Source organism: Budorcas taxicolor, chromosome 21 (assembly GCF_023091745.1).
Source record: "Budorcas taxicolor isolate Tak-1 chromosome 21, Takin1.1, whole genome shotgun sequence".
Classification (NCBI taxonomy): Eukaryota; Metazoa; Chordata; class Mammalia; order Artiodactyla; family Bovidae; genus Budorcas; species Budorcas taxicolor.
Window position 1 is genome coordinate 3,538,456 of NC_068930.1, and position 72,089 is coordinate 3,610,544.

Below are 72,089 nucleotides of genomic sequence, written 5' to 3' on the forward strand. Positions count from 1 at the left end.
CTGTGTGGCATTGTTTTCTAGATATGTGACACAAATATCAGAAACTGAATTTCCATTTCAGTAGCAACCTTTCGGTGTTTCTCTTCTAATAAAGACACCAGTATGTGTCCAGCCACTCAGGCCAGAAAGCTTACATTCATATTTAATTCCATATCTCTCTGAATCTCTCTTGACCTTCAGTGCAAGGTACTTGGCAAGTGATGGCTGCTGTTAGTCTCCAAATCTACTCATTCTCTCCATCTCATTGCTGCTATGTAACCTTAGTGAGCTTTTACTCTTTGCTGAGTTATTGGAACAATTTACATCTGTCTCCCCTGCTTTCTTAATTATTCCCACTCAATCCATTCTCTTCATCCTACTCAGGATGACTTTTCTAAACTTAAAGGCCTTCTGTTCCTCTCTACATTGCATGTCACAAATTTCAGTCTCAGAATAGAAGGACATGGGTGCGAAGGGCATGTAGCCTTACAATTTTCCAACTGGAAAAGTAACAAATTACTACTTCATACTGTCCAGAAGGGCATAGTGGGTGTAGTCTAGTAACACGTGATGGCCTCGGAGCAGGATCTGTTCTCCCAATTAGGGACACATGTGGTTTCTCACATTCCTTCTCCAAACCAAATGACTGCTAATTCACAAAGAATGTTCAAACTTTTCTTTCCTTCAGAGTTCTGCCAATACTTTAAGCTGATCTAGAATTTTGAGTCTGTGACAGAAAATTTTGAATTTCACTGCGCTTTGACACCTCAGTGTTCAGGGCAATGTCTTATGTTCCAGATCTGAAAGGAGGTCTCATGTGAAGAAGCTTCTATCATCTCCTAACTCCTGCTCTCTCCATGTCCCTTGCCACATTCATCTCCCTTGAAACTCTTCCCCATCCAGGCTGTCTACCGTCTCCTCCTCTGCCACTTCCATTCCTCTTCACATTATGGGATCCTGGCCACCAAGACCATTTTCATGTCGCTTCACCTCCATTGCTTCTTACTCACTTTTGCTTAAGCTCAGTTTATACTCAGTCAGTAGTTGGTGGAGAGGAAAATTGTTGTTGTTGTTGTTGTTGTTTTCCCACTGCCTAATGTCCCTGTAGGGGAAGGAGACCTTATACTCTTATTCCAGGGGTGTTAGAGGAAAGGGTCTCCTTTCTGAGCTACATCTGGTTTTCTCCATGAGAATCTGAATCTACACAAAGGAATCAAAGCCACCTCAGATGACTGTAATACTCTCATTATGCAAAAGGTGCTTTCATGCCTTCTGAGCCCTTGGTTATTTAAAAGCCTCTCTACAATGTTAACAGTGATTTGTGACTTACCCAAATCAAATGCCTTTAAGTCCCAGGATTTTCAGTCAAATAAAAGGAGCTCTAGGAGGTAGAGGACCAGGGAATATGGGAAGACAGATGTCATTTCATTTCTCTCAAAATGTAAATCTGATTACACCGTTCTATTATTGTTAAACACCAAACCTACCATTATAATGTACAAGATCTTTCATTGTATTCCTTTCATTGTGTTTCTGCATTCAACATTCTCCCTCCCCAACTTCTTCACACACACACACACACACACACACACACTTAAAGTTTAAGAAACAATGCTCTGGTCTCAGTTCTTTGAATGCAGAATACTTTCTCCTGAATACATCAACTTCTCTCTTTCTCTTTCAGCCTCTCTCAATGCACTATGATTCCTTTCGCAGGCTTTCATTTATGTTTTTCTTCTCTTTGTAATAGCTGATCCCTGAGTGTTCTACCATTTACTCAGCCTTCAATTTCAGTTTATCTGGCACTCCTGCTGACAGCTTTCTTTAATCTCCTTGAAGTTGGTAAACACTCTTGATTTGTGTTGCATAATGCACTGTACCTTTACCACTGTTGAACTAAATAGCCCCTCCATTAGTCTGGGAGCTCCAAGACATGGTTTGTATCTGTTTTGTTCAAGGTATACCCTGAATTATGCATGCCATGGGTGGTCTCTCCACCCATACACCATCTCCCATCTAATAATTGCTACAATACAAAGAGGCGGTCAGAGCACACAAGTCTAGGCTTTGTCATTTGTTCTCCCAGAACTCAGTTGTGATACACGTCTTCAGTTTTTGTTTCCAAGAACCAACAACCATCTTCAAACCCAGGAATCTCTTCTAGATAATGAAGTTAAGTTTGTTGTGAGACACAGTGGTTCCCATATGGTTAACCTTAAAGATTCCAGAAAGACAACATTCAACACAGCCAATTCTTCTTAAACAAGGTACTAAGAGTTCAAACATGTATCATAGGTATTTGACTCTTAGCTACAGTGTATACACTGAGAGAGAATACACAGGCATCACTGCCTGATTCTCATTCAGTTTGGCTATATGAAAGTTGCTCATTTATTCGGCTCATATTTACTGAAAATTTGCTATATGTCAGGCATTGTGACAAAAGCTGGGACTGATAGTAAGAAAAAGAGACAGTGCTCTGGATATTGTAGAGCTTGCAGCTTAGTAAGGAAGACAAGCAATTATCGTAGATTCCCAGCAACTATGGGGTATCCTACAGAGTAAGGGCCCTTTTCTAAATCAGAGAGTAAACTCTATATGGATCTTTCTGAACTGAGCATATTGTGTGTTCAAGATTTCTTATTGCTCTGCCATTGCCCAGTGTGTCCAAACAACCCACCCTCTGTCCTAGAATTACAAGTTTCTAGGTTCTTTGGACACAAAGAGCAAAGTACTTACAAGCATTATCTCAGACTACATACTTAATGTCTTAAGGATTAACATCTCTCTAGAGAGGGTCCCAGGAGACACGTGAAATCCCAGCATTGATTTGGGACCTAAGCTGCAAAATGATCCCTGTTATAAACATAAACATTCCTTTTTATTGAAGCATCAACCTTATCTTTCTTTTCACTTCTCAAGGTCACATATAACCTATTTCTCTGTATCTCCTATTCACACACTCTTCCCATCGCTTAATTCCTCTTTGAGCTATCAAGAACTGGAAAAAAAAAAAAAAAAAAGCTCTACAAACACACAACTGCATATGTCTTTTTACTTTCTTTTCAGACTTTGGGTTTTGTCCTTTGAAGTCAGAATTTGGGTTTCTCCTTCAGAGAAAGTCCCTCATGCCTGCAAGTGGCCTGACCTTCTACAAATGTGAGGGTGTGGGATTAAATTTGTGAAGTACTTAGACAAGACTTCAACATAGAATCAAGACATATGTCTTTTCTCTGCTCAGCATTCAAATGTAAAGAAATGTATTACCAGGCCTTCGATCTTTATTCCTTTTACCTAACAAAATAGGAATGAGGATTTTATCCCACATCTATGTCCTTCCAGAATATTACTTCTCCTTGCCTCATAGGTATCACTTGTGTCAGTAGATAGGCATCACTTGTGTCAGTAGCACCTATAATTACTATACACCTCTGGGTCTTATTTGCTTTTCCAAATGAGGATTTTCATTATGGCCAGCCTTTCCCTTTCTCTGGTTGACTCTTTGATGTAAAGAGAAAATAACTTATCCAAGCTCTTGACTATGAAAAACCACATCAGAACTTCAGTGTCATTCCAAAATTCCAAATTTTGAACTGTATTTGATACATAGATGAATTTTCGGTTATCTCCCTTTAGGAAAGGAGTTTGCTCAACAGCTTAGGAAATAGTGAAGTGAATATTCAATGAACAAAATGACCACCTTGGCAGAGAAAATACCATGTTTTCATCCAATCCTTCTTTTCTTGGGATGCACAGATGGTCTACATTTACCATCCATAGTCACAGTGAGTTGATGCCACATGGTTGAAATCCAACTGATGGGATTTACACAGAAATAAAACACTCCAGTCCAGTATCTGGTCTATGAAACCCTCTGACAATCCTCCATGCTCTTACTTCTTCTGACAAGTGAATGACATAGATTCTAAGAACCAGGTGAAACATAGGGCCATTAAGTGAGCAAATGCCCAATTCCTGAGTAATTACAGGGAGCAGAGCTTATCGATCTCCACTCTCTTTTATCCACACTGACATTTACATTATCAAGAATAATGTGGTATCAAGTGTTCCCTGGCAGTCGGGTGGTTAGGACTCCATGCCCCCAGTGAAGCAAGGACAAGTTTCATCCCTGATAGGGGAGCTAAGATCCCAAATAATGCATGGTAAGGCCAAAAAGGAAAAAAAGAATAATGTGATATCACATAACATGCCAAGGGATGACATCACCTAATATAAAACAGTATAATACAACCAAGCTACTAGATTGAGCCTAGTTAAAATTTATCTGAGTAACTCAAAAATGATACCTGTGAGGACCTGGTATTTGATTTGAAATCATGCCTGGTTTCAGGGAAAAGAAATCCATGTGAATACCTGGGAATCAATCATTCTAGGTAGAGGGGACACCAAAAAAAAACCAAAGGCAGTGAGCCTACGTTTAAGAAACAGAAACTAATCTCCTTTAGGATGGACTGACTGGATCTCCTTGCAGTCCAAAGAACTCTCAACAATTTTTCCAACAATTTTTCCACAGTTCAAAAGCATCAATTCTTTGGTGCTCAACTTTCTTTATAGTCCAACTCTTACATCCATACATGACTACTGGAAAAGCCATAGCTTTGACTAGATAGAACTTCATTGCAAAGTAATGTCTCTGCTTTTTAATATGCTGTCCTGGTTGGCCATAGATTTTCTTCCAAGGAGCAAGCGTCTTTTAATTTCCTGGCTGCAGGATTTCACCATCTGCAGAGGTTTTGGAGCCCCCCAAAATAAAGTCTGCCACTGTTTCCACTGTTTTCCCATCCATTTGCCATGAAGTGATGGGACCAGATGCCATGATCTTACTTTTCTGAATGTTGAGCTTTAAGCAAACTTTTTCACTCTCCTCTTTCACTTTCATCAAGAGGCTCTTTAGTTCTTCTTCCCTTCCTGCCATAAGGGTGGTGTCATCTGCATATCTGAGGTTATTGATATAACACCTGGAAATTTTGATTCCATCTTGTGCTTCATCCAGCCGGGCATTTCTCATGGTGTGCACTGCATATAAGTTAAATAATAAGGGTGGCAATATACAGCCTTGACGTGCTCCTTTTTCTATTTGGAACCAGTCTGTTGTTCCATGTCCAGTTCTAACTGTTGCTTCCTGACGTGCATACAGATTTCTCAAGAGGCATGTCAGTTGGTCTGTTATTCCCATCTCTTTCAGAATTTTCCACAGTTTATTATGATCCACACAGTCAAAGGCTTTGGCATAATCAATAAAGCAGAAATAGATGTTTTTTCTGGAATTCTCTTGCTTTTTCCATGATCCAGCAGATGCTGGCAATTTGATCTCTGGTTCCTCTGCCTTTTCTAAAACCAGCTTGAACATCAGGAAATTCACGGTTAACATATTGTTGAAGCCTGGCTTGGAGAATTTTGAGCATTACTTTACTAGCATGTGAGATGAGTGCAATTGTGTGGTAGTTTGAGCATTCTTTGGCATTGCTTTTCTTTGAGATTAGAATGAAAACTGACCGTTTCCAGCTCTGTAGCCACAGCTGAGTGTTCCAAATTTGCTGCATATTGATTGCAGCACTTTCACAGCATCATCTGTTAGGATTTAAAATAGCTCAACTAGAATTCTATCATCACCACTCTCTTTGTTTGTAGTGATGCTTCTTAAGGCCCACTTGACTTCACATTCCAGGATGTCTGGCTCTAGGTGAGTGATCACACCATCGTGGTTATCTGCATCATGAAGATCTTTTTTGTATAGTTCTGTGTCTTCTTGCCACCTCTTCTTAATATCTTCTGCTTCTGTTAGGCCCATACCATTTCTGTCTTTTTTGAGCCCATCTTTGCATGAAATATATCCTTGTTATCTCTAATTTTCTTGAAGCAATCTGTAGTCTTTCTCATTCTATTATTTTCCTCTCTTTGTACTAATCACTGAGGAAGGTTTTCTTATCTCTCCTTCCTATTCTTTGGAATTCTGAATTCAAATTGGTGTATTTTTCCTTTTCTCTTTTGCTTTTTGCTTCTCTTCTTTTCACATCTACTAGGACAGCTATGTTTTTAAAGTGATTATACCAACTGTTTGTGAGGATATGAAGTAACTGGATCTCTCATGCATGGCTGATGGGAATGTAAAATGTTACAGTCATTCTGGAAAGCAGTTTGATAGCTTCATTTAAAAACTAACTATTCATTTGCCATATTCAATTGCCAACCCAGCAATTATACCCAGACATTTTTATCTCAGATAAATGAATATTTATGTGCATTCAAAAGTTTGCACAGGAATGTCCATAGCAGATTGACAGGAGATGAAAGTTTGAAACAACCAAAATGTCATTCATAGGTAAATGATTTGGCAGCACTGAAAAGGAATGAACTCCATACTGATACACACAGCAACTTAGGTAAATATCAAAGGTATTATAGTGAGTGGAAAAATGCCACTCAAGGGCATGATTCCATTTATATAACATTCTCAAACTGAGAAAATTAAAGTGATGAAGGACAGAGCAGTGATTGCCAGGGTTTAGCAATTGCCAGGGAGAAGGGTTACACATGAATATAATGAGACAGCATGAGAGAAATCTTTGTGGTGGTGGAATAATTCCAGATGTTGATTGAGATGATATTTACAGAGTCCAAGTTTTTGTGATAAAATTTGATTGAACTTAACATGTACATAGTACTGCTGTCAGCATCATTGAAACTATACTATTGATATACACAATGTAAACATTGGGGGGGGGGGGGCAGGAATCAGAGGAAAGATTCAGGAGACTGTCCGGTAAAACCTTTGCCACTTGCAGCACTATTTACAACAGCCAGGGCATGGAAGTGACCTAGTTGTCTATCAGCAGATGGATGGATAAAGAAACGGTGGGGCATATATACAATAGAATATTACTTAACTATAAAAAGAGCAAATTTGAGCCAGTTTTAGTAAGGTGGATGAACCTAGCTAGAGCCTATTATACAGAGTGAAGTAAGTCAAAAAGAGAAAAACAAACATCAGATACTAATGCACATATGTATGGAATCTAGAAAAATGGTATTGATGAACCTATTTTCAAGGAAGGAATGGAGATGCTGGTGTGGAAAATGGATTTGTGGACATAGTCAGGGAGGGAGAAAGTGGGACAAATGGAGAAAGTAGCATCAACATGTATATACTACTATGTGTAAAATAGATAGCTGGTGAGAAGTTGGTGTATAACACAAGGAGCCCAGTCTGGGACTCCATGATGACCAACGGGGATGAAAGTGGGGAGCATGCAGGAAAGGAAGCTCAAGAAAGAGGAGTTAAATGTATCATTAAGGCTGATTCCCATTGTTGTGTGGCAGAAACCAACAAAACACTGTGAAAATTTAAATAAAGCAAAAAAAAAGAAAAATCAGCTCAGTTCAGTAACTCATTCGTATCTAACTCTTTGCAACCCCAGGGACTGCAGCGCACCAGGCTTCCTTGTCCATTACCAACTCCTAAGGCTTGCTCAAACTCATGTCCTTCGAGTCAGTGATGCCATCCAACCATCCCATCCTCTGTTGTCCCCTTCTTCTCCTGCCTTCAGTCTTTCCCAGCATCAAGGTCTTTTCCAGTGAGTCAACTCTTCACATCAGGAGGCCAAATTATTGAAGTTTCAGCCTCAGCAGCAGTCCATCCAATGAATATTCAGGACTGATTTCCACTAGGATTGACTGGTTTGATCTCCTTGCAGTCTAAGGAACTCTCAAGAGTGTTCTCCAACACCACAGTTCAAAAGCATCAATTCATCAGTGCTCAGCTTTCTTTATATTCCAGCTTTCACATTCATACGTGACTACTGGAAAAGCCATAGCCTTGACTAGATAGACTTTTGTTGGCGAAGTAATGTCTCTGCCTTTTAATATGCTGTCTAAGTTGGTCATAACTTTCCTTCTAAGGAATAAGCATCTTTTAGTTGAATGGCTACTGTTACCATCTGCAGTGATTTTGGAGCCCCCCCACAAATGAAATCTGTCAATGTTTCCATTGTTTCCCCATCTATTTCCCATGAAGTGATGGGACTGGATGCCATGACCTTAGTTTACTGAATGTTGAGGGTTAAGCAAACATTTTCACTCTCCTCTTTCACTTTCATCAAGAGACTCTTTAGGTCTTCTTTGTTTTCTGCCATAGGGTGGTGTCATTTACATATCTGAGGTTATTGATATATCTCCCTGCAGTCTTGATTTCAGCTTGTGCTTTATCCAGCCCGGTATTTCACATGATGTACTCGGCATAGAAGTTAAACAAGGACGGTTACAACATATAGTCTTGACGTACTCCTTTCCTGATGTGGAACCAGTCTGTTGTTCCATGTCCAGTTCTAACTGTTGCTACTTGACCTGCATACAGGTTTCTCAGGAGGCAGGTCAGGTGGTCTGGTATTCCCATCTCTTGAAGAATTTTCCACAGTTTGTCGTGATCCACACAGTCAAAGGCTTTGGCATAGTAAATAAAGCAGAAGTAGGTGTTTTTCTGGAACTCTTTTGCTATTTTGATGATCCAATGATGTCAGCAAGTGGATCTCAGGTTCCTTTGCCTTTTCTAAATCCAGCTTGAACATCTGGAATTTCACAGTTCATGTACTGTTGAAGCCTGCCTTGGAGAATTGTGAGCATTGCTTTGCTAACGTGTGAGGTGAGTGCAATTCTGTGGTAGTTTGAACTTTCTTTGGCATTGACTGTCTTTTGGATTGGAATGAAAACTGACCTTTCAATTCCTGTGGCCATAGCCGACTTTTCCAAATTTGCTGGCATATTGAGTGCAGCACTTTAACACCATCATCTTCAATTATTTGAAACAGCTCAATGAGAATTCCATCACTTCCACTCGATTTGTTGGTAGAGATGCCTCCTAAGGCCCACTCAACTTCACAATCCGGGATATCCGGCTCTAGATGAGTGAGCACATCATTGTGGTTACCTCAGTCATTAAGATTTTTTTGCATAGTTATTCTATGTATTCTTGCCACTTTTTCTCAATATCTTCAGCTTCTTTTAGGTCCATATCATTTCTGTCCTTTATTGTGCCCATCTTTACATAAAATATTCCCACTGTATCTCTAATTTAAATTTAGATTTAAATTTATTTAAAAATTTTAATAAACAAAACATTTTAAAACATTATAAGCAAAATGTTTTTAAGGATACCTTGAAGAAGTCAAGAAAGTTAGAACTCAAATCCCACAGCTTTGTGACCCCAGCTAGCTCTGTTTCAGGGAAGAGTCTGCATCACTAAAGAGCACACTCCAGGAAGACTACAGGTATAGGAAATATTTCTGTGATTATTGCTGGTTGATGGGACAACCTGAATCCCTCTGGTAGCCCTCTAAGACAAATAAGTTGAAGTTACTCTGAAGAAGTGAGGGCAAAGAAAGCCAGTCTAACTGGGAGATTGACAGCTTGTAGAATGAAGTCATTTGCACTGAGAAGGTATCTCTCTGAGACCCCAGGAGAACTCCTGCCATGCCATTGAGCTAAATAGGAGAAAACTGAGAATGAAGGAGTCTCCCCATATAGGCTTTGTCTCTTAAAACAGGAGCCAGTATAGGTTTCAGAATCTAAAAGGATTAGGGGATTGACCCAGTGGTATAGCAGGGTTCTAAATCTCTCCATGGGGTTCACAGCAAGATCCTTTGAGCAATTTAAGCATGCTTGGGGCTGGTGCATGGGGATGACCCACAGAGATGTTATGGGGAGGGAGGTGGGAGGGGGGGTTCATGTTTGGGAACACATGTAAGAATTAAAGATTTTAAAATTAAAAAAAAAGAATGCAAAAAAAATAAAATAAAAGAGTGCATAGGACTAAAAAAAATAAATAAATAAAAATAAAAATAAAAGAAGAATATTTCCCATATGGGGAGACTCCTTCATTATCCATTTTCTCCTATTTAGCTTGGTTGGCACTGCAGGAAAGGAAACCTAGCAATCTATCTTTATAGTACAAACCACAATGGATTGCTAGGTTTCCTTTCCCAGAGATTCTCTTCAGAGAAGCCAGACCTGCTATCTTGCCTGTCTATCTTGTGCTCACAGGACTTTTGGGGTTGGAGATAAAAGAAAACAGGTAGTGTGTAATCTAAATGACAGTCTCTCTCTTTTAAAATTTTTATTTTGTATTGGCATATAGTTGATCAACAATGTTGTGTTAGTTTCAGGTGTATTGTTGTTGTTCAGTAGTTGCTAAGTCATGTCCGACTCTTTGAGGACCCCATGGACCCCAAGGACTCCAGCCTTCCCTGTCCCTCACCATCTCCTGAAGTTTTCTCAAACTCATGTCCATTGAGTCTATGATGCCATCCAACCATCTCATCCTCTGTCACTTCCTTCTCCTGCCCTCAATCTTTCCCAGTATCAGGGTCTTTTCCAATGAGTTGTCTCTTTATATCAGGTGACTGTTGCCATTTTTTCCTCATCTATTTGCTATGGGGCCATATGGCACGATCCCAGTTTTTGAGTGTTCAGTTTTAAGTCAGATTTTTCACTCTCCTCTTTCACCATCATCAAGAGACTCTAGTTCCTCTTTGCTTTCTGCCATTGGGATATATAGCAAAATGATTCAGTTATACATATACATGTATCTATCCCTTTTCAAGTTACTTTGCATTTTAGGTTGTTAGAGAGTATTGAGCAGAGTTCCCTGTGCTACACGGTAGGAATTCTCTTTAAGACCCATCCTTTTGGTCACTCCTGGGTGTTTCCTATAGAATCCTAGGAGTTCCTCCAACTCTCCAGCAGAGGGACCCCTGGCCTCATTTGTAAATCCAGTTTAGGCTACCCAACTCTAACATAATGCCCCTTGACACTCAGGATGAGGAAAGTGAGCAGTGTCTAACCCTAAGATAAACTAAAAGCCATCACGGGCTTTACACAGAGTGAAACATTATGTTCCATACAGCCAACACAGCAGTTTGTGTGAGAGGTAATATTGAAGGTTAGGAGGCATGTCAAAGACAGCTAAATGTGGGGGAGCTGCACACATGTTAGGCTCTGGTTAGATACAGCTTTGTCAGGGATGAGCCTCTGTCCTTTAGATGAGATGATGTTGCACATTGTGGATGCTGACAATGTTGCTTTATGTACTGCTTTGACAGGCAATTGATCTTTGCCTCTAAGGCTCTCAAGAAGAATGGCTTTCAGTAATAGTATTGTGAATTTCAGATCATTTCTAGGTCAACATCCTAAGATATTACCTTTCTTACAACTTAACATCCTGTACAACAATGAACTTGATTCGATCCCTTTGGGAAACATTTATAATTATTGATTTATTATATTTTTGTCTGCACTGGGTCTTTGCTGCTTTGTGCAGGCTTTCTCTAGTTGCAGCAAGAAGGGAGCTACTTTTCTTCACGGTGCACGGGCTTCTCATTGCAGTGGCTTCTCTTGTTACGGAGTACAGGCTCTAGGCATGGGCTTCGGTAGTTGTGGCCTGCAGGCTGGCTCAGAAGTTTCAGCTTGTGAGCTCTAAAACATAGGCTCAGCAGTTGCAGCACTCAGGCTTAGTTGCTCCACAGCATTTGGGATCTTCCTGGAACAGGGATAAAACCCATGCTCCATGCTCTGGCAGGCAGACTCCTATCCACTGTGCATCAAGGAAGTCCCACTTTGCAAAAAATCTTTAAATTTCTCTTCTCAAGGAGTCTATAGCTTAAACTAAAAGGTTGAGATCATTCCATGGCTTTCATGTGAGTAAAAATAATAATAATAAATAAAATTAAAATTCAAAAAATTCAGGCAAGGATTGTTATGTCTCTGTTCTGTTGCACATAATTTTGTGCTGTAGCAAATTTCAAGTGGTTTCTGAGGACGCTTTTGGCAGTAGGACCACCTTGCTTCTCGTAGTCTTGTATGAGGTGTGCATGCATATCATAATCTCCTCCACTTCCCTAAGCAGCTCTCTTTGTGGAAAAGCTTTTGCCTCATGCAAGTTATTTCTATTCAACACATTCCCATATGAGGAATTTCTAGCTAGTGTTACTATTTTTAAATCTCTTGGAGATGCAATTGAATGAATTTATTTCAGGGCAATTTGTAATAACTTATACTTTTATCACTAGTTTATAAGGATACCAGTTTTACAATAATGCTATTTTCACTGGATATTCTATGAGCTTTCATTTTATTCTGTGCCACTTTAATAAATGAAAGGTGGAATACTGGTCTAATACTTATAATGGGTAATGTCCTTCTCTATTAGTGAAGTGAAACATTTCCAATGTCATTTTCCATTTGTGTTTCTTTTTGTGTTTGTCACCTGATAGCTTTTGTCCAGTTAGTTTACAGAAGTTTTAGTTTTTCTTCATTTTTTAATAAAAATCTTCATACTAAAAATCTTCCTACTAAATTTATCTATATTTTAGAACTTTGAAATAGCTTTAAGTTTTCTCTCATTGCATCCTACCCTGTAGCTTCCCATTTTCCTGGATTTTGTTTTATTCTCTCTGATTTTATAATGTCAACTGTTCTTTCTTAAACATTTCAGTTGAATATTTTGCCAATTTATTTTGAGTGTAATTTTAAAAACTATAATGTTATTACCATTTATATCTCATTACATTTTAATTCTATTCAGGTCTTAAGCCTTTGGCATTGCTTAAATGAGATCATTTGCTTTGCATCAGATGATAGGATAAATGAGTTGAAGTTGCTCAAGTCACCCGTGAGTGGATGATTTGTTGAAAACTATGAAAATAATAAACAAGCTTTAAAGAAATTAAAAATCCTAGACCCATGTGCCAATTTTGAGGCTCAGCAAAGCCTCTCTGCGGGACAGTTCTCAGCTGCAACGGTGCTATTACATACAAAGGGCATTTGCTGTTGTCATCTAAATAACTGAAGATTGGCAGGGAAGCCCAGTACTCTGACCCAAGGAGTTTACACGAAACTCCTTCTAAATCTCTGGAATACCTAGCCACGTGGATAACGTGCCAAAGATCCTCTGTAGCCAGGACAGTCCTGGGGTGGGGCTGTTATCCCAGAAAATACAGCTCTGTGCTGGGGTCGGGGAATGGACTTATGAGTTCATCTCCTCTTCTAAAATTTCAGCTTCTCAAATGAGACTGAACTGGACCTGGGGAGGAAGTTTCACCTTGCCCTATGTTGTAAAAGAAAAGAAGGGGCATTTGAGCCCAAATGTAGGTAAAATTAAGGGTAAGAGTTGTGAAGCAATTCCAGTCTAAACCCAAGTATTTGGGGTCTGAGATTCTTGACCATGATTGGGGCTGAGCCATTGCAGGAGCGACAGAACCGTAACAGGTCGCTAGGTGGCAGATGAATACCACTTTTGCCGTGTACCCCACTAAGGCGCTTTATCCACCAAGAGAAGGGGGGCGGGATTTGGGGGCCCTGGATCCTTCCAGAACGGTAGAGATGCAGCAACGCTGATGGTTCCCATCCCTGAGAAGATAGTGATACCTTCAGGAACGTCCTTTTGCACACTCCAGCAGGATCAGGTGCTCATGAATATTTTCTTCCAAAACTCTTTGGTCCCCCCCTCCCACACCAGATCCTGCACCCAAGGAACAGCAGCCAGTTGCCAACTGATTTCCCTTGTATGTTAGACTCCAGTGTTATCCCCCATTTTCCCCCTGACCCACTGCAACCTGCACGATCTCAGTTTAATGAAGCCTGGTATTTCCTTTTCCCTGTTATATTTTGCAGGGAGCATGTTTCAATGCCATGTAGTCCCCTGAGCTGCTGGACACCCACCACCCACCAGAACTGACCAAGTCCCCTTTGTTCTCCCAATGGCTAACAAACCTGATACTTTGATCTGCAGGCAGATAGATGGTCGCGACTTTCCACATAACTTTAAGAAAATTTTCTGCTTCAAATTACAACCTTGTCTTGGCACTAACATGTCCCACTTAATTGATCTACTTGAGCCTTAGACACTCACCTACAAAATGGGAATAATGTCTACTTTGACAGACTATTGTGAGGAATCAAAAGGATTTAAAACCTCCTCTTGATTCACCTTCATTGATGTGTGAAGCTTTACTCTTGCTTTAATCTTACATTCCAACTCCCACTGCAATTACTGCATAATTATAACACATGTAGCACTGTTCTGAAAAACAGTTCTGTCACCGCGGTATCTACTATTACTGGAAATTGTCTTGATGTTCAGCTGTATTTGGAGAGTATGATAAAACTTGGCTCCCAGTACCTAGAATAAAAATTAGAATAAAGACAAACACTTCCATATTATGCTGAAATTATATTTATATATAGATATAGATATTTACTTTTCTGCAGACAGCTTTTACTGATGAGTCATTTTAACATTCAAAGAATAGCCTATTTTGATGCTACATAATCTGTACCAGAATGAGATGGACAGCTTCTCAACTCATTTCACAAAGCCAGCACAACTCTGATACCAAAACATAACAATTATAACACAAAACAAAATCACAGATCTCAGTTAAAAGTACAGATGCCAAAATACCAAATAGAACAATAGCCAGTTGAAATCAACACCACATGAAAATGTACAAAGCTTTGGCAGATACAAAAGCAAATTGAAATCCAAACTTACACACACGGAACTTAAACAGAAACACCAGAAACAAAACGTCCCCCCCACCCCACCCTGTCAGTGGCCTTAGGCCGGGGACCCAAAGGAACCATGAGATATCTGCTAAACAATATTAATGGGGAGGGGGGCTGCTGGTGGGGTCGTCGGTTTTATCATCGGGGCCAGACTCATCCTCATCCAGATCTTCAGACTCACATTCTGCCAGTGCTTCATAGTACTGGTATGGCCAGCACCGTGGATCTTTCTTATACAGCCTGGCCAAAAACTTCAGGACAATCATCTTGCTGGTTTCAAGGAATGCTCGGGGGCCCCAGAGGAACTCATGCTCCTCTGGCTCAGTAAAGGGGATTCGCCTGTATTCCAGGTACTTCTCCCTTACAAACACTTCGGTGATGAGCTTCTTTGTATTTCCGAAGAGACCATGTGTCTCCCGGATATTCAGCCCTAATTTGCACAGAAAAGTAAAAATTAGGTCCTCCCTGACACAATTGCCTTTCATAAAGATGAGGCTCAGAACCACCATCAGGAGGCCTAACTTGGGCCTGTCCAAAGAGGATGCACCTGTGTCACCCTTTTGACCCTTGTTGATGAGAATATAAGAGTGGTTTTGGGGATCAATTTCCTTCAACTGATAACCAAAAACACACTCCAGCTTGTGGCTGGCCCGGCTGATGATTTCTAAGCACTCATCTTTATATTCACGGATGATGAATTTCACCATCTCTGAGCGCTTAATGGGCACCTTGGCTTGGTCCTTAACCAGGAGGAACTGCACCAGTGCATTTGCTCGCTCATCCAAGGGAGACAGCGGTTGAGTCTCCAGCTTGGGATCGTATTGGGTGGCACCAAATCCCTGAGCAAGAGTAGGGAGCTCAGAGATGATCAAGGACGGAGGGCTAACTGGGCTTTCCCAGAAACCCAGGGCCCTTGAGGTGCTCGGCCCCTCCCAGGCACTCAGGGCCCAAGAAGTACTAGGCCCTTCCCAGCCACTCAGGATCTGGGAGGTACTCAGGCCCTCCCAGCCACTCAGGATTCGGGAGGTGCTTGGGCCCTCCCAGTCACACAGAAATTGGATGGGGGTTTGTACCTCCCAGTCATTCAAGTCTAGATTTTCCCAGCGCCTGGGGGCCTGCCAGTGACACATGTTCAGCATCTTGCCGCTGCTATCCCCCTCTTCTGTATTCAGATGCTTCTTCTTCCGGGTGGCCTTGCCTGAGCGACGTGGTGGCTCAGCGGAGGTCTTTGAGGCCTCTTGAGTGATGGCCATCACTTGTGGGGCAGCTGCGGTTGCCATCAGGATACTGGGTCCTGCCTTGGACGCCTTTGAGGAATTCGCATTGGGCTGTGGAACCCATGGGATTGCAGGCAGGGCCTCAATGCAGGCAAACGGATCCTGCAGAGCAAATGGCAGTGACCTTGGGGCCTCTGAGGTGGCAGATGGGCCCTTGAAGGCATTAGAAGAGGCAGGCTGGAACTGGGAGGTAGATGGAAAGACCCTTGCAGTGGCATTAAAGGTCTCAGAAGTGGCAGGCAAGTTTTTCCAGGGAGTCGGCAGGTGTGCTCCAGCAGGTGGCATTGCCCTGGGAGCACAGAAAGTGCCACCGAAGATCATCCGGTCTTTTAGAGGAGCTTTGCGTTCCTTTGAAGAGGTCCTACGATCTTTTGAAGAGGTCCTTCGGTCTATAGAAGAAGCCCTAGATTCTCCTGATGGAGTCATCAATGATTTAGCAGAGCCCATGGGAAAATTTGCCCCTGCTAAGGGGGCTCCAGGTTGGCCCTGCAGGGCTGCAGGGGGGCCCTGCCAGGAGGGCTGGAGTTGCATGGATGGCAGCTCTGCCTGCGAACCCGAGAGCTGAGCCTGCTGGGTGGGTAGCTGGATTTGAAGGGCCTTTTGGGAGGCGGGGGCCCCCTGAAAGGGCTGCTCCAGCTGAACCAGTGGTGGGCCCTGCCTCTGGGCCTCCTGGGTGGTCAGGGACTGCCAGAATTGCCCCTGAGCTTTCGGAGCCTGCCAGGCCAGGCTGGCCTGGGCTTGCTGCACTTCCTGGAATTCCATGGACGTTGGCATCTCCTGCGGCGCTGGAGGTTGGCCTTTTGGTGCCTGCCAGATAATGGGTGGGCAGTGCACAGCCTGAGGGGCCGACAGTGGGACCGGTAGAGGAGCCGGCATCACAGTCGGGGGTGCCTGTGGGACAGCAGGAGGTGCAGTCGGCATCTGCGGTGCTGGAGGGGCTGTTGGCACCTGGGGGGCCGCCCGAATTGGCGGGGCCGCTCTCAACTGCGGGGTAGGCAGTCGAGTTTGTGGGGCCTGCCGCAGCGGTGGCGGGGGTGGCAGGGCCTGCCAGAGAGGTGGCGGGGTGGCCAGCACCTGCGGGGCAGGGCGGATGGGTGGCGGTGCCTGGCGGATCAGTGGCGGTGCCTGGCGTATTGGGGGTGGGGCCTGGCGAATGGGTGGTGGGCCCGGGCGGATGGGCGGTGGGCCAGGGCGGATGGGTGGTGGCCCAGGGCGCACAGATAGAGGTGCCTGCCAAGCAATTGTCGGGCCAGGCCAGGTGACCTGTGTGGTCGACCAGCCCAGGGGTGTGGCCGGCCAGCCTTGTGGTGGGGCCTGCCATCCCGGAGAGGTGGACTGCCAGCCCGGGGGAGTGGCCAGCTGCGCCGGTGGGGCCTGCGGGCCCTGGGGAACCGGCGGAGGAGCCCTTATAACCTGTGACTGGATCTGCAGGATCAGAGGCTGAGCCTGTGGGGCCCAGGAAGCCATAGGCTGAGCAGGTGGTGCCGGCGCCGGCGGCTGAACTATCGGGGCTCCTGTCGCTGGAGGCTGGGTGATCGGAGGTCTCGAGCCTGCAGGATGGATCATCAGGACGCCAGGACCTGGAGGCTTGGCCATCGGAGCTCCTAGAGGAGGAGGCTGGGCCATCAGGGGTGCCGGAGGTGGAGGCTGGGCTATCGGAGCTCCTGGAGCAGGAGGCTGAACCATCAGGACTCCCGGAGTCAGAGGCTGGGGAATCAGGACTCCCGGAGCTGGAGGCTGCGCCATCGGGGTCCCCGGAGGGGGAGGATGGGCCATTGGGGTCGCCGGCGGAGGAGGAGGGTGCGCCATCGGGGTCCCCGGAGGAGGAGGGTGCGCCATTGGAGTCCCCGGAGGAGGAGGGTGCACCATCGGGGTCCCGGGAGGAGGAGGATGGGCCATCGGGGTCCCAGGAGGAGGAGGATGTGCCATCGGGGTCCCCGGAGGAGGAGGAGGATGTGCCATGGGGGCTCCGGGAGCTGAAGGATGCATCATCAGGACCCCCGGAGTTGGAGGCTGGGCCAGCGGGGCTCCCGGAGGGGGAGGATGGATCATCAAGACTCCGGGAGTCGGAGGCTTGCCCATCGGGCCCCCCAAAGGGGGAGCCTGGACCATCGGGCCCCCTAGGGATGGAGGCTGGGACATGGGCGCCACAGGGGCAGGCGGCTGGCCCTGCGGAGCCTCCCAAGCAGGCTGCGGTGCCTGCCAAGCGGCCAGTGAAGCCTGCAAATCAATCGGAGGTGGGTCCCAAGGGACTGGAGGGGCCCGCGAGGAGGCGGGCGGGGCCCGCATCAGAACCGTAGGGCGGCTATAGACCGTGGGCTTAGGGGCCTCCTCCGGGGGACTCGGATCTCCCAGATTCTTACTTAGCTGCGACATGTCCTTTTGCTCTGACAGCTGGTGAGCCTTTTCCTCCGACAGCTGCTGGGCCTTTTCCTCCAGAGAGAAGAGAATGCCTACGTGGCTGCTGAGAGGAGTCCTCCCTGCTGACTGGTGAATAGGAAGTGAGTGCCCTTAGCTCTGCAGCTTTCCGCAGTAAGGAGGAGGGGGGAAGGGGGCTCGATCCCGCCCCTTCCCCGCCCCCGACCACCACAAGTGGATAGTGCAGAGGGGCGTCTACCAGAAATCCTAGCGGACACAAGATCCCTCCTCACTCTGCCCAGTCCCCAAATGCAGCCTGGTCAGATTCCCCATGGGTGAGTTTTCACAGGGGAGTGACAGGGACAGATTTATGTTTTAGAAATCCCTGTACTGCAGTATAGAGTTGTGAACAGACCACTGGGAACATGGAAGGTATCCAAGAGGGGGAAGATGGTGTGGTCTGAGCTCAGATATAGCAAAACGGGAGCCAGAGGGAAGAAAAGAAAATACACACACACACACACACACACACACACACACACACACAAGCATACATATATATCTCAAGACTCACAGTAGACAGCTATTATATTTTAATGTAAATGTGAAAGAGGAGGAGAAGTCCCGGGAAAGTGGATAAATTGCTAGGGTGGGTGATTCTCACAAGGACACACTGGAGGCTCCTAAGGAAGAGAAATTGATGATTATTGGGTGGGACACAGGCATTTACAGTCCTTTGGACCTGCCAAAGAGGATAGCTTGCAGATACTTTTGTATAAAAACTTGGGATTCAGAAGAAAAGTGAATTGGGATCCAGATACTCTTCATGGAAATAGAGCTGCTGCAGGGATCGTGGTGCAGAAGAGTGAGATTTAGAGTGAAATTACTGAGGTAGGTGTTAGAGCTTGTAGGCATTTTCAGACACAGGCGGAAAAAGGACATCCAAGAATAGAGAGATAAGGAAAGAGACCCTGGAAGTTGAGATGTTCCAGACATCCATGAGAGATAACATTTTTAGTATGGAGGGGGAGGTGGATTCCTCTGGAGTAACTGGAATGAAAGAACAAGGTACGTTTCCTGCTGCGTATTTTTCAGTTGTAGAGCAAGAAAGAAACTGTAACAATGACAACAAAAAAATGCACTAGAAAATATTAAAATAGGGAAATGAATAGACCCACAGTTCATATATAGGGAAAACAGATAAACAGCAACACACAGAATTGGGTGTGTGTGTGTGGAAATTTAGCTTAAAAATTAAACAAGCAATGTATTAACAGGTAAAGTAGAAGGTATCAAATGTATTGAGTAACAGTATACTATTTCATGCTGAAAGGAAATGACAGTCAGCTTCTTCTGGTTAGTTTCCTGGAAATATACAAAATATTAAATATCAAGGATGTTTAATTTAGTATAAGCTATTTGCAGCCTAGGGCAAGAGTCTGGAGTGACCAAAAAAATAAAAAAGTATGAAAGATACCACAAGGGGGCAGATGGGAATGATGAAGGCTAAACCCCACTCCTCCTGCAGTACTGTTAGCTGCTGCTGCTGCTGCTAAGTCACTTCAGTCGTGGCCAACTCTGTGTGACCCCACAGACGGCAGCCCACCAGGCTCCTCCATCCCTGGGATTCTCCAGGCAAGAATACTGTTAGCTAGTAGTCCTCAAATGTAGTAATTTAAGAATCCCAATGAAAGCATAAACACATGCCCAAGTTTATTACTGCCTTAAATAATGAAATGATAACTTGAGAGTGAGGTTTCAGTAGTTTTTTTCTGGCAGTTGAAGGGATGAGAAATCTGAATTTTTATCCCCTAGGATCATTTTCTTTTCAGAAGCAGTAGTTCTTCCCTGGTACCTGATGATGTATCATGCTGCCATACTCACAGAAAGATGCTTCTGAAGAATGGATACACCATATCTCATGGTTTTGGGTCCCTCTTATGGGTTGATAATAGTCCATAAAAGAGTTCTCAGTTTGATGAGGTTAAGAACTGACTACTTCACTGGGCCCATCTGTCAACCGTCACCCTCATGTTTCCCTATTATCAAGCCTGTCACATACCAGTTGGTGGCTGTGGATGGCTTTAGGAAAATCAGTTTATTTTTCAGCTAGTTACATTTCTACCCTCAATAAAGCACACTTCTTCTTCCTCTAATTCTGATATATAAATTCATCAGAGATTAAGTTCTCCCACTAACCATTTGTTTTTCAGGATTATGGTGGATTTAACCTTTGGTCCATCATGCTGTGGGTCATCCCACAGAGTAAATGATTGCCAGCAGAGCCCAATTGTTCTCACAGAGGCTAGGGCTTAATGAATAGCACTGCCACACAATGTCAGTTCCAACCAAATCCTTTATGTCAAAATCCTTTACCCTTACATTATACTTGGGACTGATATGTAAGCCTAAAAAATGATCAGGAATTATGTGGGGGGTGTAGATGTCATTATAAATGGAAAATAGTTAAAGTAGCACCTTTGCAACTCTTTGGTAATGTTACTGAACTATCTGAGAAAAATTAAGGTGTAAGTACCCAGTGATTCTGGTGGGTCAAGTAATGATGAGTGAATTGGATTTTTTTCTTTCCTGGAAAATAATATGCCTATTTTAGACAGTCACAGATTTCGGACCCAGGCCACTTGACAACCTAGCTACCCCAAAATTTCCTACTTCTAGTATCAGTCACACCTGAAGAATTAAGTGAAATATTGACCCTTTTGAAGGTTGACTGTTATCATAAAAGCATTCCCAATAATGTCCTCAGTCTAATGGATGTGAACTACAAGCCTTAAATAGGTCTCCAAAACTCCCTCTTCTCCTAGTAGAATCTTCTAGTTTCCCGAAGTTCCCACCACCCTTTTGTGTATATGCTCTCCCATCCCCACACCTCTGACGCAAGTGTTGTCAAATTCCCATCCTTTCTTCTCATGAAACGACTTAAAAATTGGAGGTACATCAGAAAGAAAAGACACATACACAAAACATTCATGAAATATAGGTGTCTGTATGCTTCCTAATCAGAAAGAACTTTCAATATTTCCTAAGTGTAAATGAGAAAGGTAACAAAATTAATGGAAAAGATTGGGGTACGAGAAATGAGGAGACACAAATAGGAGTGGGAAATTGCTGGGCAGACGAATGAAGTTTCTGTACATTTCTTTATTGTCTGGATCACAGCAAGCATAGAATCTCCTTGCAAATTCGAGTCTTTTGGTTCACTCTGATATTCCCATCCCATTCTGAGTGTTCAATAAGGAGCTAGTGGATGAAAGTGTAAGATTAGTACTAGAAGTACTAGTAGTAATAGAAGTTCTATTAGTAATAGAAGTGCCCATTTTTCATTCTGTGATAGCTTTAGACTTGGTGTAAATATGGATGTCAGTAAAATGATGTTATGATTTTCATAGTCTAAATTACTTATTTATGAATTGTCTTTTATTAAGGATTTAGTATGTACTTGACACGGTGCTGTGTTCAGAGAAAAATCTGACATCAGATCTTACAGATACAGAGGGATATGAATATGCTATTTTTAGTGCAATAAAGTAGTTTGCACTGTTTAAAACTCATATTGATTATCAGTTCAGTCACTCAGTCGTGTCTGACTCTTTGCGACCCCATGAAACACAGCACGCCAGGCCTCCCTGTCCATCACCAACTACCGGAGTTCACTCAGACTCACATCCATTGAGTCCGTGATGCCATCCAGCCACCTCATCCTCTGTCGTCCCCTTCTCCTCCTGCCCCCAATCCGTCCCAGCATTAGAGACTTTTCCAATGAGTCAACTCTTCGCATGAGGTGGCCAAAGTACTGGAGTTTCAGCTTTAGCATCATTCCTTCCAAAGATATCCCAGGGCTCATCTCCTTCAGGATGGACTGGTTGGATCTCCTTGCAAAGGGACTCTCAAGAGTCTTCTCCAACACCACAGTTCAAAAGCATCAATTCTTCGGTACTCAGCCTTCTTCACAGTCCAACTCTCACATCCATATATGACCACAGGAAACACCATAGCCTTGACTAGATGGACCTCTGTTGGCAAAGTAATAATCTCTGCTTTTGAATATACTATCTAAGTTGGTCATAACTTTTCTTCCACGGAGTAAGTGTCTTTTAATTTCATGGCTGCACTCACCATCTGCAGTGATTTCAGAGCCCCCCAAAATAAAGTCTGACACTGTTTTCACTGTTTCCCCATCTATTTCCCATGAAGTGATGAGACCAGATGCCATGATCTTCGTTTTCTGAATGTTGAGCTTTAGACCAACTTTTTCACTCTCCACTTTCACTTTCATCAAGAGGCTTTTTAGTTCCTCTTCACTTTCTGCCATAAGGGTGATGTCATCTGCATATCTGAAGTGACTGATATTTCTCCGAGCAATCTTGATTCCAGCTTGTGTTTCTTCCAGCCAGCGTTTCTCATGACGTACTCTGCATATAAGTTAAATAAGCAGGATGACAATAAACAGCCTTGACGTAATCTTTTTCCTATATGGAACCAGTCTATTGTTCCATGTCCAGTTCTAACTGCTGCTTCCTGACCTGCATACATATTTCTCAAGAGGCAGGTTAGGTGGTCTGTTATTCCCATCTCTTTCAGAATTTTCCACAGTTTATTGTGATCCACACAGTCAAAGGCTTTAGCATAGTCAATAAAGCAGAAATAGATGTTTTTCTGGAACTCTCTTGCTTTTTCAATGATCCAGCGGATGTTGGCAATTTGATCTCTGGTTCCTCTGCCTTTTCTAAAACCAGCTTGAACATCAGGGAGTTCACAGTTCATGTATTGCTGAAGCCTGGCTTGGAGAATTTTGAGCATTACTTTACTAGCATGTGAGATGAGTGCAATTGTGCGGTAGTTTGAGCATTCTTTGGCATTGCCTTTCTTTGGAATTGGAATGAAAACTGACCTTTTCCAGTCCTGTGGCCACTGCTGAGTTTTCCAAATTTGCTGGCATATTGAGTGCAGCACTTTCACAGCTTCATCCTTCAGGATTTGCAACAGCTCAACTGGAATACCATCACCTCCACTAGCTTTGTTCATAGCAATGCTTTCTAAGGCCCACTTGGCTTCACATTCCAGGATGTCTGGCTCTAGATTAGTGATCACACCATCGTGATTATCTGGGTTGTGAAGATCATTTTTGTACAGTTAGTCGATGCAAATAACTGAGTACTCACTTCTGCTTGGCGTGTGCGGGTGCCTTTGTGATTCTGGCAGTAGCAATGGAAAAAAAAAAGAGAAAAAAAAATCCAAAGCTGTAGGAAATTCATACATGTTCTCCAGATAGATGAAGCACTAAAAGGAAAAAAAAAAAAAGAACAGAGTATGTCAGAGTACATGCATTTGAAAGAAGAATTGCAAGAGGTTCATAAAAATAGTGTAACTGTTGTTTATTGAATTGCTATTATTTGACCAAATACCATCCTTCAAGCTTTCTACACACTGCATATTTCTCACAAAGTCCACAAGTGTTTGGCCCCATTTTACACATCAAGAAATTGAGGCTTCAGATGATAATTAACTTGTGGCAGATCCAGCAATCTACAGCAGAATCTGGAACTAAAACCTGATCTCTTTTTTGCCAGAAAGGAACATTTTTGGCCATTACACTGGTGCTGCCAAAACTTTTTTTTTTTTTTTTAATATAATTAACATACCATCTTGTTCTTGTTTATTTGCTAAGTTGTGTCCAACTCTTTTGTGACACCATGGACTGTAGCCCATCATGCTCCTCTGTTCATGAGATTCCCCATACAAGAATACTGGCGTGGGTTTCCATTTGCTTCTCCAGGTGATCTTCCTGACCCAAAGGTCAAACCCACTTCTTCTGCATTAGCAAGTAGATTCTTTACCACTGAGCCACCTGAGAAGCCCCAGCAAACAGTTAGATACATAGATATACAGCGTTCTGTTAAATGAGCTTTGTTACCAAGTAGCCATCTGTCAAAACAAGATGTTCTTATCAAATAAAAGCCCAATCAATTCCTTCTCCTCCAAAGGAAACCACTATTTTTTCCAGATCATTTCCCATTATGGGTTATAAGATATTCAATATATTTCCCTAAAATAAATAGTAAATTCTTCCTGCTCACTCATTTTATACAGAGTATTCTGTACCTGTTAACCCCGTACTCTTAATTATACTCTCCCAATGACTCTTTCCCTTTTGGTAACCAGAAGTTTGCTTTTTATATCTGTGAGTTTGTTTCTGTTTTGTATATAGAATCATTTGTATTATATTTTGTGACTTCACATAAAAGTTATACCATATCTTTCTTTGTCTGACTTATTTTACTTCACTTTAATTTACTTGGTATAATAATCTCTAGGCCACCCACGTTGCTGCAAATTTGGTTCATTTTATGGTGGAGTAATATTCCACTGTGTTCCACACCTTCTTTGTTTATCTGTTGATGAACACATGGATTGTTTCTTTGTCCTAGCTATTGTATATAGTGCTGCTGTAAAGATTGGGGTTGGGCTTCCCTGGTGGTTCCATTGTAAAGAGTCCAACTGCCAAGCAGGAGATGAGGTTCATTCTCTGAGTCAGGAATATCCACTGGAGAAGGAAATGACAACCTACTCCAGTATTCTTGCCTGGGAAATCCCATGAGCAGAGGAGCCTGGTGGGCTATAGTCCTCAGGATTGCAAAAGAGTTTGACATGACTTAGCAACTGAACAACAACAACAAAACTTGGAAATACACGTATCTTTTAAAATTAGAGTTTTCTCCAGATATATGCCCAGGAGTGGAATCACTGGATCATATGGAAACTCTATTTTTAGTTTTTTAAAAAATGTATTGGGATATAATTGCTTCATGATATTGTGTTAGTTTCTACTGTTCAAGTATAAGTGTACATATAACCCTTCACTCTTGGATCTCCCTCCCCTGACATTACACCCATCTAGCTCACCACTGAGCACTAAGCTGAGCTTCTATGTTAAACAACAGGTTCCCACTAGCTATCTCCATATATATTTTCCATAGTGCCTGCAGCAACCAACTAACAGTGTAGGTGGGTTGCCTTTTCTCCACACCCTCTCCAGCACTTGTTACTGTAGACTTTTTGATAGTGTTCATTCTGACTGATGTGAGGTGATATGTCACTATAGTTTTCTTTTGCATTTCTCTAATAATTTGTGATGTTGAACATCTTTTCATATACAAAGGAACCACTTCCTGATTTATTTCACCAAATATCAGTTCTACCTGTTACTGCATTTCATATAAATCCAATCACTATAGTGCATATTATTTTCAAAGTGTCTGGATTTAACTTTTTTAGATTAAACATGTTATTTATATTAGAAGTTTGCTACTTTTTATAGCCAACTACAATTCTTATATGAACTGCCCAGTTGGTTTACCTATTACCTGTTGACATTGAGATATCTGTATTTTGGAGATAGTATAAAAATACTATTTGAAAATTCTTATAAAATTCTTCATTTTCATGTATCTTTAGCAAATGTCAGACTATGAGTAATAGAACAGGTGTGTGTGTGTGTGTGTGTGTGTGTGTGTGTGTGTGTGTATAAGGAACTGTGACAGTTATCCATAGTTGGGTTAGAATGCTTTATGTACACTCTTCCAGAATGCATGAAAATCCCAGGTGCTTGGCAGCCTTTCAAGGTTTTGAATTGTTAGTCTTTTTTTTTTTTTTAATTAATTTTGGTCATTCTACAAACATGCTCAGTTGCTTCAGTCGTGTCTGACTCTTTGCAGTCCTGTGGACTGTAGCCCATCAGGCTCCTCTCTCCCTCGGATTCTCCAGGCAAAAATACTGGAGTGGGTTGCCATGCCCTCCTTCAGGGGCTCTTACTGACCCAGGGATTGAGCCTGTGTCTCTTGTGTCTCCTGCACTGCCAGTGAGTTATTTTCCCACTGAGCCATCAGGGAAGTCCTTTGGTCATTTTAGCAGATATGAAACTGTACAATTTTGTGCTCCTCTGAGCAATATATGAGTGTTCCATTTGCTCCTCATCCTTGCCAAAATTGAATGTGATTGGCCGTTTTGGTTTTAGGCATTTTATTAATAGTGGGTAAGAAATGGTGTATCAATGTTTTTTTGTCTGTATGTTTGTTTATTAATAGGTCGTTTTTGAGCAGTTGTAGATTCTCCAAAAATTGAGGGGAAATTTAGGGTCCTCATATAATCTTTGACCATTCCACACAGAAACACAACTTCTCCCAATATCAGCATCCTGTACCAGAGGGTACATTTGTTATGTTCATGAACCTATATAGAAATGGGCTTCCCTTGTGGCTCATCTGGTAAAGAATCCACCTGCAATGCGGGACCTGGGTTGGGAAGACTCCCCTGGAGAAGGGAAAGGCTACCTACTTAAGTATTCTGGCCTGGAGAATTCCATGGATTGTATAGTCCGTGGGATTGCGAAGAGTCAGACACAACTGAGTGACTTTCACTTTACACAGAAACATCATTGTCATCCAAAGTCTGTAGCTTATGTCAAGTTTGCCTCTTGGAGTTCTGTGGGTTTTGACAACATATAATGACATGTGTCCACCTTTATAACATACAGGAATAATTTCACTATCCTAAAAATCCTCTGTGCTCCAATATTCACTGCGTGTGTGAGAGTGAGTGTGTGTGTGTGTGTGTGTGTGTGTGTATTCAGTCACTCAGTTGTGCCCAACTCTTTGTAAGCCTATGGACTGTAGCCCACCAGACTTCTCTGTTCATGGGATTTCCAGGTATGAATATGGCAGTGGGTTGCCATTTCCTACTTGAAGGCATCTTCCTGACTCATAGATGGAATCCACATCTCCTATATCGCCCCCATTGTGCTGCCTGGAAAGCACCCTTCCTACTCCCTATGCCCTGGAAAATACTGACATTTTTAATGTCTCCATCGATTTGCCTTTTCCACAATATCATATACTTGGAATCATACATAAACTTTTCAAGTTGGCTTTTTTGCCTACTAATATGCAATTAAGATTCTTCCAAGATCTCATGGCTTGTGAGATTGCTTCATTTTTAGCATTGAATAATAATATTCTATTGCCTGGATGTATCACCATTTATCTATTCACCTATGAAAGGGCACCTCAGTTGCTTCCAAATTTTGACAAATGTGAATAAAGCTGCCACAAACTTCCATGTGTAGGTGACTCATTTCTTTTCAATTTGGTATAATATTCTACTGTGTGGAGGTTCCATAGTTTATTAGCATTCACTTATTGTAGACATGTTAGTAGCTTCAAAGTTTGGACAATTATGAATAAAACTGTTATAAACATTTGCATGAAGATTTCTGTACTGGCATACATTTCAAGTCATTTACATGAATTCCAGGGAGAAAAATGCTGAATTGTATAAGAGTATATTTTATTTCATAAGAAACTGCCAAAACCAACTTCCAAAGTTGCTGTACTTGGAGACTATTCCCATTGAGTTGGCCAAAATTTCATTCAGATTTTTCTAATAGATGTTACAGAAAAACCCGAGCTGACTTTTTGGCCAACACAATGTATCTTCTTTGTGTATTTCATTCTGTTTCCAATTTTTTAGTTGTGTTGATGTTATACTGCTTTTTGTTGTTGTTGTTTTGTTTTGTTTTATTTGTTTATTTTTTGCCTGACCTTATCTTGGTCTTTTATTGGTGTGACAATAGCACAGGGATTTTGAGCTGCCAGATGCATAATCATCTTAGAAATTACATTGTTCAGATTTTCAATTTTCTCATTTGCCAGTTTGGGTAATTTTTGTTTCTAAGGATTTTTTTCTGTTTCATCTACGTTGTCAACTTAAAGGTATTAATCTTCCTTTATTAACATTTAACAGTTTGCTAATTTTTAAACAGTTTTAAGTTAATGATTTCCTTTATTGAGTGGAGATCAAAATCAACAAAGTGCCCCTTTATTATCCTTTTAGTGAATGTAAAATATTCAGTATTGCCTCTCATTCATGTCATAAATGATTTATTCTCTCTGTCTTTTGCTTTCTTTCTCTTTTATTAGTATTTCTAGAGGTTACTCATTTTCACACTCTTTTCACAAAATAACTGACGTGTAATGGTCTCCATTGTTGATCGGTTTTCTTTTTCATTTATTTCAGGTCTTATTTCTATTCTATTCATTCTTCTACTTTAATTTTGATTTATTCTTTTTCTATATTGGTAACATGCAAGCTTAGGTAATTTATTTTAAATAGTTCCTTTTTTGAAGTGTGTGCATGCTGGCTAAGTTGCTTCAATGATGTCCAACTCTTTGTGACCCTATGGACTGTGGCCCCACCAGGCTCCTCTGTCAATGGGGATTCTTCAGGCAAGAATACTGGAGTGAGCTGCCATGCCCTCCTCCAGAGGATCTTCCTGACCCAGGCATCTAACTCAAGTCTCTTAAGTCTCCTGCATTGGCAAGCAGGTTCTTTACCACTAATGCCACCTGGGAAGTCCCCTCTTTTGTAGTGTTGTGCTGTGCTCAGTCACTTCAGTCATGTCCAACTGTTTGTGACTCCCATGGACTGTAGCCTGCCAGGTTCCTATGTCAATGGGGATTCTCCAGGCAAGAATACTGGAGTGGGTTGCTGTGGCCTCCTCCAGGGGATCTCCCCAACCTAGGAATTGAACCCATATCTCCAGTGTCTCCTACATTGCAGGCAGGTACTTTGCCCACTGAACCACCTGTGAAGCCCCTCTTTTGTAGCATAGGCAATTAAAACTACAAATATCTCTTTCAGCCTTACTTTAGAAGTATATTGCGAATTTTGGTTTTAATTAAAAAGCAGAGATATTACTTTGCCAACAAAGGTCTGTCTAGTCAAGTCTATGGTGTTTCCAGTGTTCATGTATGGATGTGAGAGTTGGACTGTGAAGAAAGCTGAGCACTAAAGAATTGATGCTTTTGAACTGTGGTGTAGGGGAAGACTCTTGAGAGTCCCTTGGACTGCAAGGAGATCCAACCAGTCCATTCTAAAGGAGACCAGTCCTGGGTATTTATTGGGAGGACTGATGCTGAGGCTGAAAACTCCAGTACTTTGGCCACTTCAGGTGAAGAGTTGACTCATTGAAAAGACCCTGATTCTGGGAGGGATTGAGGGAAGGAGGAGAAGGGGACAACAGAGGATGAGATGGCTAGATGGCATCACCAACTCGATGGACATGAGTTTGAATAAACTCCGGGAGTTGGTGATGGGCAGGGAGGCCTGGCGTGCTGCGATTCATGGGATCGCAAAGAGTCGGATACGACTGAGCGACTGAATTGAAATGAATTATTACTCATTTCAAAATATTTTATGCTTTTCTTTGTTTTGTTTGATTTATATGTTACTTGGAAATATGTCGCTTAATGTCCAAACTTTTGTATGTATTATGCATGTTTTCTTAACATTAATTTCATTCCACTGTAATCTGTGATCAGAGAATATTGCTAATATTTTTTTCAGTTATTGTAAATGTATTAAAGCTTGAATTTAGTGCTCAATATAAGGTGTACTTTGAAAAATGTCCTGTGATTAAAAACGGTGTTTTGCCATTGACTGATATGTGTTTGTCACTTAGGTCAATTAGATTGAGCATGGTGTTCACATTTTCTGCATCAGATGATTTTTTATCTGTTTTTTCTACCAATTAATCAGAAAGGGTTAGAAAGAATCTAACACTTGGTGGATTTGTTTGATGGTGAATTTGTTTATTTCTTTCCTTACTTAAAAAATTTAATCTAATATATTATAAGATCTTTTCTTGGAACACACATTATGTACATGATTATGTATTTTTGATAAAGTGACACTTTTCTGTTACTCTCCTATGGGAAATATATGTGTGTGTGTGTATATATGTGTGTGTGTGTGTGTGTGTGTGTGTGTGTGTGTGTGTGTAATTTATGGTTTATTATAGAGATATTATTATCATGTGATTATGGAGGCTGGCAAGTCCAAAAATCTGCAGGGTCAGTCAACAGGGTGGAGACCTAGAGGAGCAAATGATTTAATTCCAGTCTGAATTAGAAGGACTGAGAACCAGCAGAGCTAACAGTGTAATTCCAACCTGAGCACCATTAGGTTTGAAACCCAGTCAGAGCTATTGTTGCAGCTCAAGTCCAAAGAGAGGGAAAACAAACAAACATAAAAAAAGGTGTCCCAGTTCCAAGGTCATTAGACCGAAATAATTCTCTCTTTCTTGGGGGGAGGGTCAGCCTTTTTGTTCTATTCAGTCATTCAACTGATTAGATAAGGCTTATCCACATTATGAAGAACAATATTCTGTACAGATGACTTTGGCCACCTGATGCAAAGAACTGACTCATTTGAAAAGACCCTAATGCTGGGAAAGAGTGAAGGCAGGAAGAGACGGGGTGACAGAGGATGAGATAGTTGGATGGCATCACCAACTCAATGGACATGAGTCTGAGTAAATTCCGGGATTTGGTGATGGACAGGGAGACCTGGCATGCTACAGTCCATGGACTCACAGAGTCGAACATGACTGAGTGACTGAACTGAGTCTACTGACTCATATATAAATGCTAATCATATATAAAATAACTTTACAGAAACACCCAAAATAAAGTTTGACCAAATCTGGCCACAATGTGTCCCAGTCAAGTTCAGACATAAAATTAACAGTCACACTTAGGTTGTGATTTATTAATCCTGTCTGCTAATTTCTACCCTTTTCATGGAGTAGTTGGTCACTTAAGATTGAAAGACGATGCTGTGAAAGTACTGCACTCAATATGCCAGCAAATTTGGAAAACTCAGCAGTGGCCATAGGACTGGAAAAGGTCAGTTTTCATTCCAGTTCCAAAGAAAGGCAATGCCAAAGAATGCTCAAACTACCGCACAATTGCACTCATCTCACATGCTAGTAAAGTAATGCTCAAAATTCTCCAAGCCAGGCTTCAGCAATACATGAACTGTGAACTCCCTGATGTTCAAGCTGGTTTTAGAAAAGGCAGAGGAACCAGAGATCAAATTGCCAACATCCGCTGGATCATTGAAAAAGCAAGAGAGTTCCAGAAAAACATCTATTTCTGCTTTATTGACTATGCTAAAGCCTTTGACTGTGTGGATCACAATAAACTGTGGAAAATTCTGAAAGAGATGGGAATAACAGACCACCTAACCTGCCTCTTGAGAAATATGTATGCAGGTCAGGAAGCAGCAGTTAGAAATGGACATGGAACAACAGACTGGTTCCAAATAGGAAAAGGAGTATGTCAAGGCTGTATATTGTCCCCCTGCTTATTTAACTTATATGCAGAGTTCGTCATGAGAAACGCTGGATTGGAAGAAACACAAGCTGGAATCAAGATTGCTGGGTGAAATATCAATAACCTCAGATATGCAGATGACATCACCCTTATGGCAGAAAGTGAAGAGGAGCTAAAAAGTCTCTTGATAAAAGTGAAAGAGGAGAGCAGAAAAGTTGGCTTAAAGATCAACATTCAGAAAACGAAGATCATGGCATCCGGTCCCATCACTTCATGGGAAATAGATGGGGAAACAGTGGAAACAGTGTCAGACTTTATTTTGGGGGGCTCCAAAATCACTGCAGATGGAGATTGCAGCCATGAAATTAAAAGACGCTTACTCCTTGGAAGAAAAGTTATGACCAACCTAGATAGTATAGTCAAAAGCAAAGACATTACTTTGCCAACTAAGGCCCGTCTAGTCAAGGCTATGGTGTTTCCTGTGGTCATATATGGATGTGAGAGTTGGACTGTGAATAAGGCTGAGCGCCGAGGAATTGATGCTTTTGAACTTTGATGTTGGAAAAGACTCTTGAGAGTCCCTTGGACTGCAGGGAGATCCAACCAGTCCATTCTGAAGGCGATCAACCCTGGGATTTCTTTGGAAGGAATGATCCTAAAGCTGAAACTCCAGTACTTTGGCCACCTCATGCATAGAGTTGACTCATTGGAAAAGACTCTGATATTGGGAGGGATTAGGGGCAGGAGGAGAAGGGGACAACAGAGGATGAGATGGCTGGGTGGCATCACTGACTCAATGGAAGTGATTCTGAGTGAACTCCAGGAGATGGTGATGAACAGGGAGGCCTGGCGTGCTGTGTTTCATGGGGTCGCAAAGAGTCGGACATGACTGAGCGACTGAACTGAACTGAATGATACAATAAGATGCAAGTTGACTCTATTGGCATTTATTTTCTATGTCTGCCATCTAGTTTTTGTTTCCCATCTAGGATTAATCAAATATTTTAGCATTCAATTTGATCTCCTGTATTGGATTTTAATTTGTACCTCCTTCATGTTCTTATAGTGCTCTACAGATTACAATATGTACATTTAATTTAGCCACATTTAATTCAAATATTTTGCTTATTTCATGTGTAAAATAACAGCTTGTCAACAGTGTAATTCTGTTTAGACTCTTCATAGTTCTGTGTTCTTCTTGCCATTTATTTTGCCTCTATATGTGTTACAAACCCCACAATACATGGCTATTTATTTTGATTTAAATGGTCAGTTGCCTTTTTCAAATGATGTATGACATATACAAAAAACAGGTTGGTGGTTGCCAGAGATAGCAGTGAAGGGTGGGTAAAATGGATGAAGGTCATCCAAAAAATATATATGTATATATGTAGTATATATATTACAGTTCCTACTACACACAAAACCATATTAACTGAATCCTGTGCACATTGGAAAAGTGTACTCATTTTGTACAGGTATCTGGTAGCTGGACAAATGGAAATGTTGTTCTGATACACACAAGTTTTAGTCAACACAATACTGTACAAATCATAGACTGCCTATACTATGTATATGTATGTGTATACAATTTTAAATATATGAATTATTAATACATTATTATGCATTATATTAAATATTACATGCTAAACTGTTGTAAACATTTTACATATAATATATAGCAGAATACTTTTTAAAGTCCTTTTATATTTTTATTGCATTGCATTTATAAAGTATAAATATATATACACATATATAAATATATATATGTACTTTCTATTTCCCATCATTCCTTCCTGCATATCAAGATTTCTTCTAGTATTAATTCCCTTCAGCCTGAGAAAATTTCCTTAATGTTACTTATTGTGAATATTTGCAAGAAACAAATTTTCTCAGCTGTTGCTTATCTGAAATGGTTATTTTACTCTCATTACCTTCATTATTTTTTTTGGGTGGGGGGACCTTTACATATTTTGCTTACTCCTCACCCCACCTCTGGCAACACCAGTCTTTTTTCTGTAACTATGGATGTAGTTTCTTTTATAAGAGAGGTCATACAGTATTTGTCTTTCTCTGCCCAACTTATCTCATTTAGCATAATGCCCTATGGTCCACCCATGTTACAACAAATGGTAGGATGCTTGTCATGGCTGAATAATATTCTATTATTTACACACACATCCCACTCACATATCATTTTCTTTATAGATTCGCTGATGTACACTCAGTTTTATTTTGTGTCTTGGCTACTGTAAACATGGTGCAATGAACATGGAGGCACATGTATATTTTCCAGGTAGTGATTTTGTCTTCTTTGAATATATACCCAGAAATTGGATTTCTGGATAACATGGCAATTCTATTTTTAATTTTTAAAGGAAACTTCACACTCTTTTCCATAGTGGCTAAATAAAGTTACATTCTTACCAACAGTTCATAAAGGGTTCTTTTTTCCTCCATTTTTTTTTTTTTTTTTTTGCCAACATTTCCTATCTATTGTGTTTTTAATGATAGCTATTCTAACAATATGAGGTGATATCCCACTGTGGTTTTAACTTGCATTTCCCTAATGGTTAGAGATGATGAGCACCTTTTGATGTACCTGTTGGCCATTTGTATGTCTTCTTCGGAAAAATGTTTAATTCCTCTGAGCATTTTTTAACTGGCTTTTGTTTTGCTAATGAGTTGTATGCATTTTGTATATATTTTGGACGCTAACTACTTATTAGATAAATACTTTGCAAACATTTTCTACCATTCCACAGGTGTCCTTTTTATTTTATTGATGGTTTCCTTTGCCGTGCAGAAGCCTTTTAGTTTCATGTAGTTCCACTTGTTTATTTTGTCTTTGCTTTTGAAATCAAATCTCCCCACCCCTGCAAAAAAAAAAAAAAATGCTAAGATCAGTGTCAAGGGGCTTTATTGCTCTGTTTACTTCTATTTTTTTGGTTTCAGATCTTTTACATTCAAATCTTTTTTACACTTAATCTTTTTTTTTTTTTTTTTTTGAGTTGGTTTTTGTGTATGGCCGTCCAGTTTCATTGTTTTGCATGAGATGTCCAATATTCTTGAAACCTTTCACTGAAAAGACTATCCTTTCTTCATTGTATATTCTCTATCAACTTTATTCTTGAAGGTTTTTTTTTTTTCTTTTTTCCTGCTGGATAGAGAATTTTCAACTATACTGAGACTCAGTTTCTGGAGATAATGGCTTTACATATTTTGAGGGTTAGAGTAAGACATTCTTTTCAGCAAAGATTTGAATCTAAGATCAATGAGAATTCAAATATGTATCTATTAGGTCCAATTGCTTGTTGTAAGACTATAGGAAATAAATTGCTATTTTACTTTCTGCCTGCCCCGTATCTCTCTCTGCCCTTGCCCACAGCCAAATTTCCCTCTTTTTCTGATTCAATTCCTTTAAACCTGGATGACAGCTTTGAGGTTCAGTAGGGAATTTTCTTTACTATCTAGCTCTGCTCCTGCATCTTCAAGCTTCAGGAAGTCTTTCTTATTCTTAATTCCCTGCCTCAATCTTTATTAGGCCACTGTGTACTCAATCACTTTGTGTACACCTTGGGAGTATGAGCTGTCAGTTTCCTTTCTCTGCTCACAGCATCTCGTATGCTACTGCTTTACACTCAGGAAAGATCTGTACCTTGGAGGGTCTTAGTTCCTTGTTCCACATTAGCATCCTCCTCTTTGTCATTATCCTGCACTTAAGGAAGAAATCATAGTTCTGTCTCATCTACCTTGCTCTACTCTCAGTCATTGGTGTGATACTCACAGGCAACCAGGGAGAGCCTTGAAGGAGTTTTGACAGTCGGATTTGGAGTTCATTTAGACTCCTCAGAATTTGAATCTGTCACATCATAAATATGTAATCAATAAAAATTTGTTAATAATTTGGTTTCTCTTTTCAACCATCCTTAGGGACTTTTTTCTGTACCTCTGCATTACCCACAGAGATGAAAGCACCAAAGGGCCCCTTGTTATTTCTAAAATTTAATTCATTCAGATTTCTGTGTGTCTTCAGTGTGCTGCTGTGTTTTGTAATTTATCCATGTTGCTCTCATGATTAGGGTGGAATTTTTAGTTTCCAACCCAGAAGATGAAATCTTTTCCAAAACTTTTAGCCAATGAATATCTATAAAATATTGAATTCATCACTGTGTGATAGAACTGAAAATACTACTATGCAGCCTCCTTGACCCTGAAATTTATTTGAAATGTCATGATTTATATTAAAAAATTCACCCAAAGTGTACATTCATCTTCATAGTAGAACAGGATCAAAGAATAACAGTGCCAATGACTTGACCAAGAGTCATTAAGTTTCCTTGCTTGTTTCAGTCTAGAATGACACCTTGAGTAACTACCATGATTTTCAAAAAGGCCAGGAATTAATTTCTGTTTCTTAAGTTGGGCAGCACTTAGCACAGCACAGAATGGGAAGTGTATGAAAAATGGCACTGCCATTACTGCCAACACAGGGCCATGCAAAGGATGTTCCAGGCATGCATCTATGAAAAAGAGGGGAGAGGTTGAAAATAAACCAAGGTAAACTGAAGGAGAATTGGTGTCTCATAAGAGATGGATCACAGAATAACTGTACAAAAAAGATGTTCATGACCAAGATAATCACGATGGTGTGATCACTCACCTAGAGCCAGACATCCTGGAATGTGGGGTCAAGTGGGCCTTAGAAAGCAGCACTACAAACAAAGCTAGTGGAAATGAAAGAATTCCAGTTGAGTTATTTCAAATCCTGAAAGATGATGCTGTGAAAGTGCTGCACTCAATATCCAAGCAAATTTGGAAAACTCAGCAGTGGCCACAGGACTGGAAAACATCAGTCTTTATTCCAATCCCAAAGAAAGGCAATGACAAAGAATGCTCAAACTGCCACACAATTGCATTCATCTCATACACTAGTAAAGTGATGCTCAAAATTCTCAAGCCAAGCTTCAGTAATACCTGAACCGTGAAATTCCAGATGTTCAAGCTGGTTTTCGAAAAGGCAGAGGAACCAGAGATCAAATTGCCAACATCCGATGGATCATGGAAAAAGCAAGAGAGTTCCAGAAAAACATCTATTTCTGCTCTATTGACTATACCAAACCCTTTGTCTGTGTGGATCACAATAAACTGTGGAAAATTCTGAAAGAGATGGGAATACCAGACCACCTGATCTACCTCATGAGAAACCTATATGCAGGTAAGGAAGCAACAGTTAGAACTGGACATGGAACAACAGACAGGTTCCAAATTGGAAAAAGACTACGTCAAGACTGTATATTGTCACCCTGCTTTTTTAACTTCTATGCAGAGAACATCATGAGAAACCCTGGTTTGGAATAAGCACAAGTTGGAATCACGATTGCCAGGAGAAATATCAATAACCTCAGATATGCAGATGACACCACCCTTATGGCAGAAGGGGAAGAACTAAAGAGCCTCTTGATGGAAGTGAAAGAGGGGAGTGAAAAAGTTGGCTTAAAGCTCAACATTCAGAAAACTAGGATCATGGCATCTGGTCTCATCATTTCTTGGCAAATAGAAACGATGGCAACAGTTACAGACTTTATTTTCTTGGGCTCCAAAATCACTGCAGATGATGACTGCAGCCATGAAATTTAAAAAAAACCCTTGCTCCTTGGAAGAAAAACTATGACAAACCTAGACAGTGTATTAAAAATCAGAGATATTACTTTGCAAACAAAGATCTATATAGTCAAAGGTATGGTTTTTCCAATAGTCATGTATGAATGTGATAGTTGGACCTTAATGAAGGCTGAGCACTAAAGAATTCATGCTTTTGAACTGTGGTGTTGGAGAAGACTCTTAAGAGTCCTTTGGACTGCAAGGTGATTAAGCCAATCACTCCTAAAATACATCAACCCTGAATATTCATTGGAAAGATTGATGCTGAAGCTGAAACTCCAATACTTTGACTACCTGTTGTTAAAAGCCAGCTCATTGGAAAAGACTCTGAATCTGGGAAATATAGAAGGGAGGAGGAGAAGGGAATGGCAGAGGTTGAGATAGTTGGGTGGCATTGCAACTCAATGAACATGAGTTTGAGCAAGAGACAGGGAATGGTGAAAGACAGGGAAGCCTGGCATCCTGCCATCCTTGGTGTTGCATAGTCAGACATGTGTCTGAGTGACTGAACAACAACAGTGAGAGATGGGATGTGGTTGGTGGAACATAATATTTACTTAAACAAAACAACAAAACAAACAAAGAACAGAGGCTGGACCTAGGCATACATCTTATACAGAACAAGGTCCATGCATTAATTGAGTTCTCGAATGACAGCCTAGATTTCCTCGCCATAGGAGGACAGAGTGGGCTTGAGAATAGTGAGGCTAGGTGGTAGGGTCTCCTTATTGGGAAATGGAAAGACAGTTGTCTATGGACAGGTAGATACCTCTCCTAACAACAGAGGATTCAGTTTCAGGTGGGCATGTAGAGAAAGAATATTGGATTCATTGGAACCTAAGTATCCGTCATAAAGAAGAGGTAGACAATTAAATGGAGTTCCAAGGAGATACCTGCCATCCAGTCCCTTCTTTCTTCTTTCCCACACCTAAGCTTGCGTCTTTGCTTTCTCTACTTCTCAGGTGCCCATAAAATACATGATCTCCAAGGCCTTTTCTTTCTAGCCCATTGTCCATTTCATTAGCAAGTATAACCTTTGATTTAGGCTTAGCTCTGTGTTGAAAAAATACTTTGTGGATTCTGGTCCCTGTGTCCTTAGATCTGTCAAAAGCCTCTCCTGAAAATTAGAGTTCTACTTGAGGAGTTTCTAGACGTGCATTCGTCTAATGGGAAAGGAAAAATGGAATCAGTCACAAGGTGGCAGAAGAGTTCAGCCACACCCTTTAGGAAGCATCTTGAGAGGCCTATATCTCTTGAACTGGTGGGACAGTTTGGGGGTTGAAGTTCTATTTGATCTGCTGGGACTTCTGAGAAGGGAACCTCAGGATTGACTCTAGCTCCATTGAATCCTTCAAGACCAGATTAAGAGGAAGCCCTTTGTAAGTGCCCTTGAGGACACATTTTCTGCACACTCCTAAGGGAATTTCCCATCAAAAAAATGGGAACGGAGTGTGCAGAGCATATCATCTCTACATCATCTTTTGTCTGGATTGAAAAATACTGCATACTTTAAAACAGACAATGAACAACAATTAAAGAAAATAAAAACGTTAGGCGGTGGTTGTTTAAAGAGGTTTTTGAATGAGCTAAGCAATCTGGGAGCAGGACATGATCATGGCCACATCTCTTCCATATTCCATTTCCTTAGTCCAGTTCCACCCACAGGGCCTCCTTGGAGACCTTGGATTCAATTCCAGCACCTGAGAGTTTGCAAGTGCCGTGCCCTCTGCTTAGGATGCTCTACTGCCTCTCCAAGAAATTCCCATAGCTCACTACCTCACTTCCTTCAGATCTTTGCTCCAGTAATCTCAGAGAGGCCTTTACTGCCAACCTCCTGTTATTTGAATCTCTTATTCTACTTTAGGACTTATCACCTGGTATTTTCTTACATGTTTTTCATGTGTATTTTCTCTCCCCCATTAGACTAAGTGGTCCATGTAGCAAGAATATGCTGTATTTGCTGTAGTCCATGTCACCAGTACAAGAACTGACACATCTTACATGTTCAGTTAATATTTCAATTACTGAAAAATCAATAAATGAATAAATTAAAGGACACATATCAAAAAGAGACTACATCAAAATGTTGACAGTAGATATTTTCATGTATTTTGATTATGTTCTTTTTACCTTTCAGAATTTCAGAATATAATGTACATTTTTATCTACTCTGCAGATTCTAGGTTCAGACCACCTTGAGTGAAAGTCCCACTGAGGTCATGAGGTCAAGGGTATATGAATTAATGTCCATGCATCTAAGTTTCCTCATCTGCAAAATGATGGTAGATACATACTCTCAATTTGTTCAAAAAATTTCATATCAAGAGCTTTGTAAACATTAGCCATTATGCTAATATAATCATTCTTATGTTATATCATGTGAGCACTGATAACTACAGAGCCTTTATAGAAATTCTTTCATCCTTCTAATCTGATTTTTGTTAAAACGTTGGATTTTTAGTTCCCTCACATTATGAGGCACACTGGGTAGTCTAAAGGATACATGCCATAATTTCTTTGTTTGTTTAATCTACCTATTTATTTGTTTATTTGGCTGCATGGGATCTTAGTTGCAGCATGCAGGATCTAATTCCCTGACCAGGGATTGAGCCCAGGCTCCCTGCACTGGGACTATGGAGTCTTAACCACTGGACCACCATGGAAGTCCCTGCCATATTTTTCTTAAGCATTCTAACAATGTCCTCTCTCTGTACTATTATTAGCATTCACATATTTAACTCTTCATTTTGAAATAATTTTAAGCTTACATAGAAGTTATACAAAGAATACAGAAAATTTCAATATCCAATTCATCCATCTTCTCCCAATGATATCAATTTATATGACCAAAGTAGAATGATCAAAATTATGAAATTAGCATTGGTAGAAATAAGCTACAAACTTTATTTGGGTTTCATTAATCTTGAAATGTATTCTTTTTTTGAGAATGTGTATAGTTCTGTGAAATTGTATTACAAATGTAGGTTTGTGTAGCCATCAACATAATCGAATACAGAATTGTTTCATCATCACAAATAAATTCTCACTTGCTGCCCCGTTATAATCACACCATTCCACTAACCTTGGTGACTACTTATCTAATATTCATCTATAATTTTGTTGTTTTGTCATGTTATAAAATTGGAATCATACAGTATATAATGCTCAGAGGCTGGCTTTTTGCATTTAGGCTTTTTACATAAGTGTGACTATAACCCCCTTATAGTCCATCCAACTTGGTGTATGTAACAACATTCAGTTTCCTTTTATTGTTGTGTGATATTTATTTGTATTAATATACCATGATTTATTGGAGAAGGAAATAGCAACCCACTCCAGTACTCTTGCCTGGAAATCCCATGGACGGAGGAGCCTGGTAGGCTAACGTCCATGGGGTTGCAAAGAGTCTGACACGACTAAGTGACTTCACTTTCTTTTCACTTTCACCATGATTTATACATTCACTTTTGAAGAACATGTGGATTGTTTCCAGTTGTGGGCTATTGAAAATCAAGCTGGTGTAAGAATTAGTGAACCCATTTTTTAATGCATTTAACAGTAATTTCTGTAATTACTCAAGAGAGGAAAATTTAGGTATTATCATAAGTGTGTGTTTAATTTCATAAGAAACTGCCAAGCAATCAGGCAGAATGGCTGTCAGTCAGTTCAGTTGCTCAATCATGTCCGACTCTTTGTGATCCCATACATTGCAGCACACCAGGCCTTCCTGTCCATCACCAATGCCTGAAGTTGCTCATTTCTCATTTCCATCAAGTTGGTGATGCCATCTAACCATCTCATCCTCTGTCATCCCCTTCCCCTCTGCCTCCAATCTTTCCTGGCATCAGGGTTTTTTCCAATGAGTCAGTTCTTCTCATCAGATGGCCAAAAAATTAGAGCTTCAGCTTCAGCATTAGTCCTTCCAATAAATATTCAAGACTTATTTCTTTAGGATTGGCTGGTTTTATCTCCTTGAAGTCCAAGGAACTCTCAAGAGTCTTCTCCAACACCACGCTTAAAAAGCATCAATTCTTCAGCACTAAGCTTTCTTTATGGTCCAACTCTCACTGTCATACGTAACTATTGTTTGACTATACACAATTTTGTCAGTGAAGTAATGGCTCTGTTTTTTTAATATTCTATCTCAGTTATCATAGCTTCTCTTCCAAGGAGCAAGTGTCTTTTAATTTCATGGCTGCAGTCAGCATCTGCAGAGATTTTGGAGCTCAAGAAAATAAAGTCTGTCACTGTTTCCACTGTTTCCCCATCTATTTCCCATGAAGTGATGGGAATGGATGTCATGATCTTTGTTTTTTGAATGTTGACATTTAAGCAAGCTTTTCTACTCTCCTCTTTCACTTTCATCAAGAGGCTCTTAAGTTCCTCCTCATTTTCTGCCATAAGAGCTGTGTCGTCTGCATATCTGAAGTTACAGATATTTCTCCCTGCAATCTTGAGTCCAGCTTGGGCTTCATCCAGTCCAGCATTTTTCATGTGATTTAGGTACTGACCAACTGGTTATGTGGAGAAGGACATGGAAACCCACTCCAGTATTCTTGTCTAGAGTATCCTGTGGACAGAGGAGCCTGGTGGGCTGCTGTCAATGGCGTCGCACAGAGTCGGACACAACTGAAGTGACTTAGCATGCACGCATGCCTTGGAGAAGGAAATGGCAACCCACTCCAGTATTCTTGCCTGGAGAATCCCAGGGATGGAGGAGCCTGGTGGGCTGCTGTCTATAGGGTTGCACAGAATCAGAAACGACTGAAGCAATTTAGCAGCAACTTTGGTTATAGCCATGGATAGAGTCGTCTCTTGTGTTGTTGGAAGTGGGTGTTTGCTATGACCAGTGCATTCTCTTGGCAAAACTCTGTTATCCTTTGCCCTGCTTCATTTTGTACTCCAAGGCCAAACTTGCCTGTTACTCCAGCTATCTCTTGACTTCTTACTTTTCCATTCCAGTCCCCTATTATGAAAAGGACATCTGTTCTTGATGAAACAAAAAAAAAAAGAAGAAGAAGAAGAAGGGGAAGTATTTTATGATTAAAAGGACCGTCTTCCAGAAGGTCCTGTAGGTCTTCATAGAACCATTCAACTTCAGCTTCTGTGGCATTAGTGATTGGGGCATAGACTTGGATTACTGTGATAATGAATGGTTTGCCTTGGAGATGAACAGAAATCATTCTGTTGTTTTTTAGATTGCACCCAAGTACTGCATTTTGGCCTTTTTGTTGACACCACCATGGCTACTCCATTTCTTCTAAGGGATTCTTGCCCACAGTAGTAGATATAATGGTTGTCTGAATTCAATTTGTCCATTCTGATCCATTTTAGTTCACTGATTCCTAAAATACTGATGTTTATTCTTGCCATCTCCTGTTTGACCCCTTCTGTTTTACTTTGATTCATGGATTCTTTACAGCATCAGACTTTACTTCCATTACCAGTCACATTCACAACTAGCCATTATTTTTGCTTTGCCTCAGCTTCTTCATTCTTTCTGTATCTATTTCTCCACTCTTCTCCAGTTGCATATTGGGCATCTACCGACCTGGAGAGTTCATCAGTCAGTGTCATATATTTTTGTATTTTGGAGATGGGAATACCAGACCACCTGGCCTGCTTCTGGAGAAACCTGTAAGCAGGTCAGGAAGCAACAGTTAGAACTGGACATGGAACAACAGATTGATTCCAAATAGGAAAAGGAGTACATCAAAGCTGTATATTGTCACCCTGCTTATTTAACTTCTATGCAGAATACATCATGAGAAATGCTGGGCTGGAGGCTGGAATCAAAATTGCTGGGAGAAATATCAATAACTTCAGATATGCAGATGACACCACCCTTATGGCAGAAAGTGAAGAGGAACCAAAAATCTTTTTGATGAGAGTGAAAGAGGAAAGTGAAAAAGTTGGCTTAAAGCTCAACATTCAGAAAACAAAGATCCTGGCATTCAGTCCCGTCACTTCATGGCAAATAGATGGAGAAACAGTGGAAACAGTGGCTAACCTTATTTTTGGGGACTCCAAAATCACTTCAGGTGGTGATTGCAGCCATGAAATTAAAAGATGCTTACTCCTTGGAAGGAAAGTTATGACCAACCTCGATAGCATATTCAAAAGCAGAGACATTACTTTGCCAAAAAAGGTCCATCTAGTCAAGGCTATGGCTTTTCCTGTGGTCATGTATGGTTGTGAGAGTTGGACTGTGAAGAAAGCTGAGCGCTGAAGAATTGATGCTTTTGAACTGTGATGTTGGAGAACTCTTGGGAGTCCCTTTTGCTACAAGGAGATACAACCAGCCCATCCTAAAGGATAGCAGTTCATTGGAAGGACTGATGTTGAAGCTGAAACTCCAATAATTTGGCCACCTGATGCAAAGTGCTGACTACTTTGAAAAGACCCTGATGCTGGGAAAGATTGAGGGCAGGAGGAGAAGGGGACGACAGAGGATGATATGGTTGGATGGCATCACCAACTCAATGGACATGGGTTTGGGTAGACTCTCGGAGTTGGTGATGGACAGGGAGGCCTGGCATGCTGCTATTCATGGGGTCGCAAAGTGTTGGACATGACTGAGTGACTGAACTGAACTGTTCATTGGGTTCTCCAAGCAAGAATACTGAAGTGGTTTCTCATTTGCTTCTCCAGTGGAGCACAGTTTGTCAGAACTCTCCACCATGACATATCTGTCTTCAGTGGCTCTACACAGCATGGCTCATAGTTTCATTGAGTTAGACAAGGCTGTGATTTAAGTGATTAGTTTGGTTAGTTTTCTGTAATTACAGAATCACTGTAGAAATTCATATCACCATCAGCTGCGTGAGAGGTTGAGTTTTGCACAGCCTCCCTTGTATACTGATTTGCATGAAGTGGTATCTATTTGTGGCTTTAATTTACATTTTTCTAATAGCTAATGGTATTGACCATCTCCTCTAGTGCTAATTTCCCATCCAGATATCCCATTTCCTTAAGTGTTTATTTCTATCTCTGACCATTTTCTAGCCAGCTTGTTTGTTTTCATAATGCTGAGTTTAAAGAGTTCTCTGTATTTTCTAGGCATAAATCCTTTTTGGAGTATGTGTTTCACAAATAATCTTCCCCAGTCTGTGGCTTCTTGGTTTCATTCTGTTAGGAGTGTCTTTCAAAGAACAGTGCATTTTGGTATTTATGAAGTCTTAAGTTATTAGCCCTTTCTTTTGTCACTGTCCTTTTCTGATGATTAAAAACAAAAAAAAAGTCTGAAACAGCCTTTCCCCATGCTGCCCCGCACCCACAAATTGTTGTGTTTTTTTTTTTTTTTTCTATGTCAGTTTTAGTTGCAATCAAACATAGTATCAGGAAACTGAGGTGCGGTCAGTTTGTCTTTTACTAGATTATTTGTGGCCTATAAACAGTTTAAGTGGGGGGGGGGGGAAGCATATACATTTCTGTTTTAGTGTTCTATTTTCTTATCCTCAATGTATTTCCAAATTAGACAAGGACATTCTTCTCCCACATATTGAAAATATAATGTAAAGGCAAGCCAACATTTTGATAATCCTTTTTACGGCTTGAAATGATGAGAGCCGTCTTGTAGGCAGGTGCCCATGGAGGCTATCTCCTGTTTCTATACAGTTACCACTATCATTAGTGTTTCTACAGGATTTTGACAAACTGAAAAGTGACCAAAAACATTGTGAAAGACTCAAAATCACAGGTAAGCATATGATGCCCCATTTTAACAGTGCTATGTAAAAGATACATGGGACATTTAGCAAGTAAAATATTTTCATTTCATTTTCTTTGGCAAGGAGTTCATAGATGAATGAAATTTGCCAAATTTATGTTAGCAATGGATGCTCTGATATGAGCAAAGTCTAGTTTGGGTTTGGATGAGATATCAATAATCTTCTGCTTTATGTTTTCTGTAGTTCAGTTACAATTTTCATAAAAACCAAAAAGATAATCTCAAACTTCATTTTCAAATCAAAATGTTTAAAAGCTGGGGGTATATTTTTGTTGTTGCTTTGATTTGACACATAATTTGATACACTGTAGAAAGTATGATAGTGGTTAGACCTGGTGGAATCAGCTCTACAAGGTAAGCAGCTGTTATATTCCTAATCAGAATATCCTCTTTTGTTTTCCCAAAGGACATTTTAATTGCAAGTCACAAACTTTCCTTAGTTTCAAAGAGTAATCAAAATGATGGAAAGGAAATGAAATGATGACGTGTATTTGTGCAGTATACCCATGCCAATTCAGTGGCTGCTATTTTCAACTGAGCACTTAACTCTTTTTAGGAGAACAAAAATGGAGAGAAATTTTCCAGCATAGACACCCAGTGACAGATGAATGGATAAAGAAGTTGTGGTACATATAAATAATGGAACATTGCTCATCCATAAAACATAATGAAGTTGAGTCAATTGAAGTGATGTGGATAAACCTAGAGCCTGTTATACAAAGTAAAGTCATAAAGAGATAAGCAAATATAGTGTATTAACCCATATATACAGAATCTAGAAAAAATGGTATGATGAACCTATTTGCAGGGCAGGAATAGAGAGGCAGATGTGGAGAATAAACTTGTGAACACCATAGGGGAAGTAGAGGATGGAAAAAGTTGAGAGAGTAGTGTGGACATATATACACTACCATATGAAAAATAAAGAGTTAATGGGAAGTTACTGTATAACACAAGAAGTTCAGCCCAATGGTGTTTGAAGACCTTCAGGGGTATGACTAGGGAGGGGGTGGGAGTGAGGTTCAAGAGAGAGGGGATATATGTATACATATGGCTAATTGACATTGTCGTTTGGCTGAAAACAACAGTACATATTAAAGCACCTATCCTCCTATTAAAAATACATTTATAAAGAAATAGAGATTCCTTTACTCCTTTAAGGGGTATTGTTTGTTTGCCCAAAATTGTGAATTCAGTTTCCACACAAAGGGAAAGCAATGTGAAGACACAGGAAAGATAGCCATCTACAAAGACTGGGAAATGTTTTCATTTTCCAGTGCTCAGAAGGAACCCACCCTGCTGACTCCTTGATCTCAGATTTCCAAACTCCAGAGCTATGAGAAAATAGATTTCTGTTTAAGCCACTAACTCTATAATATTTTATTAAATTAGCCCCAGGAAATTAGTGTAGATCATCTTACCTTCTCTATTATACCCAATCGCAATTTATTTTCTGTATACTGTGAAATCTGTTGTTATGTTCATTTACCTTTCTAACTCATTGGTGTATAAAATAACACAGTCATTTAGCCTTTCCAGTGAAGGCTGTGACATGCTAGCTTGAGTATTGCAATTGTTCTAATTTTTGCTATGTGAATTCCTACAAAACATGGTCACAATATTCATAAAGGTAAACACTGTACAAGCACTAAATGGATACAAAGTAAAACCATTAATCCACAGGCAAAGTACAATATGAACTAAAACTCATGGTTCCAGCTTGCTTCCAGCATGAAGTACAAGTGTTGCAAAAATAGATGGTCCATTACTGTGAACTGTAAATCATAGTTGCCAGTATAACTGATCAAGGAAAAACAAAACAAAATAACAACAAAAACAGTGGCAGGAATAACGAAAAGCAGATAATACATGCTGTATATATTTGACACTGAAATGCATCTAGCCTCTGTTTTATCGCCACCAACTGACTCTGCATTAATTTTGCCAGTTTTTCTGCAGGAGACTCCGGTTCAATTCCTGGGTCGGGAAGATCTGCTGGAGAAGAGACAGGCTACCCACTCTTGTATTCTTGGGCATCCCTTTTGGCTCAGCTGGTAAAGAATCCACTTGCAATGTGGGAGACCTGGGTTCGATTCCTGGGTTGGGAAGATCCCCTGCAGAAGGAAACAGCTATCCACTCCATTATTCTGGCCTGGAGAATCCCATGGACTGTATAGTCCATGGGGTCACAAAGAGTCGGACACAACTGAGTCACTTTCACTTTCACTTTCTCACTCATGTCAAACCTCAGATATGTCACATTCCACATAGGGGCTTCTTAGGAAGTCGAGCTACCAGTGCTCAAACCAGAACGTGTGTGTGTGAATGTCCTATATATGAAGGCCTTTGTTGCCTTTCCTTTGTTTGCTTGATTGAACTGGTCAGAACTTTTACTACCAGGGTGAAAAGGAGTGGTCAGAGAGCCTACTCTTCCCAGTCTTCAAGGGCAGCGTTCCGTCTTCCACCATTAAGTGTTATGTAATGGCAACTATAGCCTGACTTTTTGTTTGCTTTTTTATGGTCTTTATCAGCTGGATTTTTTTTTTCTACACCGAGTTTGCTAAGAAGTTTTTATCATGAATGTGAGTTGAATTTTGTCAAATACTTTTTCTGCATGAACTGATGCAAAAATATGATTTTTCTTCTAAGACTTAATATGATAAGACAAGACATTTAATTTTTGAATACTGAAGCAACTTTGCATTCCTGGAATAAATTAGAAACTTGGTATTGGACTATTATTCTTGTTTCATATTGATACATTAAATTTGCTGATATCTACTGGAATCAACCATGAACAGCTGTTCCTGGAAAGATCTTAGTCTTCTCCATTCTGTAGGACATTTCCAGGACTATTGTTCTCTTTTTTCACTTCACTCTCCATCTTAAATTTTTACTTCCCTTGCCACTCCTTTGAGAAAGTAGAGCACCACCAACTTCCTGTCACATACACAAGCAAGTATACAATTATCAGTCATGTTTGCCACTCTGTTTTGTCCCTGCAGAGAATGGATAACTGATTTTGTTTAAGGTATCATCTCACCACACCCTCAACATTGGTTTCTTTCCAACAGCAGAGGGATATGTTTGAGCCGTTGATCCTGACATATTCAATTCCTTTTTTTAATTCACCTTTTAATATTGAACAATAGTTGATTTACAATAGTTGATTTCTGCTGTACAGCAAAGTGATTCAGTTTGTGTGTGTGTGTGTGTGTATACATTATTTTTTTAAAAAATATTCTTTCCCATTATGGTTTATCATAGGATATTGAATATATTTCTCTGTGTTGTGTTTGTTTGTTTTGGCTGTGCTGGGTCTTTGTTGCTTTTTGAGGGGGCTTTCTCTAATTGCAGTGAGCAGGGGCTACTCTTTATCGTGGTGCACAGGCTTCTCATTGTGGTGGCTTCTCTTGTTGTGGAGCACAGGCTCTAGGTACACAGGCTTCAGTCATTGCAGCACATGGGCTCAGATGTTGAGGCTCAAGGGCTTCAGAATGTGGGCTCAGTAATTGTGATGCAGGGGCTTGTTTGCTCTGAGGCATATGGAATCTTCCTAGACCATAAATCAAACCCTTGTTCCCTGTACTGGGAGGTGGATTCTTATCCAGGAAATTCCAGGATCTTCTTGTTTATCAATTCTATATATAAAAGCTTACATCTACTAACCCTGAATTCTCACCTGGACCCTACTCCAAACCCCTCCCCCTTGGCAACTACAGTCTATTTCTATATGTCCATCATTCTGTTTCATATATAGGTTCATATGTGTCATATTTTACATTCTACATATATGTGGTGATATCATGCATGTCTCCTGATTTACTTCACTTACTATGAAAATCTGTAGTTGCATCCATGTTGCTGCAGATGGCTTTATTTCATTCTTTTTTTTCTTTTGGTTGAGTTTTATATCACACACACACACATACATGTGTGTATATATCTATATATACATATATATGAAAGTGAAAGTAAAGTTCCTCAGTCGTGTCCGACTCTTTGCGACCCCATGGACTGTAGCCTACCAGGCTCCTCCCTCCATGGAATTCTCCAGGCAAGAGTACTGGAGTGGATTGCCATTTCCTTCTCCAGGGGATCTCCCTGACCCAGAGATCGAACCCGGGTCTCCTGCATTCCAGGCAGACGCTTTAACCTCTGAGGCACCAGGGAAGCCCATATATATATATATATATATATATATATATTTCAGGGATTTCATCTTCTTTATCCATTCATCTGCCGATAGACATTTAGGTTGTTTCCATGTCTTGGCTACTGTAAATATTGCTGTTATGAACATTGGAGTGCATGTATCACTTTAAATTATAACTTTGCCTGGATATGTGCCCAGGTGTGTGATTCCTGGGTCATATGGTAATGATATTTCTAGCTTTCTGAAAACCTACATACTGTTTTCCACAGTGGCTGTACCAATTTACATTGCCACAAACAATGTAGAAGGGTTCTCTTTTCTCCATATTCCCTTGGCATCTCTAGGTTTTGTTTTATCCCTGATCTCTATCCACTGTTTATTTTTAGTCTTTGAGAGTTCCATCTCTTCTTGTCCAGTTGATATTTGTTGTCTGCAATGATCCGTCCTGTGCTTCTCCCCCGTCATTCTTCAAGGTTCCCAAACTCCTATGCTTGTAGGAACTTGAATAGTACAGAAGCCTGAGGATGTCTAGTGCTCATGTCTGAGTGACCTGAATGGTGGATGTCCAATGCTGGCTGCTTGGGCAAAGCATGTGTTCTCCCCAAGCAGTATCATTCCCTCCCATTCATGGGTTCATGAAATCTTAATCTACATCTTCATTTCCTCTCTTAGAAATTTCTCCTCAGTCAAGTAGATGTCTCTGCATAGATGCCTCACATTTACATCAAGCTCAAAATGTCTAAAGTTGAATTCAGCATGTTTCCACATAAACCTGCTTTTTCTTTGCATCTAAACCCAATATTAGGCATTACTCAAACAGAATCTTGGTCATACTCCTTACTCTTTCCTGTCCTTATGTTTAATCAGTCATTGATTCATGTCAACTTTATCTCCAAATATTGACTTTTATTTCCCATTAATCTTCACCATTCATTCCCTCATTAGGGTCAACCTAACCTCTCACCTGAGCTAATGTTTACCACACTATATGCCTCTGAACTTATTTCTCATTACCTTAGCTCTAATTATCATTGTTGCTACTGATGTCTAACACCCTTCCTCCACACACAGACATACACGCACACACACACACTCAAATGCTTTTGATATCTCAATAGCATTTGACATCACTGGCCAACTCCTCCAGCTCGGAAGGCCATTATTTTAATTTATATGATCAAACATTCTCTTGGTTTATTTTTCTGTCTCTCACATAAGGATTCTTTGGAATCACTTCACCAGGTCTTCCTTCTAGACATGGAAATGTTTCAGTTTCCCAGAATACAATCGTGGACACACTCTTTACACTTTCTCTCTGGATAAATATACTGCTTCAATGCAGGGCTGTGATTCATTCTCTTAAGTTACACATCTTTATTAACTGTCTACAAGTTTTCTTAAGATATGTCCTAGAATCCTCTTATGACTTTTTCCCCAAACCTGTTCTCACCTCTTCCTTATCTCACTAAATCACAATACTCTCAAAAAGGTATCTGAAACCCCATGTCCAAAAGAGAAACACACTCTATCTTTTTCTACATCATCCTCATCTCTTAATGTAGTCCCAATTTTGACTCTAACTCCTCTCAAGTTATTCTGAATACAATAGCTAGAGTAGTATTTTAAAAATATATTTTCAAATCAGTCCCAAATCCTAAGTAATTTCTATTTATTCTCCCTCTCTGTTTTTATTTATTTATTTTGACTGTGTTGGATCTTCACTGTGGCATGAAGGCTCCTCCCTGTGGTGTGCAGGCTTCTCTAGTTGTGGTATGCAGGCTTCTTTAGTTGTGGCACATGGTGCTTAATTGCCCTGTGGTATGTGGGATCTTAGTTTTTGGATACATGTCTCCTGCATTGGAAGGCAAATTCTTAATCACTGGACAACCAGGGAATTCCCTGTGTGTGTGTGTGTGTGTGTGTGTGTGTGTGAAGCCACTTCAGTTATGTCTGACTCTTTGTGACCATAAGAACTGCGCACCACCAGGCCCCTCTATCCATGGGATTCTCCAGGCAAGAATGCTGGAATGAGTTGCCATGCCCTCCTACAGGGGATATTCCCAACCCAGGGATCGAACCCACATCTTTATGTTTCCTCCATTGGCAGTTGGGTTCTTTATCACTAGCACAACCACTTACTCTTTAATACAATTTGCTAATCTCTCATTGCCTGTAAGTGCTGGGCTAGAGCCACATTCTGTCCTAATTATCTGCCCTTTTTTAAACCCCTAGAATGTGTTACCACTATTAGCATGATTTTTTAATCAAATGGCAACACTGACTTAAAAATAAGCTGACTTAAATAATTAAATATACCACACACTCTTTATCTATTAATAAACAAACATATGTGTGTGTGCACGTGCACACACGTGCACATGCTCGTCACTTAGTTGTGTCTGATTTTTTTTTTTTTTTTTTTTGCGATCCCATGGACTGCAGCCCTCCAGGCTCTTCTGACCATGGAATTTTCCAGGCGAAGTTATTAGAGTATATTGCCATTTCCTCCTCTAAGGGATCTTCCTGACCCAGAAATCAAACCCAACTCTTGCATCTCCTACATTAGCAGGTGGATTGTTTACCACTAGCACCACCTGGGATACCATATTTCAAAAAGTGGAATATGCAATCATGATAAAGAAGGGAATTCTGCTATTTGCAACAGCGTGGATGAAACCAGAGGGCATATGCTGAGTGAAATAAGTCAGGTAGAGAAATACAAATATTGTACAATATGACTTACACGTAGAATCGAATGAAGAGCCAAAGTCACAGAGACAGAGTAGTGTGGTGGTTATTAGTGGCAGGGGTGGAAGTAAAGGTGATGAGATGATGTTGGTCAAAGTATACAAACTTCCAAGTATAAGATGAATACATTCTGGGGGTCTAATAAACAGGATGTACTCATCACAAAAAATATGATAATTATGTTACATGCTGGAATTGCAAGGTAACATTTTGGTAGTGATCATTTTGCAATCTTCCCAGATGGTACTAGTGGTAAAGAATTTGCTGTCAATGCAGGAGACCTAAGAGACATGGGTTCAATCCCTGGGTCAGGAAGATTCCCTGGAGAAGGACGTGGCATCCCACTCCAGTATTCTTGCCTAGAGAAGCCCATGGACAGAGGAGCCTGGCAGCCTACAGTCCATAGGGTTGCAAAAAGTCAGATACGAGTGAAGTGACTTAGCAGACATTTTGCAATCTATAAATGTAACAAGTCAACACATTGTACACCTTAAACTTACACAATGCTAGGTTAATTATATATTGGTAAATCTGGGGAAAAACAAAATATAGAGATAAGTAGGTGACTGTTAATAATTGTTCAGTGATTTGAAGCATCAAGCTTAACATCACTGTGATTTGCCTCTTTTAATCCTCATCATCACAGGAGCTGCAATAGCTCCTGATATTCCTTCTCTGTTCTTAGAAAGAGTAAATAGATGCGGGAAGGAAAAACTTAGGTATTTCTTCTATGTTGACTACAGCAGCACCAGCAGGCTGAGAAATCACATATTCAGCTTGTGCTGCCTCTGTTGCAGAGGCAAACTAGAAGAGTGTTGTGGGTTGCATGTTGCCTCGCTCATCTGTAATGCTGTGTCTGGCAGTAAAGCAAACCAGAAAACTCACTTAATTAACTCTGGGCCTTCCCATATGGTTATTTTCTCTGCCTAGATTCACATTCCCTCTGCTCTTTGTGAGATCTCTCCTAATACTTCAAAAATTCTGAGAAGTGTCACCTTTTCAGAAAACTCTTTCCTAAGAATCTTATCTCAGCTGATCTCCACCATTCTTTATTATTCTGACCAAGTCATATGTCTCATTATCTTATCCAAATATGTGATTTGTATTTAATGGTTCATTTGTATGTTTACCTTTTTATTGTGCTCTATCTGCACTGTGAGTCTCAGTAAAATCCCTGAGACCAGGGATCCTTTTTGTCTAATTCACTACCGTGGATTCAGAACACAGCACTATGTAGATTTTCATTTGAAGTTCAACAACAACAAGGACTATACATGTACAGTTAGTAAGGGAACACATGACACTCTTTAGACATTGAAATATGCATAATATAGCTATAATAAGAGTTCCTGGCAGGTGAAAGAAATAACAATAATGTAATTAAGAGATAAAAAGGGACATTTTAGACCCTTGAATAACAATCAGGAAACAAAGGAAGATACTTACTCAAAACAATTGTTCTTTCAAGACAATTCCTTCTAACACTGTTGAGCTGTCATAGGTTTAAAATGACTGACATTTTCAGGGTATCAAATATATCTTCAGCACAATATTTTCCTTCTCCTTATCCAATGTTTATCTTCCAGCCCATTCAGACATTTATTTCCTGTCTTCTTCTTAGTAGATTTTCAGAAACTCCATAGTCTTACATGCTTGTGAGTGTGTTCACACAACTGTTCCTTCTCACAAATCTATCCTTGACTACCCTTCCCAAACACTTTTATGTGGCTAATTCTTGCTTATCTTATAGATGTATATTTATATGTCACTCTCTGAGGAAAGTCAGAGTTGGATGCACCATTTTCAGCCTTCTGAGCCTCCATACTTCTCCTGGAGTGGCACTCACTGTCCTAAAGTGTAATTCTTATTATTCATCTCCTTCTCTCAGTGCATTGAAAGCTAACACTGCTAATGCAATGTATTAAGTGTTCAACATACACTACAAATTATTGCATAAATTAAGAATGCATGTACAATTCACTAAAACAACACATGTTTGAGTTGAGTGGGTCCACTTATAGGCAGATTTTCTTTATCAGTAAGTGCTTACTACAGGATCTGTGGTTAGCTGACTGCACACATGGGGAATTGGAGATAAGAAGGTTGACTGTAAATTTATTCTCCAATGGACTGTAACTGGGTCAGCACCCTGCATGCCCTTATGAAACCTCCAAGTTGTTCAGGGGTCAACAATAGTTATTCTCATAGCTCTAGCAGGGGATCAGAATGTCAGTTTTTAATCACCCTTGGTAGTACAGGATGGTGGCTTTCATCTTTTTTTAATTAATTAATTTATTTAAATTGGAGGCTAATTATTTTACAATATTGTGGTGGTTTTTGCCATATATTGACATGAGTTAGCCATGGGTATACATGTGCTTCACCATCCTGAACCTCCCTCCCACCTTGCTCCCCACACCATCCCTCACAGAGTGAAGTAAGCCAGAAAGAGAAACACTAATACAGTATATTAACACATATATATGGAACTTAGAAACACAGTAATGATGACCCTATATGCAAGACAGCAAAAGGGACACAGATGTAAAGAACAGGTATTTGGACTATGTGTTAGAAGGTGAGGGTGGGATGATATGAGAGAATGGCATTGAAACATGTATATTATCACTATATCTTTGATCAGTTAGCACACAAAAAAGTATCTGGATTTAACAATGTGTGTTTGGACATTATGTTTATCATTTTTTCACTTGCTATTTGTGTCACATTTGGAGCACTAAACTGTGTCATTACCTCATTTACCTAGTAAAAATTATTTATTTACCTTTTTTCCTTAAAAACAAACACAACTTTGTACTGAATAAGTCTTGGGGATGTAATGTGTATATAATGTCTACAGTTAACAATACTGTATTGTATATTTGAAAGTTGCAAAGAGTAGATTTTAGAAGTTATCATCATGAGACAAAAAAATTGTTACAATGTGCAATGGTGAATCCTCACTAAACTTACTGTTGCAATCATTGCAGTATAAATCTGTACATCAAATCATTATGTTGCATACCTAAAACCAGTACAATGGTATATGTAATAAAAATAAATAAATAAAAAAGCCTGATATATATTTGCCCATTTTCTTGGTGTATTTACAGAACTAACCTGAAAAAAATTTATTTATACTATTTTTCTGTATTTTTAAATTTCATTAATTTCAACTTGTCCATGTTTCCTCTACTTTAGAGTGATTGGTCATTATTTACTATGCTTCCTTTTGTCTTTGTCATGTGGTGGAGTATGTCTTTGATTATATTTTGAGTTTCTTAACTCATATAATAAATACTTATCAAGCATGTGCATATATGAATGCATACTCAGGTCTCACCATGAACTGCAGCCCACCAGGCTCCTCTGTCCATGCAATTTTTCAGGCAAAAATACTGGAGTGCGTTGCCATTTCCTATTCCAGTGAATCTTCCTGGCCCAGGGATCATATCTTCATCCCCTGAGCCTCTTGCATTGGCAGGCAGATCTATACCACATCATTTGGGAAACCTTCATGTGTGTATGTTCATGTGCATGCTGAGTCACTTCAGTCGTATCAGACTCTTTGCAATCCAATGGACTATAACCCACCAGGCTCTTCTGTCCATGGGATTCTCTAGGCAAGAATCCTGGAGTGTGTTGTTATGCCCTCCTCCAGAGTATCTTTTCCACCCAGGGATCAAACCTGTGTTTCTTGCATCTCCTGCATTGGAAAGTGGGTTCTTTACCACTAGGACCACCTGGGAAGCCTGCATGTATGTATGACGCTCCCTAAATCAGGCATCAAGGAAATGGTGAAAATGAGAGAGGCAGTTAGGCATTTTGAAGAGGTACTAAAGAACCTCTTGATGAGGGTGAAGGAGGAGAATGAAAAAAATCTGGTTTAAAATTATATATATATATATATATATATATATATATATATATATATATATACATACATATACAACCTAAGATCATGGTACCCAGCCCCATTACTTCATGGCATATAGAAGGGGAAAAGATGGCAGCATTTCCTCTTCTTTGGCTCTAAAATCACTATGGGTGGTGACTGCAGTCATGAAATCAGAAAATGATTGCTTTTTATCAGGAAAGCTATGACAAACCTAGACAGTGTGTTGAAAATCAAGGACATCACTCTGCAACAAAGGTTTGTATAGTCAAGGCTATGGTCTTCCCTGTGGTCATGTACAGTTATGATAGCTGGACCATAAAGAGGGTGGAACACCAAAGAATTGATGCCTTTAAATTAGGATACTGGAGAAGACTCCTGAAAGTTCCTTGGACAGCAAGATAAAACCAGTCAATCTTAAAGGAAATAAACCCTGAATATTCATTGGAAGGACTGATGCTGAAGCTGAAACTCCAGTATTTTGATCATCTGATGTGAGCAGCTGACTCATTGTAAAAGACCCTGATGCTTGGAAAGATTGAGGGCAGAAGGAGAAGAGGGCATCAGAGGATGAGATGGCTGGATGGCATCACTGAAGCAATGAGCATGAACTTGGGAAAACCCTGGGAGATGGTTAGGGACAGGGAGGCCTGGCATGCTGCAGTCCATGGGGTCACAAAGAGCTGGACACGACTGTGCAACTGAACAAGAACATCTTACATCCCAGGAAAAGAAAAACAAACTTACTTATAAACAGTTTGAATGAACAGTTTAGGATGCTATTGGAGGTAATACTAGGAGAACATGACTGCTTTCAAGGCCAGACCGTACTCCCACTGGAAATGATACTCCTGAGCTGCTCAGGTAAAACTCAAGTGGAGGGGGCTATACATGACTTTTCAAGTAGAGGAAATACACACCTGCATAAGAAGTTCATTTAAAACATATCTTTTCTTTTTTTATAATGATACTACAAAAGTCATTTATTTTGCTCTCAAAATACCTTATCATTACATTTTTTTTAAGTAAAGCCTTTATTTTTAAAAATAATTTTATTTTTATATTATTTATTTTATTATTATTTTTTAAATATAAATTTATTTATTTTAATTGGAGGTTAATTACTTTACAATATTGTATTGGTTTTGTTATACATACTACTTTAATTGGAAGCTAATTACATTCAGTTTACACAGGTCCTTTTTGCCCTCCATGACTTTAATTAAATGAAGTTAATTATAGGGAAATATACCTGTGGGTGTCTGTAAAGAAGTGAGGTTCTTGTTGACAAAACAGACTGATAAAGCATCAGATGTTACTGGGAATTAGAAACTCTTTCCCAGCAGCAGCATTCTGGGCTTCACTGCACTGTCTTCTCGGCTGAAACATCCAGCGTCTGCAGACTCCATTCAGAAAGAGCTCTCGCAGCACCTTGTAGATAAGCCTTCTGGAAAATACATGACCAACCCCCCAACTTTCAGTTGAGCCCAGCATGAAAATCCAAAAGAGATACTGGATGTCCCTTCCCTGTACCCCAAGCTACTCTCCATGCAGGACCTGGTGTCATGAATTAGCTCTGTCCTGCATCTGGGAAGCCTCTCTGAGAGAGTCTGGCTGTCTCCAAGCCTGCATAGGAACTGAGAAGCCCTGCCCACGTGGGGTCAGATTGCTGGGGTCAGCTTCTCATTTCTCATGATCCTGTCCTTCTCTCAAGATTTGGTCCTCTACAGCACAGGTGATGTGCCTGTGTCAGGGAGCTTGGGAGAAGCTCTGGGGTGGTTCTGCCAGTCTTTCCTGGCAGAAAAGAAAGCAAATACAAACACTGGGAAGTAAAAGGACTGCGTGGCTGGTGACTTCTGGGTTTGATGAAAGAAGTGCTCAGGAGTTAAACAGTTGCTTCAAGCTGAATTAGGGCATTAGAGAAAGTGTCCAGCACCCCAGCTTGGCTGGGGAGACTTACATTTAAAGGGGCAGATTTGTTTTGTTTCTGCAGGAAGTTTTGGGTTGAGATGGAGGTAATTTTTTTTTTAACAGTTTTAAAATGTCTGAATTAGCTTTGGCTCAGAGTTAAGAGGTGGCATCAAAGCCAGGGCACACTTGCCTAAGTTATTGCATAAATGCCCACTACTCCCCACAGGAGACCTCACAGGACATCTACTAAAAGGGATAAACTTCGTCTCAGGACATGGGAGGCTTCTTCAGCACTTTCGCACCAGCACCTGCCTGTTAAGTAATGTTCTTTAAGCGCTGGGAATCCTAGTCTCCAATTCAGATAGTAATTCTCTCACACAAATACAACTCTCAGATTACTTCTTTTGGGGGTAATGTCACCTATGCATTCCCCTCATTTTCCATCTTCCCCAGAAAAGGGTCTGGCTTTACCCAAATGATCTTTTTCAATGTTCTGATGTTTGAAGGATTTTTGGTCTTATTAAATCCTATTTCTCTTTCTCCCCCTTGCAGGTTTGAGCTTCCTAATGAGATTTATCCTCAGACACTGCCCCTCTCTGACCCCATCCCACCTTCTGAGTGGTTGCTTAGTGGCCCATGGCAATTTTGGAGACACCCCAATAGGTGACCTTCCCACCCCAACACCACATCCCTCTCCAAGGTGTCCCATGTGTGTTCCTCCAGACCACTGGGCAGTCAGCTCCATCAGCACAGTCCTTCAGAAAAGACCAAGCTTCAAATCTTGGGTTCACTGCTAAGTAGGAACAGGACTTGGTTAGGTCCATTAACCTCTCCAAAATGAAGTTCCTTGACTTGTACAGAATATGACTTAATTCCCCTAAAAGATGAATGTGTAGGATTCATTAGTAATAATCCTTAGCTGTGTGTGTGTGTTGAGAGTAGGGAGGTACAAGTACAGGCTATAACATGAAAACTAAAGACGCTAACATGGAACTTTTTACAGGCACAATCTTAAAGGCAGGAGTCAGGGGGGCAGCTGGAGGCAGGTGAGTATAAGTATGGGCTCTGGGCTCATTCAGTCTGGGTCCAAACCCTAAAACCAAGCCTCTCCTCCCAGGAAGCCTTTATGATCCAGGGAAAGTTAATTATCTGCTTTATTTCTGTATTTCCTCCACGGTGCCTGCTTCACAAGGCTATTGTGAGGATTAAAGAGAGAAAATATATGTAAAGGGTTTAGTACAAGGCCTCTCTTAGTGCCCACAAAAGACAGCTATTATTTTTTAGAAAATATGGAAAATGTAAGAGGGGCAATTACTCTAAATATCAGCATTTGTTATTTCTATGTAATGTGATTATGACCCCTGTTTTTGGTTTTTGCACTTCTACTTGTCAAAGCTTTGATATGAACTTGTGAATTCCTTCCTGAAAATAAAACTATGCCCTTTACACATTCATGAGTCATGATGAGTACTGACGTCCCCGTCCTATTAGATGAAACTTATATCTGTATACTTTGTAATTCCCATTTCAAACCCATAATATTCTGTTAAGAAGATAAAGTACACTTTTTCCATGAATGACTGTATCACAAGAATCTTTAATGTTTAAAGTTTACTCATGGTGAGGTTGTATCTGTTTAGTAAAGTGTGCCCACATTGAGTCTGTTTCAGTTCACATCACCAAACTCCACAGGGATGTTTCTTGTGCCCGGGCAGAGCACAAAGACAGGGGTCAACTTTTCTCTTGGTTAGGCCAGCTTTTCTGGGGAGTTTTTCCAAACTCTGCAAGACCAATCTACCCCAATACACAGCCTCCGTCACACGTAAAAGAATATGGAAAATGTCTCAGTGTATTTCATAAGTTTAGCATGTCTCTGGTACAAAAAAAATCAAGAAAGGTAGCACAAAAGCGAAAGCACCAACTGAGCTTACTTACAAACAACCATGCATGAATCCTATACACTAATATTACTGAAATGAACACAACATTGCATTAAGAGGTATAAAAGCACTGTATGGAAAACTTAAAAGTTACACGTGAAATACTGCACTGTAGATCCTGAATACTCTAACGTCCCACACTCCCACCCCTCCTCCACCCTGGTGAGGGGCAGAAAACTTTCATCTGCCTCCAGACCTTGCTAGTCCTCGGAGACACTGTTGCGGGGGCAGTGGGCAGTGGGGTGGGCCTCCCGCAGGGCTCTAGCCTCTTCCAGAGCCTCCCTGTAACGGGAAGGCCAGGCCTGGGGGTTTTTCTTAAAGACCCTGGCCAGGAACTCCATGATCTGCATCTTGGTGATTTCGCGGCTGGCACGGGAGCCCCAGAAGAACTCGTACTCAGGGGGCTCGACATGGGGGACGCGCTGGTACTTCAGGTAGTTCTGCTGGACGAACTCCTCGGTGATAAGCTTTCTCACGTCTCCGAAGGTGGAGTGTTTCTTCCAAGGCCTCAGCCCCAAGATGCGCAGCACGTTCCAGACTGCACTCTCTCGAGCGCCGCGACCCTTCACGTAAATGAGGCTCAGGATCATCAGCAGGAGGCCCGTCATCGGCATGCGGTTGCTCAGAGCGACCCTGTCCAACTCCTCTGGCTCCAGAGCTTTGACCAGCGAAAACTCCATGGTGTGCAGGCTGGTCAGCCTCAGGTGCAGCCCGAACACGCGTGCGAGGATGAGGCTGGTGCGCCGAAGGATGCTTCTGCACCACTTCTTGTAACTGCCGATGACATCCTTCACCATGTCTGGGAACCAGATGATCATCCTCTTCTGGTCCTTGACCAGCACGTACCACATGAGCTCGTGTGCCTTCTGCACCAGCTGGGCCGGGGCCGGGGGCGCCGGGCTGAGCTGAGTTGTGCTCGGGGCCTGGTGGGGACGGCCTTCGTCAGCGGCCTGCTGCAGGGCCTTCGGGTCTCCCTCTTCGCCTGGAGCCTGGGGAGGCAGCGAGACCAGAGGGGCATCAGGCGGGCTTAAGGGAGGGCTCTCTGGCTCAGTGAGTGTCGCGGCCTGAGACCCCGGAGGAGAGGGCCCCCCGGTAATGCCGGGGCTGCTGTGCACCTCGGAGTTGGAGGCCTCGGCTGCAAAGTTGGGGTCGCACACATCCTTACTTTGTTCGGACATATCTGTTCGGTCTCGCAAGAGCAGGGCCGCCGAGTCCAAGAGCTCTTCGAGTCTGCTTTCCGTCCGCGGACTCCTGGAGAGGAAGTGCGCATTGCTGCGCGCGGCGCCTTCCGCAGAGGCCAGGCAGGGCGGGGCGGCGGCGGGCCGGGCCAATGCGCCTGCGCGTCCGCGCGCCTGGGGCCCGGCAGTCGAGTTGGCGGGCGGGGCTCCTGGTGGGCTGCGGGAGTGGGTTAGGAGGCCCCCAGTAAGCATAGAGGGTCCGTTAGAATACGGGCCTCAGTAATCACTCCCCCTCCCCAGGCGTCCTGTTATGGCTAAGGAGGAGTTCTTGAGGAGGAGGGGAGGGAGATGGGTGAGCACTGGACAAGGAGTCAGTTTAAGGGACAGATGGTAATTTAAGCTTCTGAGATGCCGAAGCTGACTTTCTTAGGAAGCATTTGATTAGGTATATCCAAAATCAAGTTAGAGATCAATCCGAGAGCAAGAACTAGGCTGGTGTGTCAACTAGGTTTCAGATCAGTGTGAGAATTTAAACTGAGAGAACAGTCAGGATTGCCCAAGAAAATATGTCAACTCTGAAAAAGAGAAGTCACTTAGTCATGTCCGACTCTTTGCGATCCTATGGGTGTAGCCTACCAGGCTCCTATGTCCATGGGCTTTTCCAGGCAAAAATACTGGAGTGAGTTGACATTTCCTTCTCCAGGGGATCGAACCCAGGTCTCCCGCGGTGCAGACAGACACTTTACCCTCTGAGCCACCGGGAGGACTAATTGGACAAATTGGAATTCTGAAGAATAACAACAAAAATTCATTGATTTCCTACCTCATGGAAGAGTTATGAACAAGAAATGCAGAATGTTGTCAATCCGAGTGTGATCGAAGTTCTCTTGAAGGCAATATAATAATGACTTTGTTAGTATTTTAATGGTCATTGATTTTGGTTTTTCTATTCCATTGGATAATTTTGATGTAAATTTTGTTTCATTAGAATCCCCTCACACAAAGATTATATTAGCATAGACTCATATGATGTCTTTCCACCTGTTTTTCCAGGACCATCCTTCTCTTTATGACTGTTTCAACCTCCACTTTTCTTCCTGTGGAAACTTCACCTTCTTATAGCACAACATCCCCATCTTCCACAGATACTGAATAGTATCACATGCAAATCCCTCCCAAGATGCTTTTTTTTTTTCCTTTTTAAATTAACCTAGATCCCCAAAACTTTCCCAGATAACAAGTGATTTGATATGTAACAATTGGTGGTTGTATATCAGTTTTCAAATTTAGAAACCAAATCTGCAGTTTTGTTTGAGACTGTCAACAAAAAACAAAGTTGACAGTCCCAGAGATGCATCCTTTAAAAAAAAAAAAAACTGGGCACAGAAACCTCTGGATCCAATGTTCCTGCAGCTAATCAACATGCCTTGTACAAGCCATTGTGGTCTTTCAGCCATTCCTGGGTTTCCTCAAACTGGCAGCTTCTTACATATGCCCTCAGTGAGTCTGGCTATTGTCACTCGAAACCTAACTCATATTAAAATATTGTTTTGACATTTCTAGAATCCTCTCTTTATTAGCTTGTACCCTTTTCTTTTTTTTAATTTTTATTTTTACTTTATTTTACTTTACAATACTGTATTGGTTTTGCCATACATTGACATGAATCCACCATGGGTGTACATGCGATCCCAAACATGAACCCGCCCTCCCACCTCCCTCCCCACAACATCCCTCTGGGTCATCCCCGTGGTGCACCAACCCCAAGCATGCTGTATCCTGCATCGGACATAGACTGGTGATTCAATTCTTACATGATAGTATACATGTTTCAATGCCATTCTCCCAAATCATCCCACCCTCTCTCTCCCTCTGAGTCCAAAAGTCGGCTATACACATCTGTGTCTTTTTTGCTGTCTTGCATACAGGGTCATCATTGCCATCTTTCTAAATTCCATATACATGTGTTAGTATACTGTATTGGTGTTTTTCTTTCTGGCTTACTTCACTCTGTATAATCGGTTCCAGTTTCATCCATCTCATCAGAACTGATTCAAATGTATTCTTTTTAACAGCTGAGAATACTCCATTGTGTATATGTACCACAGCTTTCTTATCCATTCATCTGCTGATGGACATCTAGGTTGTTTCCATGTCCTGGCTATTATAAACAGTGCTGCGATGAACATTGGGGTACACGTGTCTCGTTCAATTCTGGTTTCCTCGGTGTGTATGCCCAGCAGTGGGATTGCTGGGTCATATGGCAGGTACCACTTCACACCAGTCAGAATGTCTGTGATCCAAAAATCTGCAAGCAATAAATGCTGGAGAGGGTGTGGAGAAAAGGGAACCCTCCTACACTGTTGGTGGGAATGCAAACTAGTAAAACCACCATGGAAAACAGTGTGGAGATTCCTTAAAAAATTGCTTGTACCCTTTTCTTATTTCTCACTTTACTCAAGTAGATTGACTTCAAAGGGTTTTTCCCTTAGCTGTTTTTATCTTTGGATTTTCATGCTTATATCACTTTTAGGAGGACCAATTTGACCTCAGTCCAATAACACCCTTTAATCTTTTATTTCACAAGGATAATTCCTACAGCTCATTTAGATATATCTCAACTGGAATTTTTCTTGTTCATCATTTTCTTCTCTTTAATTTATAGATTTCTATTTTTTAAATTTCCTTACAGAGTAGTATTAGCTATATTAGTGTTTTCAATTATTATTATGTAAGAATGGCTTAAATTGATTGATTGCCCCCATTCTTCTTAAAATAATCCTCATTTCTTGCAGTTTATTTCCACTAATTTTCTTCTTTTTTAATTCATTTGTATACTTATTTGTTTCTGTTTGGTTTAGTGATTGCATTCATTTAAGTTATTTTTAATAATGAAAACATTTGAGCTTGTTATTTAAATCTCAGCTCAGCTTTGGCCATGGACCATATTTTTTGCTATTGTGATTAATAAAATTCCATCTTCATATTTCACACTCCTAGATTTAATGGATTAATGAAATTAAATTTCAAACTTGAGCACAACAGTTAACACTTACATAGAAAAAGTAGGAAAGCAATTATATAAACAAATATAAAAGCACAACAATTTTAAAATTATAAAAGCTTCTTTTTCTGTGGCTTAACAGATCTTTGACCAAGAGAATTGCTCGTACTGCCTGAGCCAGACCGGTCTTCATTTTGGTGACTTTTCCCATGATGAGTGGAAGACACACCTGCCACAGCTCACTCCACATCTCTCTTCTATTGGGATGGGTTGTTTAATACTATCCCAGAGTCTGTGGACTAGAGCCACTATGAGGGATTATACTCAGAAGGTTTAAAGCTTTTGAACTGATGTCAAATTTGAAACCAAGTACATGGTAAACCCCTAGTGTTGCTTACCCTTGGAGCCCAACTGTATACCTGGTAACAGGATATTTTCTTCCAAGAATAGTTTTGTGGTAAATGTTCCATTTCCAACAAAAAAGAAAATCCATGGGGACACTATCAGAAAAAGTAAAGCTTGAAATATCCTTTAAGTAGAGAGAGTGCCCCTGTAGTTATGGCATGGCAGTGGTCAGTAGTTTGACAGCTTAAGAATAGCAACATGATAAGATGCCTCCTCATAACTCAGAGATGCAGACCTTCAGAACAATAAGATAAAAAGGCAGCTGACAACTGTGAATAGAAAAGGAAGTCAGTACTCGTGAGGCATTGACAAATGTTTAATTCTCGGGTCAAGATTTGGGTCTGGAGTTCCAGTGATGCCTTGCCAATAAAGACTGAATTGGGATCACTGACTATGTCCAGGGCTGGCCCTATTCGATGTGGGCAATGAATTCTCTCAGATCCAGCAGCTTAGAAGCAAAAAGCCTGAAGACTGCAATATATCTCCCCCAATAAGACTCATGAAGAGCCACTCTTTAAATCAGGATTATGTAAATAGAAGTTCCATGGATGCAAGAAGTATGTGGGAAAGTTATAACCTAAAATATTCTGATGTGAACAGTTCTGCTGGTAAGTTATTCAAATTCTGTAATGTGAAACAGATTACACAGCTGTGGAATAGGCTGTTCTTGGCAGACTCAAGAATAGGAGGAGAGGCCTGTCCTGGCACTGGTTTCCATAGTGAACAGAGGAAGGGGGGTCACCCAGAGCTTCCAGTGGACATATGCTCACAACGCAGGGGCCCAGAGTCCCCAAATGAAATTTGAATCCTTTAGGCTTTTTCCTGTCCACATAGGCAGTAACCTCCACGTTGGAGGCCCCAAAGGGGCCTCAAATGCCTAGCAGGCCAAGGAATTGAGACCGAGAACTTGTGTTAATGTGTTCAGCAAATATTGAGCAACATCTATCATGTGCCTGAAAGATTTGCATTTTAGAAAAGTAGCTCAGTCCATGGGAGTAAACTAATTACACTGGGACTGTTAGGCTGCCCTGCCTTTTTTTTTTTTTTTTTCAGTAAAGAATAAGTGAAGACAGGCAGTACTGCTGTCAACAGTTGGGAGGGTGGAAGAGCAAACAAATACTGGCCCTTTACCCCTCAAGACTCCCTACTGGGACACTGCACATGCGTGTGCAGCTAAGGCCCAAATGAATTCCGATAACTGGAGATCTTCCAGTCCTATCCAGACCCACATTGTAGCCTGCTAGCATGCAAGGATTAACAGGGTCAGGGGTATTTAGAAAAGTCAACTGGAATCACAGTTAAGTTTGGAGTTGGGGCAGGTAGACAGGGAGATGCAGAGACCAATTAGGAGACTTTGTATGGCAATCCATTTTAAAAACGGATAATGCCTTGCATTTCATGCCCAAACTACTGCAGAATTGCACTCATCTCACATGCTAGCAAAGTAATGCTCAAAATTCTCCAAGCCAAGCTTCAGCAACACCTCAACCATGAACTTCCAGATGTTCAATCTGGTTTTAGAAAAGGCAGAGGAATCAGAGATCAAATTGCCAATATCTACTGGATCATCAAAAAAACAAGAGAGTTCCAGAAAACATCCATTTCTCCTTTACTGACTATGCCAAAGACTTTGACTGTGTGGATCACAATAAACTGTGGAAAATTCTGAAAGAGATGGAAATAACAGACTACCTGATCTGCCTCTTGAGAAATCTGTATGCAGATCAGGAACCAACAGTTACAAATGGACATGGAAAAACATACTGGTTCCAAATAAGAAAAGGAGTGCGTCAAGACTGCGTATTGTCACCATGCTTATTTAACTGATATGCAGAGTACTTCATGAGAAACACTGCTTCATGTTTGGGATCGCATGTACACCCGTGGTGGATTCATGTCAATGTATGGCAAAACCAATACAGTATTGTAAAGTAAAATAAAGTAAAAATAAAAATAAAAAAGATTTAACACCAAAAAAAAAAAAAAAAGAAAGAAAGAAACACTGGGCTCAATGAAGCACAAGCTGGAATCAAGATTTCTGGGAGAAATATCAATAACCTCAGATATGCAGATGACACCACCTTTATGGCAGAAAGTGAAGAAGTAAGGAGGTTACTGATGAAGTTGAAAGAGGAGATTGAGAAAGTTGGCTTAAAGCTCAACATTCAGAAAACTGAGATCATGGCATCTGATCCATTATTTCATGGCAAATAGATGGGGAAACAGTGAAACAGTGGCTGACTTTATTTTTTGGGACTCCAAAATCACTGCAGATGGTGACTGCAGCCATGAAATCAGAAGACACTTGCTCCTTGGAAGAAAAGTTATGACCAGTCTAGACAGCATATTAAAAAGCAGAGAGATTACTTTGCCAACAAAGATCCGTCTAGTCAAGTCTATGGTTTTCCAGTATTCATGTATCAGTGTGAGAGTTGGACTATAAAGAAAGCTGAGCGCCGAAGAACTGATGCTTTTGAATTGTGGTGTTGGAGAAGATTCTTGAGAGTCCCGTGGACTGCGCGGAGATCCAACCAGTTCATCCTAAAGAGATAAGTCCTGGGTGTTCATTGGAAGGACTGATGTTGAAGCTAAAACTCCAATACTTTGGCCACCTCATGCGAGGAGTTGACTAATTTGAAAAGACCCTGATGCTGGAAAAGATTGAAGGCAGGAGGAGTAGGGGACGACAGAGGATGAGATGGTTGGATGCCATCAGCAACTTAATGGACATGAGTTTGGGTAAGCCCCAGGAGTTGGTGATGGACTGGGAGGCCTGGAGTGCTGCAGTTGATGGGGTCACAAAGAGTCAGACACGACTGAGTGACTGAACTGAACTGAACTGAACTGAACTGATGCAACTATTTATTAAACACTGCCTCTTAGTCATAATTCCTGGGAAACGAAATGAGGAGAAACACCATCTCTATAATCCACAATGAGGAGAAATAGTGGACCAAAAGGGCCATAAACAAACAAGCAAGATAACAATTAAATAAGCACAATTATACTTAATGTTGCAATGCATATCTCACAAGCCACCATACTGTCTCAGAGAGTAGAACAGAAGCAGTATACAGTCAGTTCAGTTCAGTTCAGTTCATCTGCTCAGTCGTGTCTGACTCTTTGCAACCCCATGGACTGCAGCATGCCAGGCCTCCCTGTCCATCACCAACTTCCAGAGTTTACCCAAACTCATGTCAATTGAGTTGGCGATGCCATCCAACCATCTCATCCTCTGGCATACCCTTCTCCTCCCGCTCTCAATCTTTCCCAGCATCATGGTCTTTTCAAATGAGTCAATTCTTCACATCAGGTGGCCAAAGTATTGGAGTTTTAGCTTCAGCATCAGTCCTTCCAATGAAAATTCAGGACTGAATTCCTTTAGGGTGGATTGGTTGGATCTTCTTGCAGTCCAGTGTACTCAAGAGTCTTCTCGAACACCACAGTTCAAAAGCATCAACTCTTCAGCACTCAGCTTTCATTCAGTCGAACTCTCACATCCATACATGACCACTGGAAAAACCAGAGCCTTGAATAGATGGACCTTTGTTGGCAAAGTAATGTCTCTGCTTTTTAATATGCTGTCTAGGTTGGTCATAAATTTCCTTCCAACAAGTAAGTGTCTTTTAATTTCATGGCTGCAGTTACCATCTACAGTGATTTTGGAGCCCCCCAAAATAAAGTCTGACACTGTTTCCATTGCTTCCCCCCTCTATTTACCATGAAGTGATGGGACCAGATTCCATTATCTTAGTTTTCTCAATGTTGAGTTTTAAGCCAACATTTTCACAATTATCCTTCACCTTCATTAAGAGGCTCTTTAGTTCTTCTTCATTTTCTGCCATAAGGGTGGTGTCATCTGCATATCTGAGGTTATTGATATTTCTCCCAACAATCCTGATTCCACCTTGTGCTTCACTGAGTGCAGCATTTCTCATGATGTACTCTGCACATAAGTTAAATAAGTGGGTGACAATATACAGCCTTGATGTACTCCTTTCCTGATTAGGAACCAGTGTGTTGTTCCATGTCCAGTTGTAACTGTTGCTTCCTGAACTACATACAGATTTCTCAGGAAGTAGTAAGGTAGTCTGGTATTTTCCTGTCTTTAAGAATTTTCCAGTTGTGATCCACACAGCCAAAGGCTGTTGTATAGTCAGTAAAGCAGAAGTACATACATTTCTGGAACTCTTTTGCTTTTTCAATGATCCAATGAATGTTGGCAATTTGATTTTTGGTTCCTCTGCCTTTTCTAAATGCAACTTGAACATATGGAATTTCATGCTTCACGTCCTGTTGAAGCCTGACCTGGAGAATTTTGAGCATTACTTTGTCACCATGTGAAGTTACTACAATGTGTGGTATTCTCAGTAGTTTTATAAATACTAATGAAAAGTGAAGGGAGATGGGGAATACCAAGACCAGTGGGATTCTGTCTCAGGGTGGCTGGGAATGAGCAGTATTGTGTAGCTGGGATATGGATCCACCACTTCCTGAGACTATTTATTTATTTATTTATTTTTGGTTGGTTGGTGTTTTATTTATTTACTTACTTACTTTATTTTACTTTACAATACTGTATTGGTTTTGCCACATATTGACATGAATCCACCACAGGTGTACATGAGTTCCCAATCCTGAACCCCCCTCCCACCTCCCACCCCATATCATCTCTCTGGATCCCTGTGCACCAGCCCCAAGCATCCTGTATCCTGTATCGAACATAGACTGGTGATTCATTTCTCACATGATAGTATACATAAGACTATTTAGAATGAGACGGACCTGGGTAGAGGGAGGGGACATGTCCAGCAGGTACCTGGATGTGTATGTCTCAGGAAAGATGCCTGGGTTGACAATAGAAGTCCGGTAGATGAATATGGTAAATAGCATCATCTTGCAAGAGGACAGTCCTGATGTGAGTGTGGGGCAGTTTTCATTGCATGAGACCATAACACACACCACACAGGTACCAACATCTAAACACATCTTTCCCTTTCAACATATGTGTAATTGCCTTCCAGATATGGAAAAAACAAAAGAATTGAAGGAAAAGAAAAGACACCTTCCCCCTATGCAGGCAGAAGCTATGTTATGGGCAGTTTGGACTCTAGTTGGGAAACACTGTAAATTACAAGTGGAGAGATGGGAAGAAAGATAGCTGACTAGGATGTCAGGTCACATAAGCTTCTTTCCAAATGATATATGCCTTTCCTCAGTGGACCTATAAAAATAGATTAGTTCATCTTCAACACATCTTTTGTTTTTTAATTTTTATTTTTACTTTATTTTACTTTACAAAACTGTATTTGTTTTGCCATACATTGACATGAATCGACCATGGGTGTACATGAGTTCCCAAACATGAACCCCCCTCCCACCTCTCACCCCATATCATCTCTCTGGATCATCCCTGTGCACCAACCCCAAGCACCCTATATCCTGCATCGGACATAGACTGGCGATTCATTTCTTACATGATAGTATACATGTTTCAATCCCATTCTCCCAAATCATCCCACCCTCTCCCTCTCCCTTAGAGTCCAAAAGTCCGCTCTGCACATCTGTGTCACTTTTGCTGTCTGTCATACAGGTTCGTCATTACCATCTTTCCAAATTCCATATATATGTGTTAGTATACTGTATTGGTGTTTTTCTTTCTGGCTTACTTCACTCTGTATAATAGGCTCCAGTTTCATCCATCTCATTAGAACTGATTCAAATGTATTCTTTTTAATGGCTGAGTAATATTCCATTGTGTATATGGACCACAGCTTTCTTATCCATTCATCTGCTGATGGACATCTAGGTTGTTTCCATGTCCTGGCTATTATAAACAGTGCTGCGATGAACATTGGAGTACATGTGTCTCTTTCAATTCTGGTTTCCTGGGTGTGTATGCCCAGCAGTGGGATTGCTGGGTCATAAGGCAGTTCTATTTGCAATTTCTTAAGGAATCTCCACACTGTTCTCCATAGTGGCTGTACTAGTTTGCATTCCCACCAACAGCGTAAGAGGGTTCCCTTTTCTCCACACCCTCTCCAGCATTTATTGCTTGCAGACTTTTGAATCGCAGCCATTCTGACTGGTGTGAAGTGGTACCTCATTGTGGTTTTGATTTGCATTTCTCTAATAATGAGTGATGTTGAGCATCTTTTCATGTGTTTGTTAGCCATCTGTATGTCTTCTTTGGAGAAATGTCCATTTAGTTCTTTGGCCCATTTTTTGATTGGGTCATTTATTTTTCTGGAATTGAGCTGCATAAGTTGCTTGTATATTTTTGAGATTAGTTGTTTGTCAGTTGTTTCATTTGCTATTATTTTCTCCCATTCAGAAGGCTGTCTTTTCCCCTTGCTGATATTTTCCTTTGTTGTGCAGAAGCTTTTAATTTTAATTAGATCCCATTTGTTTATTTTTGCTTTTATTTCCAGTATTCCGGGAGGTGGATCATAGAGGATCCTGCTATGATTTATGTCGGAGAGTGTTTTGCCTATGTTCTCCTCTAGGAGTTTTATAGTTTCTGGTCTTACATTTAGATCTTTAATCCATTTTGAGTTTCTTTTAGTGTGTGGTGTTAGAAAGTGATCTAGTTTCATTCTTTTACAAGTGGTTGACCAGTTTTCCCAGCACCACTTGTTAAAGAAAGTGTCTTTACTCCATTGTATATTCTTGCCATTATATTTAGATCTTTAATCCATTTTGAGTTTATTTTTGTGTGCGGTGTTAGAAAGTGATCTAGTTTCATTCTTTTACAAGTGGTTGACCAGTTTTCCCAGCACCACTTGTTAAAGAGATTGTCTTTACTCCATTGTATATTCTTGCCTCCTTTGTCAAAGATAAGGTGTCCACATGTGTGTGGATTTATCTCTGGGCTTTCTATTTTGTTCCATTGATCTATATTTCTGTCTTTGTGCCAGTACCATACTGTCTTGATGACTGTGGCTTTGTAGTAGAGCCTGAAGTCAAGCAGGTTGATTCTTCCAGTTCCATTCTTCTTTCTCAAGATTGCTTTGGCTATTCGAGGTTTCTTGTATTTCCATACAAATCTTGAAATTATTTTTTCTAGTTCTGTGAAAAATACCGCTGGTAGCTTGATAGGGATTAATCCTTTTCATGCAGACTATGCATATAAGTTTGTAGTGAATAATTATTTTTATATATTTCTGAATTTACTTGCCAATATTTTGTTGGGGATTTTCATCTGAATATTTATAGAGATATTGGGCTATAATTTTCTCTTTTTGTACTACCTTTATCTGGATTTGATACCAGAAACTCTTAAAATAACAGAGAAAGTTACCTACTCTTCAATTTTATGGAAGAAAATGTATAAAGTTGTTTTTATTTTATTTAAAATATTTGGTAGACTTTTTCTCAATGGCATCACCAGTATCTAGAGATTTCCTTTTCACGTGACTCATAACTACCTATTTAACATTCTAAATTGAATGTGGGCCTATCAGATTATCTTTTTCATGCTGGGTGAATTTCGTGGTTTGTGGTTTTAAAGAAATTGCTATATTTCATCTAAGTGGCCAATTTTGTGTATGTCCTGGCGCATTCACTACTTATTATCCTTTATTTAAAGTGTATTTTTAATTAAAAGAAAAATGTTTGACAATGTTGTGTTGGTTTCTGCTGTACAAGAGTGTGAATCAGTCATAAGTACACATATATTGCCTCCCTCCTGAACTTCATCGCATTCCCCCACATCACTGGTCTAGATTGTCACAGAGCACTGGGTTGAACTCTCAGTGGGATAGCAAATTCCCACTAGCTATCTATTTTGCATATATTAATGTGTATGTTTAAATGCTATTCTCTCCATTCATCTTACACTCTCCTTCCCTTGCTGGACCACAAGCCTCTTCTCTGTCTGTGCCTCTATTCCTGCCCTGCAATAAGTTCATCAGTACCATTTTTCTAGGTTCCATATATATGCACCAATATGTATATTGTTTTTTTCTTTCTGACTGACTTCACCCTGTATAACAGGCTCTAGGTTCATTCACCTCATTTCAGTTGACTCAAATTTGTTCATTTTTATGCTTAATATTCCATTGTATGTATGTACCACA

The 72,089-nt window shown here is 40.7% G+C and overlaps 2 protein-coding genes across 2 annotated transcripts; both read right to left on the minus strand.

The window, feature by feature from the left end:
- Positions 1–14,654: 14,654 nt before the first annotated feature.
- Positions 14,655–18,209, minus strand: MAGEL2 (MAGE family member L2). The gene has a single exon (XM_052659394.1). The coding sequence runs from the start codon at positions 18,207–18,209 to the stop codon at positions 14,655–14,657; it is 3,555 nt and encodes a 1,184-aa protein (XP_052515354.1).
- A 40,859-nt stretch (positions 18,210–59,068) lies between these two features.
- On the minus strand, positions 59,069–60,671 carry NDN (necdin, MAGE family member). The gene has a single exon (XM_052659748.1). It carries the CDS (start codon positions 60,600–60,602, stop codon positions 59,625–59,627), a length of 978 nt encoding a protein of 325 aa, XP_052515708.1. The 5' UTR covers positions 60,603–60,671; the 3' UTR covers positions 59,069–59,624.
- Positions 60,672–72,089: the final 11,418 nt, after the last annotated feature.

Bases quoted from the DNA above. Each gene is read 5' to 3' on its own strand.
- MAGEL2 (XM_052659394.1), bottom strand. From the start codon at position 18,209: ATGTCGCAGCTAAGTAAGAATCTGGGAGATCCGAGTCCCCCGGAGGAG.
- NDN (XM_052659748.1), bottom strand. From the start codon at position 60,602: ATGTCCGAACAAAGTAAGGATGTGTGCGACCCCAACTTTGCAGCCGAG.